The sequence below is a fragment of the Heterodontus francisci genome, chromosome 48, assembly GCF_036365525.1.
Source record: "Heterodontus francisci isolate sHetFra1 chromosome 48, sHetFra1.hap1, whole genome shotgun sequence".
In the NCBI taxonomy this organism is placed as follows: Eukaryota; Metazoa; Chordata; class Chondrichthyes; order Heterodontiformes; family Heterodontidae; genus Heterodontus; species Heterodontus francisci.
Genome location: NC_090418.1, coordinates 3,673,308 through 3,745,188, shown reverse-complemented (window position 1 = coordinate 3,745,188; position 71,881 = coordinate 3,673,308). Strand labels below are relative to the sequence as shown.

The 71,881-nt window shown below is 44.8% G+C and overlaps 1 protein-coding gene across 3 annotated transcripts; it reads left to right on the top strand.

Moving 5' to 3' along the window:
* Nucleotides 1-24,115: 24,115 nt before the first annotated feature.
* Nucleotides 24,116-66,668, top strand: LOC137357370 (RNA-binding protein fxr1-A-like). Of its 3 annotated transcripts, none has more exons than XM_068023653.1 (17): nt 24,116-24,177; nt 30,529-30,594; nt 38,859-38,952; nt 42,043-42,114; nt 43,369-43,517; nt 45,432-45,525; nt 47,245-47,361; nt 49,029-49,199; nt 50,961-51,039; nt 52,328-52,437; nt 53,156-53,242; nt 58,845-59,025; nt 60,974-61,189; nt 62,628-62,828; nt 63,855-63,953; nt 65,122-65,225; nt 66,248-66,668. In XM_068023653.1, the coding sequence occupies exons 4-17, from the start codon at nt 42,085-42,087 to the stop codon at nt 66,413-66,415; spliced, it is 1,806 nt and encodes a 601-aa protein (XP_067879754.1). In that variant the 5' UTR covers nt 24,116-24,177; nt 30,529-30,594; nt 38,859-38,952; nt 42,043-42,084; the 3' UTR covers nt 66,416-66,668. The 3 variants fall into 3 exon arrangements, with proteins under 3 accessions (XP_067879754.1, XP_067879753.1, XP_067879755.1); XM_068023652.1 differs by having other exon boundaries at nt 65,116-65,225; XM_068023654.1 differs by lacking the exon at nt 30,529-30,594 and having other exon boundaries at nt 24,122-24,177; nt 65,116-65,225.
* Nucleotides 66,669-71,881: the final 5,213 nt, after the last annotated feature.

Here is a 71,881-nt window from a genome sequence, read left to right as displayed (position 1 = left end):
TCTCAGCCTTCTCTTCTCCAAAGAAAACAGTCCCAACCTCTCCACTATGCCTTCATACCTGAAGTTCCTCATCCCTGCAAGCATTCTCGTAAATCTTTTCTGCACTATCTCCAATGTCTTCACATCTTTCCGAAAGTGCGGCACCCACAACTGGATGCAATAATCCAGCTGAGGCCAAACTAATGTCTTATACAAGTTCAGCATAACTTCCTTGCTTTAGTACTCTCTGCCTTTAGTAATAAAGCGCAGGATACTGTATGTTTTATTAACCGCTCTCAACCTGTCCTGCCACCTTCAATGACTTCTGCACGTAATGCATTATACATTCTCAAATCTTCTTTGAGAAGATTTTTTCCCCCAGTACTTTTCAGTAGTTTGGTTCAGATTTTAGGTGCCATCTCTTTGGTTCTCTTCTGATGGGGAGTGATCCTTCCCTGTATCTCCATTCCAGTATTTCAGCTTGTTCTTCACCCCCTTGCTTTCAGACAATGTAATCTATATTTACCTAGTCGTGTTACAGGTGAGACCCTTCATCCCAGGTGTTGTAATGAATTATTATTGCTGAACTTTCTCCAAGGCTGGCATGTCCTCTGTAAGGTAGTGCATCCTAAGCTGATGAGGTCTGATCATTGCTTCGTATAACTATTGTAGCAGTGCTGTCCTTTTATATCTATCTCATGATGAAACCCAGCATCCCTTTGGATCACTCTTTCCACCTCAAAAGTTAGTGGTTTTAGTGACGGAATTACTCAATCTCTTTGTTTATCTGCACCTTCTTCCTTTCCCCCATTAAGACTGTACTCCTATCCACATATGCTTGCATCCAAATTGTACTACCTCACACTGTGGCTGGTATCGAATCATACAATCAGACTGTACAGAAGGAGGTCACTTAGCCCCTCATGCTTGTGTCGGCTCTTTGAAAGATCGATCTGATTATACCCATTCTCCCCTGGTCTTTCCCTGTGACCCTTCAAATTATCCCCCTTCAAGTATTTATCCAATTCCCTTTTCAAAAGTTACAATTGAATCTGTTTCCACCTTTTCAGGCAGTGCATTCTAGATCACCATAACTCACTATGTGAAAAAAATTCTTCCCACTTAATCTATTGTATGTGTCTACTCTTTTCACCACTCCTGGTTTAGGACCCCAGCAACAATTCCCAAACGACACGACCAGTTGCAACCCGCCATCCGAGAATGATCTTTTTATCCCAACTTTCAGCCCCGTCCTATCTCCCAAACTAGAAGGGAAATTTGTACATGGGGTTCACAGGCCCACAGTACAGAGCACAGCAAAGATTAAAGTGGGTACAAGAGAAGAGGAGGTTAATCGCAAATTATTGGTTACACCAAGCTTTGGTTTTAAAAATATGAAGATTATAGCAAGAAAGCAAAACCAGGAAAAATGGAGTTGAAGTTTTAAAGTTCTCTGAATAAACGGCTCAGTAGCTGAGTTTCCATTCTACTGTGGTGGGCCGAAGGGCCTGTTTCTATGCTGTATGACTCTGACTCAAAGCAAGCAATCTTCCAAACTGGGAAGTGGCCTCCATTTTGCAAATCTGATTTCTGCTCCGTTTTCTGCAAATCAGTTCCTCAATTGGAAGGGAGAGCTTTTACTAATAAGTCTACCACTTAACAGCAAACTGTTGCCACCAATTCACCTTCCCAATTTCTTTTAACTAATTTGTTGGCACTCGCAGAGAGCCAGCATGGACATGACGGGCCGAATAGCTGCCTCCTGTACTGTAACCATTCTATGAAGAAGCTGAAAGCTGGGGAAGCCAAGCTGTACAATGCACAAGCTCTTGTGGGTTTTGCCACTGATCAGTATGGCACAGGTTGTTGTGCTCCACATGGTAAATGTCCAACCTTAGCAGAGAAGACGCGATTGCCAGCATTTGAAACTTCAAACTGACGAACTAGGATTCATGTGTGCTTCTTGTAGGCTGGCTGTACTAAAGAGGCACCAGGGTGTCCTTGTACAGGAATCTCAAAGTTAGCGTGCAGGTACAGCAAGCAATTAGGAAAGCAAATGGTTTCTTATACTCCAATCCCTTTGTAATAAAGGTTAAGAGTAAAGAAGTCTTACTGCAATTGTATAGGGACCTTGGTGAGACCAAGGATATGCTTGCCTTGGAGAGAGAGTGCAACACTGGTTCACTAGACTGGTTCCTGGGTTGAGATTGTCTGATCGATTGAATAGACTAGCCCTATATTCCCTAGAGTTCAGAAGAATGCTAGGTAATCTCATTGAGAAGTATAAAATTCTTAAGGGGCTTGAGAGGATAGATGCTGGAAGGATGTTTACTCTGTCTAGAACTCGGTCACAGTCTCCGGTCAGGGACAGAAATGAGAAATGTTATCACTCAGGGTTGTGAATCTGCTGAAATTCTCTGAAAGCTGTGGGTGCTGAGCTATTGAGTATATTCAAGATAGAAATCGACAAAACTTTTGGGCACTAAGGGAATTGAGGTATATGGGGATAGTGCAGGAAGGTGGCGTTGAGGTAGAAGATCAACTATGATCTTATTGAATGGTAGAGTAGACCCGAATGGCTGCCTCTCCTATTTCTTATGTTCTAAAGAGAATGGCTGTCTGGGGATAGATTGCTTGTAAAGGTTACTGAACGCAATAATGTGGTGGAACAGCACTAACTGTTAAAGTGGCATAATCACTTCAGCACTCTGGGTTAATGAGTACCATTTGATACTGAAAGGGAGCATCACTAACATAGACTTTCTAAATGAGGGGAAAAATATTATGTTTCCTGCTTTTTTGGGGATTTTATTTTTATGTTTTGAATCTTGCACTTGATTTTTTTTTGTCCATCCAGTCGACTTTGCAGTGAGGGAGAATGGGAACCATCCAGCATGCTTCCTGGTCTCAACATTATATCTTGGCACTTGCAATGCCACTGCAGAGACCACGACTTGTCTGGTTTTTGGGTCTCAGCTAATACTGACCTTTCTGTGCCAGGATCTCGATGTAGGACCAGAAAGGATGTTCACTCCAGCCTGGTGTAAGCAGAGTCTGATGCAGCATCTTGGTGTATGAGAACTGAACGGTGAATCTCTGGTTGCTCAACCCATGTGGGATGATTCTCTCTGAGTGAGCTGTTCTATACAGTTCTTATCCTGTGCCTCAGTTTTAAAATTCACATCCTCGTGTTCAAATTGCTTTGTGGTTCTGACCCCTCCCTATCTTTGTAACCTCCTCTGGCCTTACGACCCTCAGTTGTTTTCCTTTCATTCAGGCAGTTTGTCTCTAACCCGATTTCCACCGCTCCACCATTGGCGGCTGTGCCTTCAGCTGCCTGAGCCCTAAGCGGCACAGTGGCGCAGTGGTTAGCGCTGCAGCCTCACAGCTCCAGCGACCCGGGTTCGGCACAGTGGCACAGTGGTTAGCACTGCAGCCTCACAGCTCCAGCGACCCGGGTTCAATTCCGGGTACTGCCTGTGTGGAGTTTGCAAGTTCTCCCTGTGTTTGCGTGGGTTTCCTCCGGGTGCTCCGGTTTCCTCCCACATGCCAATGACTTGCAGGTTGATAGGTAAATTGGCCATTAGCAATTGCCCCTAGTGTAGGTAGGTGGTAGGGAAATATAGGGACAGGTGGGGATGTGGTAGGAATATGGGATTAGTGTAGCATTAGTATAAATGGGTGGTTCATGGTCGGCGCAGACTCGGTGGGCCGAAGGGCCTGTTTCAGTGCTGTATCTCTAAACTAAACTAAACTAAGCTCGGGATTTCCTGCCTGAACGTCTCTGCTTCTCCACCACTCTCTCTCCCTTTAAGATGTTGCTTGCAACCTACCTGTGACCAAGAATTTGCTCACCTGTCCCAATGTCGTCTCATTTGACTCAGTTTCTGTTTGATTGTGCTCCTTGAGATGTTTTACTAAGCTCAAGGTGCTAAATAAATGCAAGTTGAGTTTTTTTTTTTCCCGCTCAAGTATCTGTAGGAGAAGATACAAACTTAAGATGAGTACTCTGAAGAATTGACTTTAACTCTATCTGGTTTAACCACAGAGCCTGACTTGTGTGATTGAAAGCATCCTGATGAGAGGGGTGAAAAGGGAAAGGATGAAACTGATGGGTACAGCTAACAGTGACTGACAATGTTTCTAGCAGTGCCCCAGGCCAGGTGTATGAAGATGCACAAAGGTGCTTCCTGGCCTACAAAGGGAAGCTATCTTTGCTGATTTAGAATATATACACGTTTAACAAATAAAATGACAGGTCTTCAGCTGACTTGGATAAAAACATAACCAGGGCTGAACTGTCAGACGACCAGAAAGATGCAGCTTTGATTCCTGGTCTCTGCTGAATTTACAGATCTCCAGGGCATCTCCATGTACTCTGATTTTCTCTGGGTGGGGGTGGGGTAGTTATAATCTACCAGGGTTCCCACTCCTGATTGCTATTCAGTGACCCAGTGGGAAGTGCCCTGGGCCTTTGTGGAGGGAAGGATACAAAAATGTTAGATGAGGGCAGGGTGCAGTTCAGCTGTGCTGCCCTAGCAGGTCAGTTAGGATGCTGTTACTCCTGCTTTAGGTTAAGCACATGCTAAAATAGCCTAGGTGCTGGAGGGCTGGTATTCCAGGAAGAGGCAGGAGAAAGGGGTGGGGGCAGGAAGCTGAAATGTTGCTTGTGGGTGGGGGAGCCGCATTGTCAGCCGAAGGTATTAGGAGAGAGTTGCTAATATCACATCTGGGTTTGGAATGTGATGGACATGTGCTGATCATGCCATGTAAAGTAAACCAGGTTGTAATGAGCAAAAGAAAAAAAATGTGGAACTCTCCATTGTCTTTTTATAAGCATCAATGACCAATGCTTCAGTGAGGTAACTGTCCAAAATGTTTGTGGTGCATGTAAATGTCAATTATAAATCTCAACACGTTTGAACGTAAAGAGGCATCCAAGTGTTTAAATTCCTCCCCTATTCTCCATCTGCCATAACGTCCTGTCTGTAACCATGGTGATATGATGGTAGGCTCCCTTTCACAGACACTGTAAGGCAACATATACAGAGTGATCAGTCAATCTGAGACAGTTTTCTACCCAGTGAATGTAGCAAAACCACATGCTAAAGGAGCCTGTTGGGTCCCAACTGCTAGTCTTCAATGCTGTGTGTTACACTCCACAAAATGTTTTGTAGGTTTGACTGATGGCACAGTGCAACACACCACTTACTTTGTACTGTGTGATTATTGAGTAAGATTGTACTGATCTTTCAGGTTGTATTGTATGGAGGTGCTGGTTATACTGGATTATGGACAGATTGAATTATTTGTGCAGTACCTGAACTCTGATTATCCCTTCTCATGTTGATTTTCAGTTTGCACTTGTTCATTTTCTTCTCAAATATATTGCACGTGGTGGAGAATTACTATGGAATACGTTTTGTTAACAATTTCCTCTTTTTTTTCCCCCCTCCTTTCCCCTCTCTCTTTTTCTGTGTGTCTCCGCCTCGCACATGACAAGTCAGGGCAATTTTATAACCTCTTAAATCATTTGAAGTCTTGAGGACTTGATGGGAAATTTGTGCCACTGCTCAGCCAATCAATTGCTATATTCTAATCAACCAGTTAGAAATTGAATGCAAAGGTTAGATGAAAGCCTTGCATTTATACAGCGTCTGTCACGACCTTGGGACGTCCCAAAGCGTTTTACAGCCAATGAAGTCCTTTTGAAGTGTAGTCACTGGTGTAATGTAGGAAATGTAGCAGCTAACCTGTGCACAACAAGTTCTGCAGACAACAGAGATAAATGACTAGATAGCATCGGCTGTTTCTGCACCACCTCAGTACACTGGCTGCTGAAGCCTTCATCCCTTTAGGCTTGATTGTTCCAATGCTCCCCCTGGTCAGCCTCCCTCCTTCCACCCTACACGAACTTGAGTTCATCCAAAACTCTGCTGCCTGTATCCTAACTCGCATCAAGTTGAATTCAGCCCTGTGCTCGCTGACCTACATGGGCATGGCCAAAATGGCAGCCAAAGTTTTAAAATTCCCTTCCTTGTTTTCAGTTCCCTCCATTGCCTTGCCCCTCCCTACCTCTCTCTGTAGCCTCCTCCAGCCCTAAAAGCCTTTGCGATCTCCCTGTTCCTCCAATTCTGGCCTCCTGTGCATCTCTGATTTGAATTACTCGGTGGCTGTGCCTTCAGCTGGCCTCTTAAGCTCTGGAATTTCCTTTCTAAACCCCTCTACCTATCCTCCTTTAAGATGCTCCTTAAAACTTACCTGTTTAACCAAGCTTTTGGTCATCTGCCCTAATATCTCCTTATGTGGCTTGTGTCAAATTTTATTTGATAAGGCTCCTGTGCAGCACCTTGGGCTAGTTTAGTACATTAAAGGCACTTTATAAATGCAAGCTGTTGCTTGAGGAATAAGTGTTGTGAACACCAGGGAGAGCTCCCCTGCACTTCAAAACAATATCATGGGATCTTTTTACATCCACTTGAGATGGCAGTCAATGGCCTTGGTTTAACATCTCGTCTAAAGGACAATACAAGAGAACTCCATTTTAATATTTTTAAATGCAGGAATGTTGGCTAATTGGGTTTTATGGTCAGATGAGCTGATATGGGGACAGAACTATTGCCAGTAAGTAATCTTATTTGAGGCCTGAAGGTATTGCTGGGAGGAGTTGATCTTTTGATATCTGGAATGATCTCCTTGCTGTGGGCATCACTCTATGTACCCGAGTCAGCTGTAAATGATCAATCTACATCAGTGAGTTTCAGTGACTCATTGCACTGTGCTAGAAACAGTTCTTGGTATCATTGACCCCCCCCCCCCAAGTTTTTAAATAATGGGTGTGTACACTAAAAACCAAGAGAAATCAGCCAGTATTACAACTATTGGCCACCTAATTCTGGGCGGCGCAGTGGTTAGCACCGCAGCCTCACAGCTCCAGCGACCCAGGTTCAGTTCTGGGTCCTGCCTGTGCGCAGTTTGCAAGTTCTCCCTGTGACCGTGTGGGTTTCTGCCGGGTGCTCTGGTTTTCTCCCACAGCCAAAGACTCGCCAACTTTAAGGGCATTTAAGTGGTCATTGGATAGACATATGGATGAAAATGGAATAGTGTAGGTCAGATGGTTTCACAGGTCGGCGCAACATCGAGGGCTGAAGGGCCTGTACTGCGCTGTAATGTTCTATCTACTTGCAGGTCGATAGGTAAATTGACCATTGTAAATTGCCCCTAGTGTAGGTAGGAGAATGGTGGGGATGTGGTAGGGAATATGGGATTAATGTCGGATTAGTATAAATGGGTGGTTGTTGGTCGGCACAGACTTGGTGGGCTGAAGGGCCTGTTTCAGTGCTGTATCACTCTAATTCACTTCACAACCCAGAGTGACTCATTATGCCCTTATCAGTGACTTCCATTTTGAGCTCATTGGCTAAGCTGTCTTACTGTCTTTCCACCGTCTGGCACTATGTCTAGCTTGTTTTATTCTGAGCCCGTCTGAATACTTGATTATCTCGAAGTAACAGCGGAATATTTAATCACAAATGCTAGGAGGTACACTCCCCAGGACAGGTACACATGGGGTTATGTTTCCGGCAGTTCCTGCAGCCATACTGGTGCCAAACGTCGTGTCCTGCACTCCTTTGGACCCCACCAGAAAGGCCGAGAGGGGGGTTTTGACGACTGGGCAACTCTCAACCTCCATAAATTTGCCCAGGCATGCGCCATGGAGAGGTCACTCCATAGTTGCCTCACAGCGACTAAAACAACACGGAAGGCAGCAGCTTCACAAACCACTGACCCACCTCCAGGCGCGTATCCATTGTCTCTCGAGATAAGGAGGCCCAAAAGAAGAAGAAGGAGGTAAAGCTTGTTTTGGGCCACTGAAATGGCTGACTAAGTGAATGGAATCATGCAGGCCCTGGTCTTTGATCCCTGCTCCATTCTGGTTACTGCTGAGATTACAGTTACAGTCTATTCCTCTTCAGTCAAAGATGCTTAATTCAAACTATTTTAGTTCCTGCGCTCTTTTTAAAAAAAAAAAAATAGAATTATCATGAGTACATTGTACTCTTCCAGTGGTGCCAATTAGATGGCATTGATAGATTAATTCAGTAGGTAAAACTCTCGCAGATTAAGTTAAATGTGAGGAGGTGTGAGGTCGTCCACTTTAGACCTTAAAGATAGATCAAAGTATTTTTGAAATGGTGAGAAGCAAGGAACTGCGGCAGAGCAGAGATTTAGGAATCCCAAGTACAGAAATCACAAAAAAAACTAGTGGGCAGGTACATAATTATAAAGGCTAATGGAATGTGGGTCTTAAACTCAAAGGAGCTGGAATACGAAGGGGTGGAGCTAATGTCACAGTTATATAAAACTCTGGTTAGATCACATCTGCAGTAACTGTGTTCAGTTCTGGGCCCCGCACCTCAGAAAGGATATATTGACCTTGGAGGGGGTGCAGCACAGATTCACCAGAATGATACCGGGACTAAAAGGGAATAAATTAGGACAGGTTGCACAGACTTTGCTTGTATTCAAGTATAAACATCAGTAGCGCAGTCTCAATCAACGGGTGGGAATCGGAAAGTTTCCCGATCAAATCTGGAGTCAGACAGGGCTGTCCTCTGTCCCCGGTCTTGTTTGTTTGCTGTATTGAACCCTTTGCTGAGTTTATTAGGAAGGATGCGAGCATAGGAGGGGTGACAATCCCAGGCAGCGGAGGCACTCAGGTCAAAACCTCCCTGTACATGGATGACGTCGCCGTTTTCTGCTCGGATCCGCTGTCCGTGCGCAGACTAATGAACATCTGCGACCAGTTCGAACTGGCCTCGGGAGCCAAAGTTAACCACGGCAAGAGCGAGGCCATGTTCTTTGGCAACTGGGCTGACCGATCCTTTGTCCCCTTCACCGTCAGGTCAGATTACCTGAAGGTGCTGGGGATATGGTTCGGAAGGGCCGGGGCGTGCGCCAAAACATGGGAGGAGCGAGTAGCCAAGGTACGACAAAAGTTGGGCATGTGGGGGCAGCGATCTCTCTCCATTGTGGGTAAGAACCTGGTCATCAGGTGCGAGGCGCTCACGTTGTTGCTCTACGTGGCGCAGGTCTGGCCCATACCCCACTCCTGCGCCGTGGCAGTCACCCGAGCCATTTTCCACTTCGTCTGGGGATCTAAAATGGACCGGGTCCGGAGGGACACGATGTTCAAATCTCTGGACAAGGGCGGGAAAAATGTACCCAACGTGGCCCTCATCCTGAATACCACCTTCGTGTGCGGCTGCATCAAGCTGTGTGTAGATCCCCAGTACGCAAACTCCAAGTGTCACTACGTGCTGAGGTTCTATCTGTCCCCGGTTTTGCGAAGGATGGGCCTGGGCACATTGCCGCGGAACGCTCCATGCAGTTGGGCGGCGCCGTACCACCTATCCTTCGTGGAGCAGTTCCTGCGGGAAAACACCTTTGACCACCGATCCATCAGGCAGTGGTCTGCACGGAATGTCCTCAAGGCCCTACGGGAAAAGGAAACGGTGGATCCTGTCGGATGGTTCCCCGAGCAGACCGTCAAAGTCATTTGGCGGAATGCCTCATCACCAGAACTTTCAAACAAGCACCAAGACGTAGCTTGGCTGGTGGTGAGAAGGGCCCTCCCCGTCAGATCCTTCATGCACACCCGAAGTCTCGCCCCCTCCGCACAGTGCCCCCGCGTTGGCTGTGGTGGGGAAGAGACGGTCGCCCACCTCCTCCTGGAATGTGCCTTTGCAAAGCAGGTGTGGAAAGAGATGCAGTGGTTTTTGTCAAGGTTCATCCCAAGCAGCTCTGTAACACAGGAGTCTGTGCTCTACGGGCTGTTCCCAGGGACGCACACCGAGACAAACATCAACTGCTGCTGGAGGACTATCAATTCGGTGAAAGACTCCCTTTGGTCTGCCCGAAACTTGCTGGTCTTCCAGCGCAAAGAGTTGTCCACCACCGAATGTTGCAGACTGGCACATTCCAAGGTCCAGGACTACGTGCTGAGGGACGCACTAAAGCTTGGGGCAGCCGCAGCAAAGGGGGTGGAAGTCCAGAACAAGGGGGCAGAACCTTCAAATTAGAGCCAGGCCGTTCAGGGGTGATGTCAGGAAGCACTTCACACAAAGGGGAGTGGAAATCGGGAACTTTTTTTTTCTCTTCCCCCCCCGCCCCCCCCCCCCCCCCCCCCAAAATAAACTGATAGGCTGGGGGACAATGGAGAATGTTAACTGAAGTTGGTAGATTTTTGTTACGTAAGGATATTCAGGCTTATGGAACCAAGGTGGGTCGATGGCGTTAAAATAGAGATCAGAACAGGCTTAAGGGCCTATCTCTGTATTCTAGTAAAGGAGAGGAGATGAGGGAGGGGACTGATAGGTTTTCCATATCTGTGCCCCAACTCAACTGGGACACCCGCACTGAACACTGCCACTGAGTAAAGAACAGGTTTACTAAGCTGGTGAAATCATCAGCTGTAACAGTCCTCCAGAAAACTCTGCTCCAACTGCAGTCTGGATTCCATCTTTTTGCTGCGATGCAGGTATTCCAGCTCCGATCACCAGCCAGTATCGTGTTTCTGCTGGGAAGTGTGGCTATCTGGTGAAGGCGGTGTCACACTTGCTATAAAGCTCCCTGTTGTCAAATAACTTGCTGACAGCTGCTGTCTCGGTTCACAATTGAAGAATGGCACTTGATTAAGGCACCAGAGGTTGGCTGGCACTTGTGGAATTGGACTGCTGAATTAGTGGGTGTTATTGGGAAGGGAGAATTTCCTGATTGAAGAGAAGCAGCCATTTGTCCCTGTTAAAATCTCTTTCAATTGGCAACTTGATTTTTGTTTTGGGTGCATAGGAACTTTGAGTATGCTGCTGGCACATTTACTTCAGTAACATGGTTTTTATTCTTTTGTAGATTTTAATACTCAGTTTATGTCAGCTGCCCCTTTTTATTCTTTTAAAGTTGTACGTGGGTTATAGAAATGTTCAGATATTGTAATCAAGCATGGACAACTTTCAACCATCAGAAAGCAATGCAGTCCTGTCTTCTGCAGTAATGTGTGGAATTCAATGATCCTGGAAACAGGTATCACATGCTCTCCTATGCACACTGGCTACGTCAATCATTCTCCCCTTTAATAGAGACTGAATACTGTGTAAAACTGCCTCAATAATGTGCCTTCACTTCAGACTCCTCAGTTACTCCAATGCAGCATTGGTTACTTTCTACTCTAACAGTCCTTCTGATTCTAACAGTATTGTTGACTGCTGGGCTGAAAAGGTTAAATTATCAGGTTTATAATCCCTTGAGTATTGAAGAATAAGTGCTGAATCATTGAGATATTTAAGCTGATATTAAAGGTTTTGAGAGTCGGGAGAAACTATTTCCTCTGGTTGGGGGTGGTGTGGTGGGAGGCAGAACCATAAACTTCGAGCCAGGCCGTTCAGAGGTGAGGTCAGGAAGCACTTCACACAAAGGGGAGTTGAAGTCTGGAACACTTCCCCCCCCCCCACAAAAAGCTGTTGAGGCTGTGGGTCAGTTGTGAATCTGAAAAGCTGACATTGATAGATTTTTGTTAGGTAAGCGTATTAATGGTTATGGAGCCAAGACGGGTAGAGTTAAGGTACAATAGGCCATGATCTAATTGAAAGGCAGAACAGACTCGAGGGGCTGAATATCCTCATGTTTGATTTGCCATAGAGTCAGAAAACTTAGCCCATTATTCTGGGATGGATTCAAGCAAAGGCTTGAGATTAAAAAGCCATGTGCTGAAGACATTGTGTTATCTAGTCCTCTTACTTAAACCATGACTATATCGTGAGAGATTAGTTTTTTTCTTGTCTCAGTTAAACTTGGCGTTGATTGTGTCTCCAGCTTTATTTCTGGCTTTGTGCATGTGTATTGTGGGTGCCTCGGGATGCACGGTTGGTTTTGTGTCTTACCCCTGTATTGTAGGCCTGGGTCTGCATCCCAGATCAATTGGTTTCCAGTACAGTACCTCCCCAGACTGAGCCTCATTTAATTCAATTCGCAGTAAAACTGCATTTTGTATATTTAATTTACATCTGCTTTAGATGCTGTTTTTAGCTTATACGAAGTTTTACAGAACACTGATCCCATCAATGAAGTGTAGGGATGGAGAACTAATCTTTTAATTGAATGTTGAGAGTATTGAAGAGACTTTTAAGTTCTGTGGGGAATGAAAAGCTGCTCCAATTGGATTTTTTAAAACTGCACATTCATGATCTTTTTCCAGTTTGGCAGAGAGAAAAAGTGTGATCTTCGTTTGCACTTTGTTCACCCTTTTCCTACTTTTTAAACTTGGTACAGCTCGCGTGAGAGCCAGTTGCTGGCATTGATTTTTAAAAATGTGTTGCATTGTAATTTGCATATTGATATTTCAAAAGGAATACCTTGGGAGCCCCTTATATTTGGAATTACATGGAGCAAAATCTATGGCATTGCTCTGATCACTCCTCGTGTCAGCAGTGAAATGTTTGACTGAGTTGCCTCAATTCTCCTATTGGTAAGCAGGATATCAGCAGGTACACGAACAACAATAGTTGTCTTTGCACCTCTCAGTAATGTTGTGCAGTGTTAGCTGAATAACTGTTATTAAAACTTGGCCCAATGCCCACAGTTTGTCTTCATGCTAAACTCCATATTAACTTCCAACCAACCTTGCTGTCTCACCTCAATTATTGGTAGAAGTAAATGTTGACAAACCACTGGTTCAACCTAACCTCCGTACACTATTGTATTCACACTGAACATTCTCACTGACTCTTGGCAGTTTATCTGTACCAGAGACTTACTAAATTAGAAAGATGGATCAAACTGGCTGGATCAGTTTATTTAAAATTTAGCTCTTTCAGCTGCACACTAAACCAGAATCAAAACCAAAGATTTTTTTTATGTGGGCCAGTAAAATGAATATCTGTTTTCAGTCAAATTGTCCCATCTTGGTCCCTGGAAGAGAAGTTTATAGGTATGGTACTTGTTCACTGAAGTGTCTGCACTATCAAATCCAACTCTTTAAAATCCAGTCTTTTTGATCGAGTACTGAAGGGAAGTTATGTTGACTCTCCCTTTTTTTTTTCCTAAAAGGTTGGAATATTTTAAATGCATTCCTGAAATTATTTGCATGAAATGGTGTCTAATTTGAGACAGGCATGCCACTGAACTGCAAATTTGTCATCTGGTTTTCAGCAGGGCAGATTGAAGATGCCCTACCCCCTCGAGGCTATATTTACATGAAAGTGTCAGCTTACAACTGATCACTCTGCTTTAGTATCTCAGTGCCTTTCTGTCCCAGACTTTGTTCAGTTAGAAATCCTAACTTTGATCGCATCATGGGTGAGAGGAGCCATCATTTCACCCTTCAGTGGTGATCTATCTCTTGGTGTTCCTCTTGAGGATGGCTGTCCAATCTATGTGGCTGGTGCCGTTCTGGCTGAGGAAGCCCTGAAACTTGTGTTTTCTGTTTCTGGTTTGTCCTGTTCTGAATTTGTGGGCCTAGTTGGTTCAGATGTGTCGGTGGATTTAATCCTCACCAAGAACACCAAGATCTGACTAGAAACTTGTGAAATCTGGGACCATGTATTTATACAGTTTATATGTGGGCTCCTCAAAGCTCCAATTATATGCTTTTTGCATTGCCTGTGGAAGACCGAAAAGTTTTCAATTAGCCTCTTAGCCCAGTACTGCCTCTTGTATAATTAAATTAAATTGATCAATTTAATCAATCCCGAGGAGCAGATTGGCTAAGTACGTGTTCCACAGTTCATATAATCCTCACTAGTCTGTGCATCGGGTAAAGCCTGGCTCGGGCATAAAATTAAAACCCGACCCAACAGCAGCCAACCCGACCCAGGCCAGAGTCCTTTAAATTTTTTTAAATGCCCAACCTGGCCCGAAAATAACAATCATATTATTGAAACAGATAAAAATCGTAAATTAAAATGAAAACAGTACGGAACAAAACCGTACAATCCAGCCTGACCTGAGCCCGAATGCTGGACGCAGAATACAGGCCTGACCCGACCCGAACCCGACACATAGTCGGGGTTTGGTCAAGTTTGGGTCGGGTAGCCAGGCTTTAGCATCGGGCATGTTTCTAACAACTGAATAGGGAGGATTGACTTTTGGGAAGCTCATCAGGCAAGCATGGAGCAGTCGCCTCCCTCTTGTAGGATGACCAAAGATCTCCACTAGGTTCAGACTATTTTGGCCTGTTCTTGCCAAAATAACTCTAGTTGGCAATGCCAGTTTGCATTTACATCGTGCCTTTAATGTAGAAAAACATCCCAAGATGCTTTGCAGCAGCATTTTCAAACAAAATTTGACACTGAGCCACATGAGATATGAGGATAGCTTGGTCAAAGTAGTAATGTTTTAAGGAGGAGAGGGAGTTGGCGAGGTTTTGGAGGGAATCCCATTGCCCAGGCAGTTAAAGGCACTGCCACCAATGATGGAGCGATTTAAAATCAGATGTGCAATGCAAGAGCATGACACTAACTTCTGGTATGTAAGCCATGGATAAGCTTTAAGCTGAGCTATATGTGCTGCTTATGATATCAGTACTCCCAAGATGGAAAATCAAGGGTGAGAATGAGCAGAGAAAATGAATGGGATGTGTTATTGTATCTAGAAGAGATCCTTTCACTCTTGGAACTAGGATTTGTATCCAGTCTCTCGAGGTGATGAGTGTCGTCTCTCTGTTGCTTTCAGGTTCCTGCATGAAATACGATCCATGTCATCTCTGTCCTTAGTGAGCGTGACTTTACAGCTGCCGATAACTCCATCTGAATTGACTTTTGGTTTGCAGGTGTACATGGGAGGTGATAAAGATGCTTTTTATGCATCATACTTGGCTGTAAATTGTCAGTGGAACAATCGGGAAAGTTTCTGCATGTACTTGGCAGTAATCAGAGGCAAGACCTTTTTAGTGAGATTGCTACATATACATCCAACTGAGGAAGTTTAGTGGAGGATGTGCCCGTGTTGCGAGATGTGTAGACTTTGCTGTCCCACTGTTTAGTATTCTTATCCAAGACTTATTTATTCCCAGTGACAATACCAGGAGTTTTGGGGGGAATTCTATGCCAGCTGAGGTAGTATTAGAGCACTGCTTTTTACTGGAATGCATGAGGATAGCAGAATATTGTGAAAGTCAATCCTTGTATTTTGTCAGCTTTAAAGAAAACTCCATACTTGAAATGATCAAGGAGTCTGTAAAAAGGCACAAGCTGAGCAGTGTAAGTGAGCTATCCCTAATAAGGACTTGTCACAGATCCTGGCATCCAGCCTCTCTGGTAAGATTACCTCGGAGTCGCATCCAAGTGATAATCAGTGACAGTCACAGGTGACTTGAGCTGTTGAAAATGTACTCGCCCTTCTCTTCAGTGCAGTCTTTTGCAGTGCAGTCAGTAGACTTTTCCTCCCACCTGTGGCAACCAGTAGGGTCGGGGGTGAGTGGAGCAGCATGGTAGTGAGGAAATCTTTGCAAAGATTTTCTTAAAACTGTTGATCAGCCTTGCAGGGTAAAGTTTTCATTTCTGGTCTATAAACTGCAGTTTGACAAGTGACTGCATGTTAAAAGCTTTCTGTTCAGGAGAGGTTCCTGGGGTAATCAATCCCTGAAACTTGGGCATTGTAAAAAGTTTTGCTTATTTCATCTCCTTTACCAAGAGTTTGAACTGATTACAGTACTCGATGGTGCTTTAATGAGGAGTGTTGAAATGAAAGCAGTGCTGACACGTTGGGTCTAGAGTTCAAATCCTGGTGTGAATTAGCATGTCTTCATGGCCTCATGAATCCCTACCTCCTTTATAAACCTCCAAGATATCTGTGCTCCTCCAATTCTGGCTGGTGGCACAACCCTGATATTAAATGTGCTATTATCGGTGGCCATGCCTTCAGCTACCTAGGCCCTAAGCTCTGAAAATCGCTCCTTAAACACCTCTGCACCCCTCTCCTCCTTTAAGATACTCTTTAAAATCTACCTCTGACTAAGCTTTTGATCATCTGTCATAATGTCTCCTTGTGTGGCTTGGTGTCCAATTTTGTCTGACTACATTCTTGTCAAACACCTTGGGATGTTTTACTCCATTTAAACACAAGCTGTTAGCTCTAGGTGAGTTTATTGATCTGAAAGAAGGAAGACTGATTTTCTCTTATTTACTGAAGTGCACCTCGTGCATATGAGAAAGGAGAGATGTTGTCAGTATGTGTGGAGCATGCTGTCCTCCAATAAAGCAGATACCATGGCATGTTGCCTCTGAGTCACAAGGTTTTGGGTTCAAGTCCCACTCTAGGATTTGAGCACAAAAATCTAGGCTGCCACTCCCATGCAGTACTGAGGGAGTGCTGCACTGTTGGAGGTGCTGTCTTTCGGATGAGATGTTAAATTGAGCCCCACCTGCCTGCTCTGGTGGATGTAAAAGATCCTGTGGCACTGTTTGGAAAAGCAGGAGTTATCCCTGGTGTTCTGGTCAATATTTATCCCTCGTCAACAGCACAATAGATTATGTGGTCATTATCACATTGCTGTTTGTGGGATCTTGCTGTGTGTAAATGGCTGCTGTGTTTCCTACATTACAACAATGACTACACTTCAGAAGTACTTCATTGGCTGTAAAGCAGTCATGAAAAAAGCTATAGAAAGGCAAGTTTTCTTTTACTGGCAGGGCCCGCTTAGTAACTAAACTACAAAGAAGCTAATTAAAGATGATAGTGGCCTACAAGTACCCTGAATATAAGGTGGGATCATTTGTGGACTGTGTTCATTGCCCTTGGGACGTATACAGTCAGAGTACGATCGGTCAGCATCCTTCTTTTGGTAGTGATTCAGTACATATGAACATATGAATAAGGAGCAGGAGTAGGCCACTCAACCCCTCGAGCCTGCTCCGCCATTCAATAAGTTCATGGCTGATCTAACCTTGACTCCACAATCCCACCTACCCCTGATAACCTTTCACCCCCTTGCTTATCAAGAATGTTTCTCCCTCTGCCTTAAAAATATTCAACGACTCTGCTTCTTCCTCCTTTTGAGGAAGAGAATTCCGAAGACACTCAACCCTCAGAGAAAAGAATTTCTCTTCATCTCTGTCTTAAATGGGTGAGTGCTTATTTTTAAATAGTGACCCCTAGTTTCAGATTCTCCCACAAGGGGGAAACATCCTTTCTCCATCCACACTGTCAAGACCCCTCAGGATCTTATGTTCCAATCAAATACCTGGACTGTGACATGTGTTTTTGGACTATGGATGTATCCTGAACTAGAGCTTTTGAAGCTTTGGGCTGAGAGATTTTTGAAGTCAACAGGCAGGAACAATGTACTTGGGAAATGTAATATGTGGTAAGAAAATCTGAGCCTTTGACCCTGGTGATTGGGTCTAAATTCATGCCATGGTTTTGTATTGTTTTCCTGCCTACCATTATGTCTTGTTTGGGGAAAAAAAACCCTCCTCCTTGAGGAGGTAAACTTTACTACAATAATATTGAAGATAGAGAGGAGATTTGATGGAGGGGTCTGGACAGACTGGATAGGGAGAAACTGTTCCTGTTGATGGAAAGCTCGAGAACCAGAGAGTGCCAGTTTAAGGCGAATGGTAAAACAGGCAACATGAGCAAGAATGTTTTTACACAGCAAGTGGTTAGGATCTGGAATGCACTCGCTGAGTGTGTGGTGGAGGCAGATTCAAACATGGCTTTGAAAAGGGAATTGAATAAATATCTGAAGAGGCAAATTCTTCAGAGCTACAGGGAAAGGGTGAGGGAGTGGAACTAGCTGAGGTTGCTGTGAGAGCTGGCAGACATGATGGGCCGAATGGCTGCCTACTGTGCCGTAACCATTCTATGTTTACAGCTGGACACAACAGTCAGTGAGCACTGGTCATCCAGTTTCATCCTCTATATCTAGTGTCTATCCAAGCTTCCTGGGTTGTGGGGAGGAAGATTAATTGAGGGCTTTATAGAAGGAGAGGTGGATACTGAAAACTCAGTAAAGAAGTATTTAAGGACTGAAGATGGTGGTAGATAAGACGTTAGGCACAACCAGAAGCTTCTAAAGGTAATGAGTTAGAGATTTTGAAAGCTAGTTTTAGAGATACTGTGAAATGGCTGAAAGATCTTTGACTTGAGGGGGCAGTAGCAGGTCAAAGGAGCAGAATGGAATGTATAACTGGGGACCAGATAGGCAGCGTGAGGCTGTAGGGAGTTTGAAAATGAGCATCTGGAGTAGTACAACAACTGGCCTGGAGCCGAGTGTTGGTAGTGTCCTTGGTGTTGGCAGTACACGTTTGGAAACGCATGCTTGTCTAGAAAATACTAAAAGATTGCCATACATCTGTGGTATTCTGCAGTAATTAAGCTATTTAGAGTCAGAGTTTTACAGCACAGAAACAGGCCCAATGCGCCTGCGCCAACCATCAAGTGCCCGTCCAAAACTATTTCCAGTGAATAAAATCAAGACAACAGTCACTTTCGTGCAGTGGTGCTGTTTCTGCTTTGGAGAACATGGGTGTGTGCCTCTGATTGTCTGCACTGACCACCTGATCTTGAGGGCATCTCTCCTTGGGAAGTTTGGATAGATGCTTGATACAGAGAATGAAACTGGATAACCAGTGCTGATTGACTGCTGTTGTGCCCAGCTGTAGGCCACATAGGTATATGACTCGAATTGGGTCCGCAGGGTCTGTGGCAGAGACCAGTTTCAGAAGGAAAGAGGGAAGAAATGGGAGTAATTTAAGCTCCTTCCCTTCCCAAACTCCTCCCTATTTCCTTGTCCTGTTGCTAACCAATTCTTGCAGGATGAGAGCAACTAGCTCTGTAGAATTTTAATTGTACCTGGGATCTTCTGATTTAAATGTACCATATGAGGTTATATCCAGTAAGATTAGTGCTCTGAAAGAGCAGTTCAGAGAGGAGGAAATACTGAGGCTAAGATGAGATGGGGTGAGAATTGGAGAGCTAAGTCGGGTAACTACACCAGATATGATTTGAACAAGATTTTCTGCCCTTTGACTGATTCCAGGGAAAATCTAGTCTGGTAGTGATTAGGGAGATGTCCATGGAAGGAAGACTGGATGTCCCAAAGCACTTTACAGCCAGTAAAGTATACTGTCGGAAATGCTGTAGCTAATTTGCACATATTACAGTTGTGGAATCTTTTACATCCACCTGAGAGGGCAGATGCCTCCTCTGAAAGGCAGCACCTCTGACAGTGTTGTGCTCCCTTGTCATTCTGTATGATGTGTTCATGTCTCTGGAGTGGACCCTGAACCCATGACCTGACATGGGCGAGAGTGCTACCCCACAAGACAAAGCTGACGCTAAGAATTCAGCTAGTTGTATTCAAAATCTGTACTATTGTTGTAACGTTGGCCAATAAATTTGAAATAATGGAAAGTGGTTGTGGACTGAAAGGACTACAGTAATGTGTGATAGTAATGTCTGAAGAGCCCTTTCCTATCCTGAGTGGTGTGAAACAGGGCTGTGTTCTCGCACCCACACTTTTTGGGATTTTCTTCTCCCTGCTGCTTTCACATGCGTTCAAATCCTCTGAAGAAGGAATTTTCCTCCACACAAGATCAGGGGGCAGGTTGTTCAACCTTGCCCGTCTAAGAGCGAAGTCCAAAGTACGGAAAGTCCTCATCAGAGAACTCCTCTTTGCTGACGATGCTGCTTTAACATCTCACACTGAAGAATGCCTGCAGAGTCTCATCGACAGGTTTGCGTCTGCCTGCAATGAATTTGGCCTAACCATCAGCCTCAAGAAAACGAACATCATGGGGCAGGATGTCAGAAATGCTCCATCCATCAATATTGGCGACCACGCTCTGGAAGTGGTTCAAGAGTTCACCTACCTAGGCTCAACTATCACCAGTAACCTGTCTCTAGATGCAGAAATCAACAAGCGCATGGGTAAGGCTTCCACTGCTATGTTCAGACTGGCCAAGAGAGTGTGGGAAAATGGCGCACTGACACGGAACACAAAAGTCCGAGTGTATCAGGCCTGTGTCCTCAGTACCTTGCTCTACGGCAGCGAGGCCTGGACAACGTATGCCAGCCAAGAGCGACGTCTCAATTCATTCCATCTTCGCTGCCTTCGGAGAATACTTGGCATCAGGTGGCAGGACTATATCTCCAACACAGAAGTCCTTGAAGCGGCCAACACCCCCAGCTTATACACACTACTGAGTCAGCGGCGCTTGAGATGGCTTGGCCATGTGAGCCGCATGGAAGATGGCAGGATCCCCAAAGACACATTGTACAGCGAGCTCGCCACTGGTATCAGACCCACCGGCCGTCCATGTCTCCGTTATAAAGACGTCTGCAAACGTGACATGAAATCGTGTGACATTGATCACAAGTCGTGGGAGTCAGTTGCCAGCATTCGCCAGAGCTGGCGGGCAGCCATAAAGACAGGGCTAAATTGTGGCGAGTCGAAGAGACTTAGTAGTTGGCAGGAAAAAAGACAGAGGCGCAAGGGGAGAGCCAACTGTGCAACAGCCCCAACAAACAAATTTCTCTGCAGCACCTGTGGAAGAGCCTGTCACTCCAGAATTGGCCTTTATAGCCACTCCAGGCGCTGCTTCACAAACCACTGACCACCTGCAGGCGCGTATCCATTGTCTCTCGAGATAAGGAGGCCCAAAAGAAGGAAATGTGTGATAACCTCTCTGCAAATGTGACAAATATATGATCTGATCAAAGAAATATTTGCTTGTCACAAATTTACTGATAAAATTATCCATTGGGCTGGAATAAATGCAGTGTCTGCAGATTGAAAGACTGGTGTTAACAGTTATTTATCTGATATGTACTGAATGGAGTTGGCTGTGACAATGGGCAATGATTGGAAAGGAGAATAGCTTGCTGGGGAGGGTGTAATTTATTCTAAACTCAGTGCCTCCTGCTTAACATTGGGAGCTAAGGTTTGTGCCCTCCCCTCCTTAGAGAGACATCCCATGCTCTGGTGTGCTCCTAAATGAGAATGGGTTAGAAAGCTGCATTGTAGTGTCACTCTTGCTCAGCTGCTAAGATGTGTTCAAGACTGACCTGGGGGGTAACTCCACTGGATCTCTCCATGGTATTGAGTTGATTTGACTTTGGGAATGTTGAGTTTGATAAAACCTTGGTAATACCACTAAGCAGCATACAAGAAGCCAGTACCAAATATTAGAAGTCATGGTCAGTGTGGGCTCTTGGTTTGTCCAAAGGAGTCTGCAGACCCCCCCCCCCCCCCCCCACCACCACCACTGGTCCCCACCTGACACACAGCATCAGCTGTGACATTCCTATTGTCATATAGCTTAGGGCCACTTCTGCTTTGAATGTGAATAATGGTTGTTTAGTCATGGAACCTGAGATGGGGATTTTCCAGTGATCATGGACCCAGAGGAAGTGGTGGAGAGGAACACTGATAAATTGGGCAGAATCCCCATCACTGTGTCTTTGTAATACATGCTGGATGGTGTTAGGGAGAATGAGGGCAAAGGAATAAGTGGAAAAGCAAGTGGCGTTCTCAGAGTATAACACTCAATTTCAAAACTAAACTTCTAATTAGCACAGGCTATACCTGTTTGGAGTTGAGGAATATGAATATTATTCCTCTTGTGACTGCTGCTGACTAGTCACAAGTGAGTTAGTCTCCCATTGACCTGCTTCAGGTGCTCTTTAATCGAAAAACCAACATTTAATGCTATTCTGTTATATCTCTCTTAGTCACTAATCCAAAATATTGTTCTGAATTCATGTGAAAGTTGTTCTCGATCCCTGTGTCAGGGCACTGGTTCATCGTTCAGTGTTATGGTCGATGTCAGCCAAAAGCAAAATACTCTCCTAATGACTCCGACTCTCCATTTTGGATGTAACATTCTTGTATAATTTGGATGAAATGCTATTTGGCTAAGGTTTTAAAGATTTGCCGTTTTGAGAATGGACTGGTCTTCAGTGGAACAAAGCTCAAGGAAAAGGATTGTTTATAGATTTGATAATGCACTTTGTTCTCATGGGGCTAATGTTCTCCCCTTCCTCACAACGTTTCTGACCAGAGCATCATAATGTGAGCTTCTTGAGATTGAACCCAAAGTTTCAGAAGGATTACAAATGATGGTACTGCCACTGTGATGGCAGTGTGGTGCTGGTACCTGATGAACACCCTTGGTGCACAGGGAAATATCCACTAGTCACCCTACATATTGTCCTGTAAAAGTCTGGAGCTGTTGTATTTCTGAGCTGCAGTTTGGAACCTGGTTTAAGTTGTAGTGTGCGTTCCCCTGTACTTGCTGTGGTTTGAAACAAGCTAACACGCACTTTCTGTAATTGGGGACAGTGAGTGGTTCCATTCCTTCAGTGCAGTAGGGCTAGTCGTATTGGGTCAGTCACACTTCCAGTTGCCTCTGGTCTTGGCGTCCAGGACTGGTATTGATTTCACATGCTGCAGTAGCTGCTGGCTTTTTATAGCATGACCTTTTCCTTTCTACATGATTGATGACCAACCTGGTTTAAAAATAAACTGGGCCAGGGTGAAGTTTGCACCTGTACTTTGTTTAATTTTTTTTAACTTCGATTTCAAAGGATTGCAGTGTTTTAGGATTACCCCAGTCTTGAGTTTTGGAACAGACAGTCTGTCTTCTAAATGTGCCATTGAGCTCGTCTGGGAATTCAGGAGAAACTTCTTTACCCAGAGAGTAGTGAGAATGTGGAACTAGCTACCACAGGGAGTGGTTGAGGCAAATAGCATAAATGCATTTAAGGGGAAGCTGGATAAACACATGAGGGAGAAAGGAATAGAAGGATATGCTGATGGGGTGAGAGGAGGATCTTGTGGAGCATAAGCACCACAGACCAGTTGGGCCAAGTGGCCTGTTTCTGGGCTGTAAATACTGCCACAAGTCCTTAGCTGATTTTATCAGTTAACTTTTTTTATTTCTATCATGATGTGAAGGCATCAGTTCATTTTTTTTTTTGTTCTTTTAATGAAACTTCATCTAGTGCTGATTCCCGCCCCTGTCTTGCCCTGATCTTGTCCCCTTGGTTTTGGTCTTTGCAGCTGGTAGCAGTCAGCCATAGGTGCTGCTGCCTTTGCACTGACACTTCACCAGCAGCTGTTACTCTGCATGTGGCCTTCTCTGCACCTGCTTGTGTTATCAGCACCATGGGTGACTTGGTAATTTGGAACTGTTCGATGTAGAAACGGTCCACCAGTTCCAAGTGCTGCTATTTTAAACCTCACTGGGGTGGTATGACTGCTGTTTGCTTAGGTGCTTGATTTTTAACATTATGATGGGTGAGGATGTAGGAAATATTCCAGTGATGCCATGTGACGGGCAGCTCCTGCTGGATGCCAAGAATTCACTTGAGATGGAAAGTGTGGGCTTAATGCAACAGTATGGTGATATACCTGTGTGTTGATGGGGCTCACCTAATGCAGGCTTGTTCCCAATACCTCTGCTGTCACTCCAGGGAAAAGAAAAATGGGGCAGTTCACCATGGGTCCCTCTTGTAGAGCTCAGACAGAGGTTTCAGAGAGCTGTTAACAAACTTTCAGCTTCTCCCATTTTATTTTGGTTGTGTGGGAAACAAGGATCTAATTTGAAGTGCAGTTAGAGGGGGTGTGAGTGTTGAGGATGGTTTCAGTCATGAAAAGATTTCTTTGCAGCACCTCTGATATTCACATTGGACTTGACTGTAGTAAAGCATGGAACTACGTTAGTTATGTGCTTCCTACTAATAGGGATCATCCACCTGGGAGTGAAGGCAATGTTTACAAGAGTTGGGAAGAAAGTGATTTCAAGTAGGGTAGAGTAGCTTGAGAGTAAAGTTGAGAGGCATTTCTTGAATTATTGAATTTTTTTAGCAGTGTGGTAGGGATGGAGCCTGTAATGCAGCAGAATTGTTTCTTTGACATCATATGATTGAATCAGTCATAAAAGTGAGTAGATGATTGAAATCTGGTGCTTGGTGATGTGATTCTGTGATCTGATAAGTTGAAGGTCTCTCGGCTTATTGGTGGTGGGGAAAGAACAGTGAAGGTACAAGACATCTGATTTTTAAATGGAGATTGTTCCCTTTCTCAATCTTGATTCATTGCCCAGCAGGCATTTTATTTAATTTTCTGGTTTTTCTTTTCTCTCAGGGGTTTGTGAAAGATGTCCATGAAGATTCCATCACCATTGCCTTTGAGAACAAGTAAGTATCATTGCTTTGTTTGACCATCTCTCTCGATCCACATGACAGCCTGCACCCAGCACCAAACTCCAACAATCTTCTATCTGAACTGGTCACAGAAATGTGTCCATGCCTGTCCTGTCCTGCTATCAGAAATCGTTTCCCTGCAATCGTACCGCGGAGATCATAATCAGTTACTAGTCTCTCGCCTGGAAAGTTCCATACCTGTTGCTGATAGAGGGAATTGGCAGTGTTAACCTGGGTGGTGTCTGCATTCATCACTGTAGGCATTTCGTCCTTGTGGGCTGAGTCGACTGTTTAGTGTGGATGCTGACATCAGTGAGGATAAATGGATTAACTGGAGTCTCTCCTTCAATTAACACTGGGTGGTTTTGGGGCAGGTGGTGATGGTGACACAGGTTAAGATTTTGTTTGCCAGACTGCACTTGTAACATGGCAGTCACTCGTTTTCTGTAGTGCCGTCTGAAGGGTAGTACCCCAGGTGACTATAAATAAATGACCTCTGCATACAAGCTATAACCTGGGACCAGGGTCAGATGGTCTCAATGCAGTGCAAGAATTTTAAATGGCTATTTTCCTCTGAGTTAGAGTTAAACTTTAAGAATTCCAACACTAATCCTACTGGGGTCTTTGTGCTGGCAGGATCAGTCTAAAGATATGCATGAGATTGGCAGTCCCAATAATCTATTATTATTTAAGGTTTTCTTGCATTAAATAGGGATTTTGCTGGGGGGTTTACATCAGTGACTATGTGCTCCCACTAGACAGGAGAGGTGGAGGCATGTGGCTAAATTTTTCCATGGGATGTGCATATCGCTGGCAAGGCCAGCATTTATTGCCCATTCTTAATTGCCCTTGAGAAGGTGGTGGTGAGTTGCCTTCTTGAACTGCTGCAGTCCATGTTGTGTAGGTACATTGTTAGGGAGGGAGTTCCAGGATGTTGACCCAGCAACTATGAACAAATGGCGATTATAGTTCCAAGTCAGGATGGTGTGTGACTGCTGCCCTTGTCCTTCTCGAGGTCACGGGTTTGGAAGGTGCTCTTGAAGTCTTGACTAGTTGCTGCAGTACATCTTATAGATGGTGCACACTGTTGCCACTGTGCACCTCTGGTGGAGGGAGTGAATATTTAAGGTTGTGGATGGGGTGCCAATCAAGCGGGCTGCTTTGTCTTGGATGGTGTTCAGCTTCTCTAGTGTTCACTGCTGACTTGTGCCTTGTAGATAGTGGACAGGCTTTGGGGAGTCAGGAGGTGGGTTACTCGTCTCAGAATTCCCACCTGAAACATTAAAGTTATGTAATGAGCAATAAAATCTAATCTGAGCTTCAGAGAACAGTCAGTCCCTACATTGTTTGTAGCCAGTTGCTTTTTACAGTGCTGGTTCTGTTTTATTTGAGGCATTTCATTTTATGATGGTGCATGTGGTTTATATACTTGAATTGTCACTAAATCAGACTTAAGCAAGGGTGGTGAGCTCTCTTGCTTTGGATCAAACAGTCCCCATTGGGTGATGCTTACATTAGTGGTTCTCGAACTTGTTGGGTTGAAAGACCGCTTTTCAAATGGATTAATCGCCAACAGCTCCCTTCCCCACCATCCCCATTATTCAGTAGAATGCTCATAATATGAAAGAGCTGCATGTAAAGAGTGTTTTAATAATTCCTTTAAGAATATGGCTATTTACTTACAAAATTCAGTGAGATGAGCATGTCTGTTTCTCACTGCAGTGTCTGTCTCCTTGGGTGCTCCCCTCCTAGGTGAGGCAGCCAGCCCACTCGGCGTCACACAGATGGCACCACCTTCCGGTTCACATTTCACATTATTTCGCGGACTCCTGGAAAGTATCTACAGAATCCCAAGGATCTGTAGACTCCAGTTTGGGAACCACTAATGCAGAAATTACAAGAACTTGCATATATAAAGTGCTTTTACCATAGTAAATCATCCCAAGGTGATTCACAGGAATAAATTCATACAAAATTTGGCACCCAGCCACTTCAGGAGATATTAGGACAACTGACCAAAAGTTTGACCAAAGGGATGAGCTTTAAGGAGCATCTTTAAAAAGATAGGGAGAGGTAGATTAGTGGAGAAGTTTGGGGAAGGAATTTCAGAGCTTAGAGCCTTGGCAACTGAAGATAGTCACCAATGATCGAGTGATGAAAATCAAGGATGCACAAGAGGCCAGAGTTGGAGGAGATCAGATGTGACGGTTGTGAAGCTGGAGGAGGTTGTAGGGAGAGGCAAGGCCATGGAGGAATTTTAAAAAGAGGTTCAGAATATTGGAGGCATTGTCGGACTGGAGCCAGTGTAGGTCGGTGACCACAAGCATGATGGGTGAATATAACTTGAACCAACCCATTCCTGTCATGTTTTAATGCTGTATGAGCTTGAATTCTAAGCCCTTGCACCTTGAGAAACGACTGCCCTGCTCTAGCCACTTGCGCTCAGCTGTAGGAAGCTCAGTTTGTAAACTGCTCTTTCTCCTTTCTTGCTTTTTCCATCACATGGGCACCAACTGAAGATATTGTCCTAAAACTGTCTTCAAAACACTGCACACAAGCATTTATAGTAGCTCTTCAATAGTTTTTGAGCTGCTAGAAGCACGGGCTGATTCCTACTTAAAGCTCTGTTGAAATCCAGCATGAGTTTTTAAACCCTGAATGCAATACTAGAATCTCATGTCTCTACAGTTAAATGGTTAACAAATGTAACTTCTATTGTATTCCTAGTGTGTGGCAGCATCCTCAGTTCTGGACTACCAAACTTCACTTGTCTCTGTCATTACCCTTGGGACACGTCTGGCTCAATTACTCACCCAGACTGTTATTTCAGCAGCAGTGTTAGAACAAATGTGATGTTCGCGAGCTCGTTTGAGCTTCTGGCCTTCCCAGACTGACTGCTCAATCAACATGCCCTTGCTGTTAAGAATTGAGCATTGCTTGCCCAGTCAAATACAAAGGGGGTGTGTGTGTGTGGACAGGGGGTAAGTGGACTGAAGGTTCTGTGATTGAGGTGTCTGTGCATCAAAACCCTGGTGTGATCCAAGTAAAAGATTGAGATCCATTTGAGGGTCCATAATGAGCTGGTCATTGTAAGACTCATTGGTTATCGCAGTGTACAGTACTGAGTGATCTGCTCCAGATGTCTCTGTGCAATTATACAATTTACCAAGAATCCTGACACAATTGCTGTAGCGGTTATTTATTTTTCAGCTGTCTTCCTGTTTCCCTGAGTCATGCTTCCAGCACGCTTTCTTTGACTGGGATTATAATTAACAATTTGAGGAAATGCCGTGATGATCACTGCTCCCAGCTCATGGTCTTTGTGCTGGCCTGGGCAGTGAAATATGGAGGGTTATTGACCTCTCTCCCTCCTTGCCCCACCCCATCAGACCTGCCTTCCCAACAGTGGAGCTGTCCGTGCAGGGAAACTGCAGAGCTGCTCACCAGTTGCTGCCCAGCACATGGACTTACTTCGGGGCATAGTCAGGTTTGATCCAATTATGTATTCAATTGGTATGATCCTATATTGAATTTGATCCAAGCCTGATTTGGGGTGGGAATGTTCAGAGATTCTGTGCATGCTTTTTACAAAATACATCCAACAAAGATGTGTTCTGTTGTATTTAAATTCTCAAAACAGAAGCAAACTGTAGACTTATGGAATTGGTGAGCACTGTTAGGAAGGCAGGTTTCTTATTGTTCCCAGCTTGATGGGTGAGGCAAGGAAGGGAAAGAGGACAATAATCCTTTCTATTTTTTGGTGTGAAAGTTAGTAATTCTTGCTTTCATTTGGCTGTCAAATATACATTGTACTAACTCCTGTTGGCTGTCTCCTTGTTTGATCTGAGTGTATGTGGCAGTAACACCACTTGTCTTATGGTCAGAACTTTGAGGTCGGGTAAGTACTTTAGAAATCTTGTTCAGTACCAATAACAAGATAGTTTTGTCTATTTTCTGTAGAATAGATAAGGTTGAGGGGCGACCTTTAAGATTATGAAGGAGTTTGTTGGGGTAGATGCAGAGAATATGTTTTCATTTGTGAGGGAGACCAAAACTAGGGGAAAATAAATCCAACAAAGAATTCAGGAGAAACTACTTTACCAAGCGAGTGGTTAGAATGTAGAACTTGCAACCACAAGGAGTGATTGAGGTGAATAGCGTAGATGTATTTCAGGGGAAAATAGATAAATACGTGAGGCAGAAAGGAGTAGAAGGTTATATTGATAGGGTGAGATGACAAGGGGACGGGAGGAGGCTCGTGGACCAGTTGGGCAGAAGATCTGTTTTGTGGTATACATTCTATGTAATCCCAGGTGTTGACATTACTACTGTACTGTAAACATCATCGAACCCAGCTGGACACTCCAGATTGGAACACTTGGTTATCATAAGCTAGTATCTTACTTTAAATCGAGTGAAGGCTCCTGGGAGGACAGTGCTCTTTAATCTGCTTTCTCAGGAAATGAAGGTGAAAAAATATATCTTGCAATATCAGGAGCATCGAACCTTTTCGTGTAAGGGGTCACTGTATAGTTTTTGTCCTACATAGGGGGCTGGTGAGTGGAAAGATAAAGACACTAGAAATTTATCTTAGTATTCATCAAAACAACAAAAAAAGTGTATTTTTGTGAACGAGCTTTAAAAGACAAGACTAATAACTTACTTTCCCGTCACTATGTTGAACACTGGTTTAGTGAGATATATAACATTGTTTTTGCTTGCATGAGTAGTCAATGTCTGCCTACACACTTAATCTGGCTTTCACTCCCAGTTGCAGGGGCTCTCTCTCCATCCCTCTGTCGTGCGCTTTCTCTCCCCCTCTTTCTGTCTATTTCTCTTCCCGCTCTCTCTTTCTCTCCTCTCTCTCACCCACCCCTGCCCCCCCCCCCCCCCCCCCCCCGAACTGCCCGAAAACAGCAGGGGCAGTCGGTCCCAGCCACAAGCTGTCAGTCTCTCAGGATCAACGGGTCGGATTCTGGCCCATGGCCATATGTTGGACAGCCCCTGTGCTTTGTGGTGCTACTGCCCATAATGTAGTTGCTTCTTGATCAGCAATGTCTGATCATCTTTGCTTATCTCCAAGCTTGTTTTCCTGAAATTATTTTTCTGCGACACGAGCGATCAGACAGAAATAACAGGGCAAAAGAAAACCTTTAAAGATAAGGAATTTAGTTTTTGTTTGAGCTGAAGGATGGCAACAATGCAGTAAACTTCCTTGGTGTCCCATAAAATCAACAGCCACTGTTGCTCGGTGTATGAAGCCGAGGCTTCTACCTTGTCCCCTGGATAATGATGGATTTTTTTCTGTGATCTGAGTTTTGCCCACGCTTTATCTTTAAATGTCTCCTTTCCACCCATCCTGGAGGATGCTTCATTAAATCTCTCTAATGCTCCTCAGTCCTTTTGTTAGTCTCTTCCTTCCCTCCCCTTTCCCTGCTAAATCTGATCAGATATATTTGACCTTTTAAACATTGGTATTGTTTGACAGCCATTTAAGGCTCTTGTCCAATACTATGGATATGTGGGCCCCTCCTGCCAGCAATCCAAACTCTTGATCTTGAGGAAAGCTTGAGCTTGGATTCAATGGAAGTCTCTTGGGATAAAGCCAACAGGTGGATGGGCAACGAAGGTCACATAATGTGAGTCTTAAGGCATCAGTAATTAATTTATTTTAAAGAGGGGAGCATACGCTATTGAATTATCCCGAAATACAAGGTTATAATCTGTCCTGCTGACAGTCTGTGTCTCCTCCTATTTTTACTCTCTCCTGAATTGCTGCTCACAATTGGAGAGCGGTCACTTTGTGATAGAATTTCCTCCCCCACCCACCCACCCACCCAGTGTAACATCAGTAACCTTGTGTGTTAGGACAGCAGGCCAAGGCTGACACTCTGTAATCGAAGCAGAACTTCATTATATTGGATATGGGGGTTGGGGGGAGCTTTCACATAGGGCATTCACTCTGACTGTTTAGCTGTTGCAGGATTAAGAGGCAATTCACTGGAATGCAGTTCCCCTTTTAAACAATGAAATGAGCAGGAGAACAATATTTTCCCTTTCTTACATAATCCACTTGTTAACCAGCTACCTGTGATGGGTTCTCTTTAGTTGATCCTCCCGTACAAATCCTTGATGGAAGGCGATGGAATAAATATTCGTTTTGAAGTACTCTCTTATTCTGAACATGCTTCCACTGCCCTTTGTTCTGGGCTCAGAATCACAAGGATTTTATAGCAGCACTGGGTGGCTGCTGCAACAGCTGCAGTCTGCAACAGTTGGTCAGTATGCAACAGCTGCTCCTACCTTTTTTCAACCTAATTGTGAAACTGGTTGTTTTTTTTAAAGCTTACCTGTGAGGAGAAACTGTTTCCAGTGGCAGGAGGGTCGGTAACCAGAGGACACAGATTTAAGGTAATTGGCAAAAGAACCAGAGGGGGAGATGAGCGTTTTTTAACACAGCAAGTTGTTGTGATCTGGAATGCGCTGCCTGAAAGGGCGGTGGAAGCAGATTCAATAGTAACTTTCAAAAGGAGAAATACTTCTGTGGAACAGGAGAAGAACTAAGCCAAAGGAGGAGAAATTAGGAGAGGTGACCAAAAGCTTGGTCAAAACCTGAAATGAGGGGAGGAAATTGCAGGGCTGTGGGGGAAAGAACAGGGGGGAGTGGGAATCATAGAATTATAAAATGGTTACAGCGCAGAAGGAGGCCAATCGGCCCATCGTGTCTGTGCTGGCTCTTTGCAAGAGCAACTCATATACTCACCACTCCCCAGTCCTTTTCCCCCCATAGCCCTGCAAATTTTTTTTCTGTTCAGGTAATTATGAAAATCCATTTTGAAAGCCACAATTGAATCTGCCTCCACCAAACTCTCAGGCAGTGCATTCCAGATCCAAACCACTTGCTGAGTAAAGTTTTTCCTCACGCCATCGTTGCTTCTTTTGCCAGTCGCCTTATATCTGTGTCCTCTGGTTCTCTATTCTTCCACCAATGGGAACAGTTTCTCCCTATCTACTTTGTCCAGACCCCTCATGATTTTGAAGACTATCAAATCTCCTCTCCTTTACTTCTCTTCTCCAAGGAGAACAGCCCCAGCTTCTCCAATCTAGCCACATAACTGAAGTCTCTCATCCCTAGAACCATTTTCTGCACCCTCTCTAATGCCTTCTCATCCTTCCTAGGTGCTGCCCAAAACTGGACACACTACTACTGTTGGGGCTGAACCAGTGTTTTATACCTGTTTATCATAACTTCCTTGTATTTATACTGCATGGCCCTATTTATATAGCTCGTTCAAAGTGCCAGCACAGTCACAGTGGCTAAATGGTCTCCTGCATTGCATGATTCCAGACAATCATGTGTAGCCAGTAAAACTAACAGCAGGCACAGGATACTCCTGTCTGCACTCCTCAATATAAATAATTGACATTCAGTGATGGGCAGCATTGCAAACCCAATGGAGCTAGGAACTTGCTGTTGGGTTAAGGCCAGTACCAAAGGTCAGCCTACTGTGGTTCCTGCCTCTTTGGTGCTTGTGTGCATGGCCAATGTGAAGATGCAAAATTGCCAGGCTGAGAATTGGAATGGGCTGCTCCCTGATTGGTGAATGTCAACCAACTGGACAGCAGTCTTTCAGACCTGGTAATTTTAAAGGGTTGTCAGGTAATTTACTCTTTCATCTCCTCCACTTGCTGCTGTGGTTTTTGCCTTGAGTTGGCATTGTCCAAATGACCACTGATCACCTTGTAATGTTCTGAAGGTGATTTCAGCAAGTGAAGTCGTTTCCACCATGGCAGATTTTACCCAGAAAACACTGATTTCACCCAAGGTCAGTGAAGGCCTCACAAATGAGAAAGAAAGAACTTGAATTTATGGTGAAGATATGCAGTGGGGAGAAGGGGACTCTGCTTGTAATAATTACCTCAATCATGTGGTGTGAGCTGAAATTACAACAGTAACGTGTTCTTTAACATAGAAAAACATCCTGAGATTCCTCAGGTTCTGAGGGGAGGTAAGGAGGGGAAAAGAACCGAGCCAAGGAAGGAGATATTGGAGTGGGTGACCATCAGCTTGTTCAAAGACTTGAAATGAGTAGAGGGAGATGGAAAGGAATTTCAGACTGTGACCCGGGCTGAAAGTCCAGCCAACAACTGGAGGGAGGGAGGACAAGGACGCCACTAGTGAGCTTGATCCTGTCCTCAGGACAAATGATTGTCATTTGTTCTTTCCAACCTGAGTCACTGGCTCACTATTGAGGAGAAGGTGATGGATCCTGTTGGTTTTGTGTCTTCCACCTTCCATCCCCTCATTTCTTTCCTGATCTGATCCAAGATAGAAAAGGTCTTATTGGGGATCCCTGTTAATGGTAGGTTAATTATGTTGTGAAAGATGGAGGGTGAAGGACATTGTTTAATGAGAGACTTGGTGTGGTATAAAGAGAGCCTGCTGGGATGGGAGGTGGGGGGTTGCCAAAGAGAAAGGCAGGAGGCAGTGATTTTTTTTTTAATTCGTTCGGGGGATGTGGGCATTGCTGGCTATGCTAGCATTTATTGCCTATCCCTAATTGCCCTTGAGAAAGTGGTGGTGAGCTGCTGCCTTAAACCACTGCAGTCCTTGAGGTGTTAGTACACCAACAGTGCTGTTAAGGGAGTTCCAGTATTTTGACCCAATATGTAATGCTGCATTCTGTGAATAAACTGACTATCAAGAAAAGGATCTATCTAGTTTCATTCTTCACCATTTGGCTTGGATCCATTTAACAACCCCCATCATTGCTTCTGGAAAAACATGTTTCTTACTAATCTGGTTGAATTGTTTGAAGATTTCACCAAGCTATCAGATGAGAGTAAAGTAACCTGGTAGACACTCTACCTGGACTTTCAGAAAGGTTTTCATGAAACTTCTTGACAAGATTGAATATTGTGGAATTAGTGGTAATCTTCTGTTGTGGATTGCGAATTGGCTGAAAGCCCATAGGCAGAAAGTAGTAAGGTTAGTGGCTTTGGATCTGCTTGGAAACCGGTAACCAGTGGTGTTATCCAGGGATCAATGTTAAGACTTGTTGTTTACTATTTTCATATAAGGGCTAGTTGTGGGAATGCTAAGTTTTTGGACAATCCCAAGATATGCGCAAGAGTTGGGACTGTGGAGGATGTTCAGCCACAGCAAGCAGATTCTTGATGTGTTTGGCAAATGATGGTGGTTAAAACTAATTTGTCAGGGGGATGGGTTACAGAGTGGAGGTACAGTCGGGGGTGAGGCACAGCCAGATATAGAAGAGAAACTGAGTCAGTCAGGAAGGCAGAGCAAACTGTGACTAGAAGCCGGTGTCCAGTGGCGTACCACAGGGATCTGTGCTGGGTCCCCTATTGTTTGTCATTTATATAAACGACATAGGTGACTATGTGGGGGGGGTAGGATCAGTAAGTTCGTGGATGACGCAAAGATTGGCCGAGTGGTTAACAGTGAGGTTGAGTGTCTTGGGTTACAGGAAGATATAGACGGGATGGTCAAATGGGCAGAAAAGTGGCAGATGGAATTTAACCCTGAAAAGTGTGAGGTGATGCACTTTGGAAGGAGTAATGTGACACGGAAGTATTCAATGAATGGCCTGACACTGGGAAGTTCGGAGGAACGAAGGGACCTTGGCGTGTTTGTCCATAGATTTCTGAAGGCAGAAGGGCAGGTTAATAGGGTGGTGAAAAAGGCATATGGGACACTTGCCCTTATCAATCGAGGCATAGATTACAAAAGCAGGGAGGTCATGTTGGAGTTGTATAGAACTTTGGTAAGGCCACAGCTGGAGTACTGTGTGCAATTCTGGTCGCCACATTGTAGGATGGATGTGATTGCACTGGAGGGGATGCAGAGGCGATTCACCAGGATGTTGCCTGGGATGGAACATTTAAGCTATGTAGAGAGGTTGGATAGGCTTGGTTTGTTTTCGCTGGAGCAGAGAAGACTGAGGGGTGACCTGATCGAGGTGTACAAGATTATGAGGGGCATGGAAAGGGTGGATAGGGAGCAGCTGTTCCCCTTCGTTGAAGGGTCAGTTATGAGGGGACACCAGTTTAAGGTGAGGGGCAGGAGGTTTAAGGGGGATTTGAGGAAGAACTTTTTTACCCAGGGGGTGGTGACAGTCTGGAATGCACTGCCTGGGAGGGTGGTAGAGGCGGGTTGCCTCACATCCTTTAAAAAGTACCTGGATGAGCACTTGGCACGTCATAACATTCAAGGCTATGGTACAAGTGCTGGCAAATGGGATTAGGTAGACAGGTCAGGTGTCTTTAATGCATCGGTGCAGACTCGATGGGCCGAAGGGCCTCTTCTACACTATTATTCTATGATTCTGTGAAATATAGACCTGTTAAGACACAAGTGAAAAATGCAAAGCTGGATTGCATATACTTTTATGCAAGGAGTCTTATTAATAAGGCAGATGAATTGAGGGCGATGATTGGCACATGGATTATGATATTGCTATCACAGAGACATGGCTAAAGGAGGGGCAGGACTGGCAACTCTATATTCCAGGGTACAGAATCTTCAGGCGTGATAGGGGAGGTGATAAAAGAGGAGATGGCATTGCACTGTTGATCAAGGAGTCAATTACTGTAGTAAGGAGGCATCCCTTATCTTAGAAGGTTCCTCAAATGAGGCCAAATGGGTAGAACTTAAAAACAAAAGGGGGGCAATCACTTGGCTCGGCGTGTACTACAGGCCTCCGAACAGTCAGGTAGAGCTAGAGGAACAGATATGCAGGCAAATCTCAGGTGTAAAAATAATAGGGTAATATTAGGGGATTTCAACTTCCCCAATATCAATTGGGATAGTCTTAGTGCAAAAGGCTTAAAGGGGGCGGAATTCTTAAAATGCATACAGGAGAGCTTTTTGAGCCAGTACGTAGAAAGACCTACAAGAGAAGGGGCAGTACTGGACCTAATCCTGGGGAATGAAGCTGGACAAGTGGTAGAAGTATCAGTGGGAGAGTGTTTTGGGGATAGTGACCATAACTCTAAGATTTAAGGTAGTTTTGGAAAAGGACAAAGACGGGCCAGAAATAAAGGTACTGAATTAGGGGAAGGCTGATTTCAATATGATAAAACAGGATCTGGCCAAAGTGGACTGGGAGCAGCGACTTGTAGGAAAGTCTACATCAGGCCGGTGGGAGTCATTCAAAGAGGAATTAGTGAGAATTCGGAGCCAACATGTACCTGTTAAGGTGAAGGGTAGGACCAACAAGTCCAGGGAACCCTGGATGTCAAGGGATATAGAGTATTGGATCAGAAAAAAAAGAGGAGGCTTATGGCAGATTCGGAGCGCTGAAAACAGCGAAGGCATTAGAGGAGTATAGAAAGTGTAGGGGGGTACTTAAGGTAATTAGGAGAACGAAGAGGGGACATGAAAAACATTGGCGGTCAATATAAGGGAAAATCCTAAGGCGTTTTATAAGTATGTTAAGGCCAAGAGGATAAACCAGGGAAAGAGCAGGGCCCATTAGGGACCAAAGTGGCAATCTGTGTGGAGATAGAGGAAATAGGTGATGTTTTAAATGATTACTTTTTGTCTGTTTTCACTATGGAGAACGATGATGTAGGTGTAGAGATCAGGGAGAGGGATTGCAATATACTTGAACATATTAACATTGAAAGGGAGGAAGCATTAGATGCTTTAGCGGGCTTAAAAGTGGATAAATCCCCAGGCGCAGATGAGATGTATCCCAGGCTGCTATGTGAGGCAAGGGAGGAGATAGCAAGGGATCTGACACAAATTTTCAGATCCTCTCTGGCCCTGGGAGAGGTGCCAGAGGACTGGAGGACAACGAATGTGGTACCATTATTCACGAAGGGTAGCAAGGATAGACCAGGTAATTACATGCCGGTGAGTCTAACATCAGAAACTATTGGAAAAAATTCTGAGGGACAGGATTGATCTCCACTTGGAGAGGCAGGGAATAATCAGGGATAGTCAGCATGGCTTTGTCGGGGAGATCATGTCTAGCTAACTTGATTGAATTTTTCAAGGAGGTGACTAGATGTGTAGATGAGGGTAAAGCAGTTGATGTAGTCTACATGGACTTCATTATGGCTTTTGATAAGGTCCCGCATGGGAGATTGGTTAAGAAGGTAAGAACCCATGGGATCCAGGGCAATTTGGCAAATTGGATCCAAAATTGGATTAGTGGCAGGAGGCAGAGGGTGATGGTCGAGGGTTGTTTTTGCGAGTGGAAGCCTGTGACCAGTGGTGTACCACAGGGATCGGTGCTGGGACCCTTGCTGTTTGTAGTGTACATTAATGATTTAGACAGGAATATAGGAGGTATGATCAGTAAGTTCGCAGATGACACGAAAATTGGTGGTGTCGTAAATAGTGAGGAGGAAAACCTTAGATTACAGGACAATATAGATGGGCGGAACAGTGGCAAATGGAATTTAATCCTGAAGTGTGAGGTGATGCATTTTGGGAGGACTAACAAGGCAAGGTAATATACAATGGATGGTAGGACCCTAGGAAGTACAGAGTGTCAGAGGGACCTTGGTGTACTTATCCATAGATCACTGAAGGCAGCAGCACAGGTAGATAGGAAGGCATATGGGATACTTGCCTTTATTAGCCGAGGCATAGAATGTAAGAGCAGGGAAGTTATGATGGAGCTGTATAAAATGCTAGTTAGGCCACAGCTGGAATACTGTGTACAGTTCTGGTCACCACACTATAGGAAGGATGTGATTGCACTGGAGAGGGTGCAGAGGAGATTCACCAGGATGTTGCCTGGGCTGGAGCATTTCAGCTATGAAGAGAGACTGGATAGGCTAGGGTTATTTTCCTTGGAACAGAGAAGGCTGAGGGGGGACATGATGGCGGTATATAAAATTATGAGGGGCATTGATAGGTTAGATAGGAAGAGACTTTTTCCCCTTAGCAGAGGGGTCAATAACCAGGGGGCATAGATTAAAGGTAAGGGGCAAGAGGTTTTGAGGGGATTTGAGGAAAAAAAATTTCACCCAGCGGGTGGTTGGAATATGGAATACACTGCCTGAAGAGGTGGTAGAGGCAGGAACCCTCAACATTTAAGAAGTATTTAGATGAGCACTTGAAACGCCATAGCATACAAGGCTACGGGCCAAGTGCTGGAAGATGGGATTAGAATAGTTAGGTGCTTGATGGCCAGCACAGACACGATGGGCCAAAGGGCCTGTTTCTGTTCTGTATGACTTTGATGTTTAACTTGAAGTTTGGTGTTATGTAATTAAACAACAAAAGCTGGAAATACTCAGGTCTAGCAGCATCTGTGGAGAGAGAAGCAGAGCTAACGTTTCAGGTCTGTGACCCTTTGTCAGAACTTTAGGGTTATGTATGTGGACAGATATCATGCTAAACCATACAGGGAAACATATCATTTTTATACTTGAACAAGACCACGGTCAGACCTCCAGTGAGAATACTCTCTTCAATTTTGCTGGTCTCGTGTTGGGTGATTTAGAAAGGGTGCACGAGATTAATTCTCCGTCCAAGGCACCTTTAAATCACCCCTATAGACTCTCAAAAACAGGGTCTGTACACTTTAGAGAAAAGTAGACTTGGGTGATTTGATTTGAGGTTTATATAGTGAAGATTGTTTTCATGTAAACCAGTTATTTCAAGTTATGTAAAGGCAGAACTAGGTTGGATGTTAAGCAGATCTTTTCCCAGAGAACAGGAGACCTGTGGAAAAGGCTGTCCCCTGGTGCAGCAAATGCTGAGTCACTGAATATCTTTTAGAAAGCTGCTGCTGGCGGGGGTGGTGATCTACTCTTGAGAGATGGAGATCCTGGAATTATAAATGAGGGTTTATGTGATCTCTTGGACTTGTTCCAGTTGCCTGATGGGGTCGGAGAGGAATTTCAGATTATACCAACCCTCCGTCGTTCTATAAGATCATGGCTGATCTGTTTGTGGACTCGATGCCACTTTCCTGCCTATTCCTGATGCCCTTTGACTCTGTTGTTTGTCAAGAATCTGTCTACCTCTTTCTTAAAAACACTGCTCACCAGGGAAGAGAGATCCACAGACTTGCGACCCTCGAAAGTGACTTCCCTGACCAGGAATCGAACCCAGGTCGTGGTGGTAAAAATGCCAAATCCTAGTGGGTCTTTATCTGTCCATCGTTTTCTTCTGTGGGGGACCAATTTTAATGGCCAAATGCTGAATTAACTTAAATCTACTAACTCGGCACGTACCAAAATCTCTGCCTCCAGTGTCTGTTTTCTCTCCACTGTACTCCCCTGTACCAGGCCTCTTTTTATCCCCTCTCCCCATTGGCCTCCGTTATTCCCTGCCTTATCAGTTGACTCATTATAGAAGGTCAAAGCTCAGGTTTTTAAAGGGAATGCATCATATTAATAACACTTCCTTATTTGAGGAACTCGCACTGCTTTAGCCTACATCTGACTCCAGTCTTGCATCTAGAGTTGACTCATCATGCTCACTGAAGAGGCTTAGAAAGCTTTTCCATTGTAAACGATACCCATGAAGTTCAAGTCAGGCCCATTGTCAGGGCAACGAACAATGGAGAAATACAGCCTTCTCCATATCCTTTCGGAGGAGGGGAGAGGGAAGGAATGTTCTGCTTTCAGCTCATGTTCCAGACTCCTGAACTAGAATCATTATGACCTTGTGACATATTCTTTGTCTGCAGTTGGCAACCTGAACGACAGCTTCCCTTCAGTGACGTGCGCTTGCCACCACCTGCAGATTTCAACAAAGAGATCAGTGAAGGGGATGAAGTTGAGGTAAGACAAACATAGCTTTTTTTTGAAATTGCTAATGTCCGAGCTTATATTGTCTTTGGTAATTCCTCCTTTCCCCCCAGCCCAAAATCAGAACAACTTAGTAATGGCAACTACAATGTTCCTACTTGGCGTATAGTGCAACTTTGATTTACTGCAATAGTTGAGGTTCTGCTCCCCAGTGGCGAGTGAACGAGTTCCCAGATTTTTGTCCTGGGATGAAGGCATGAACAGTGCAAACATGTAAATTGATTTGAGCTTGGGGTGCTGATGTTGAACACTGTACAGTACGGCAAGGCTAATCCCTACAAAACTCTGGATAATTAGCGGTTTCCCTGTGTGCCTATCTGCGTTAATAATGTGAGCAACATTAGATTGACACACTGCAGCATTTGGTGACATTTCCCAGTTATATGATGAGACCTGTAACGTTTACAACTAAATTTATGGTTACCACGATGGGCTACAAGGGTAATTAGCAATTTGGCCCCTTGTATCTGTTCTACCATTCAGTTAGATCATTGCTGATCTGTATGTTAACTCCATCTGCCCACCTTGGTTTTGTAACCCTTAATATACTTGCCCAACAAAAATCTGATCAATCTTGGTTTTGAATTTTTCAATTGACCCTCAGCTTTTTGGCCGAGTGTTTTCCAAATTTCCATTCCGCTTTGTGTGAAGAAGTGCTCCATTGACATCGTCCCTGCATGGCCTGGCTCCAATTTTGAGCTTATGCCCCCTTGTTCTGAACAACCCTGAGGAAATAGTTTCTCTCTGTCGACCCTGTCAAATCCTTTAATCATCATCTTCTACATCTTGATTAGATCACCCCTTATTCTTCTATACTTGAGGGAATACTAGCCTAGTTTATGCAACCTGTCCTCGTAATTTAACTAAAATAAAAGCAAAATACTGCGGATGCTGGAAATCTGAAACAAAAACAAGAAATGCTGGAATCACTCAGCAGGTCTGGCAGCATCTGTGGAAAGAGAAGCAGAGTTAACGTTTCAGGTCAGTGACCCTTCTTCGGAGCTCAGTTCCGAAGAAGGGTCACTGTCCCGAAACGTTAACTCTGCTTCTCTTTCCACAGATGCTGCCAGACCTGCTGAGTGATTCCAGCATTTCTTGTTTTGGCTCGTAATTTAACCCTTTAGCCCTGGTATCATTCAGGTGAATCTGTGCTGCACCCCCTCCAAGGCCAATATATCCTTTGAGATGTGGTGCCCAGACTGAAGACAGTTACTGCTGATCACTAGAGCTTTTATGTAACTGTAACATAATTTCCACCCTTTGAAATCCAGTCCTCTTGAGATAAAGGCTAACATTCCATTAATCTTTGATTGTTTTGTATCTGTTCAAGAGCTTTGTAGTTTCTGTATATGGGACCCCTAAATCTCTGCTCTGCTGTCATTGCTGGTGGTGCGCCCAGTTAGTGACATAAACACAGAAACCATACACAGCATCCTGGAACACACCTCCATACTGCTGTAATGTAACACTGTGCGGCTGCTTTTACATTAGTTTACTGCTGCCAGGGGACACTGCTTCCTGACGTGCACACATACTGTGGCTGACACTGGGATTCCTGCTATCCCTGGCTGGCCACTTCATCCCACGCTAATGTTAGAGTAATGTAGCTACTCTGCAGTAGCCTTAATACTAATATGTACTTCTCTGTTCTGTACTTCAATGCTATAATTAAACTTGCTTTCACTTTATTTCCTGTCTGTTTAGCTGTGCACCCTCCATTCTCTGTTTTCCCACTTGCTCAGACAGTATTTGCTGAATCCTTGTAGCCTTGGCCTCTTTCTGAACTCAAATTCTGCATTGAATCAGCTGGAGTAGCTGGCAGTCCCTTGTTGGTCATTTGCAGCTACCTGTGTTTGCAGCCATATTCCTCTTGATACCCTTCAGGGTTAAAAGAAACGTTTTTCTTTTCTGTTCAGCCTGTGCTTTTGAATTGAATGCTTTCTGGGAAGATGGAGTGGCTTATGTAATCCCTTCAATAAAAAGCAAAATACTGTGGGTGATGGGAATGTGAAATAAAAATAAAATGCTGGAAATGCTCAGCACATCTGACAGCATCTGTAGTGAAGGGAACAGTTAATATTTCAGGTCAAACCTGAGAAGGGTAGCAGAACAATGTGAATGTAGAAGGTAAAAGAGGCAAATGGAAATCCCATCTGAGAAGAGCAGAACTTCAAGGTGGGCATGCCTGGAAGAGAAGTGACAGTGAATTAAACACTAAGAAAGGCAAAATAATGCAGATGCTGGAAACGTGAAATAAAAAAAGATGAAAAGTTTAGGAGAAACCTGTATTGGAACATCTTCAAATATGGATGGACGCCCATTCCAAAAACACTGATTATTGAAATAATTAGATGTTGCACTGGGGAAATTGCAGGATCTTTCTGGGTGAACTATGATGGACTGTCCGTTTGTCCTCATTTGTGATGTAACTGATTAAGCAATTGCCGTGCACTTCAATACCTGGTTATTTGATTTTAAAACCTGGCGTATGTTCCCTTTGTAGGGAAAGGCATTGGATTAGTCACATTTGAGTTCTCATTGACTGAAGCGCACTGGCTTTGGTCCGGGAGGGCTGTATTAACCTGGTTGATGGCACAGGAGTTGGAACTTGCAGGAATTGAGGCTCTTCGGGTTGTGCAATTCCTTCATCGATACAGTTAGTCATCTTTGGATTTTTGTACAGATAACGTTAATTCACTCGTTTTCACTTCCTATTTTGGCTCTGAGCATTTCTAAGCGTTGCCTTGCACAGCTGCTTTCAGCAACAGTCCAACAAATACAAAATTGGGAGCAAGGAACGAATATGTCTGAGCTGCTGTGATGGGCCACTTTTTGCTGGTGATGTTTATTTTGTCCTTTCCTTCAGCATCAGGGCAGGAAGGAAGGAGTCAGCTCTTCATAGAGCAGAGCTGGCACAGTTACATTGGGCAAAAGGTCTCCTGTGCTATATTTTAATTTTTCATGCAGGTCTGTCTTAAAGATTTAAAAGATGTTGGGCTGAATGGCCATCGATTGAAGCAAAATTGTACAAAGTCAATGAATCTGATTGTGGTAACGTTCCAGGTATACTCCAGAGCCAACGAGCATGAACCCTGTGGATGGTGGATGGCAAGGGTCCGGATGATGAAGGGAGATGTAAGTATCTGTCGTAGCTGTTTTTGTGATGTTCCCTTCTCCCCTTAGTTTGGGTCCTGAACAGTCAGGAGCTTGGAAAAAAAAAACAAATAGCTATTGACATGGCCTTTTACACATCAAGATGCTAAATTCCAGGGGTTTACCAAAATCGGAAACAAGTGCAGGACCCTTATTTACATGAATGATTCAGTGTCTTAATTCTGCTGTTGACATTTATGGAGATGGTTGATCCAATGTGGCAGGCAACACATGTCCAAATGAACATCCACTTCCTGCCCATCATATTGGAGGCTTGTGTGCCTGTTTGGAGCCTGAGAAGCAGGTTCGGTGCAGTCAAAATTATGATTACCACAAGATTTTCTCCCTTTTTTCCCCTACTCTTCCCTCAAGAATATTTTGCCAGCAGGAATGCTTAGCAACAAGTCCTGTCCAAGAATAATCCATTTCTCTTTGAGCTATTAAATCGTGCCCCCGTAGCAGTTTGTGCCTCTAATTCACCAATTTTATTCAGGAGTGTATTTTATACAGGCCACTCCTGTCCAGAATTTACCCTAGTGTCGCAGGAATCTGAACTGCTCTTCCAGGTCATTCCCATACAATGTGAACAGCAAAGGTCTGAGCGCTGATCTTTGGGGCATCCTGTCATTCTGAACTCATTTGGAGCAAATAACCCGCCCACCTATTCTATCCTCTCCTACCACATGAATGAAAGATGCATTTAAGGGGAAACTAAATAAGCACATGAGGGAGAATGGAATAGGTCCTGCAGGTTGGATGAGATAAAGTAAAGCGGGAGGAGCCTGGTGTGGAGTATAAACACCAGCATAGACCAGTTGGGTTGAATGGCCTGTTTCTGTGCTGTACATTCTGTGTAATTGCTGATTACTCAGGAATAAAATACTAAGCTCGAGATTGATGGTAAACCCTCTGTGGCAAATAATTTCTCTAAGTGGTTTCCAAGACCTGCACATCTTGGTTTGGATAATACAGATTAAATGGGGAAGAAAAATGTTTACACAAACAGTCGCAGCTTGCTTTTATATAGTGCCTTTAACGCAGCGAAGCAGTTGTCGCAAACCCTCAGACTGATTTATTCTCTTCATCTTGCACAGGCAGTTAGGAGAACTGCTTGCAGCACAGGGTGCTCGGAGTTGGTATGGGTGATCTGGGATTGTGTTTGTTTCCCCCTCTCTCTTCCCCCTCTAGGTTGTAAAATGAGAGTCTGAGTAAAGATTGCTGTTTTTATTGTTTCAGTTTTACGTGATAGAATATGCTGCCTGCGATGCCACTTATAATGAAATAGTCACTATGGAGAGGCTTCGTCCTGTCAATCCCAACAAGACTGCCACCAAGACGATGTTCCACAAACACACCATCCCAGTGCCAGAGGACCTTAAAGAAGCGTGAGTTTTGTTTGTCTGGCTTGGGAGCAAAGACTTCATCCTAACAATCTGCTCCTTTTGAAGCAGCCTGTTGGTTCTGATTACTCTGTTTCTCCTTCAGGAGAAGCTGTGTTATATGTAATATTCAGGTGCAAAAGTATCGTCTGACTGCACAAAGCTGTGGGTCTGATTGTTACTTTCTGTAATCTATAATTCTGTGGATCCAGAACTTTACCAAATAGTGGGGCAGTCGGTGGGGAGCATACTGTACTGTTTATGTTGATCTTTAGCTAAACTGGTTAACTGTGGTTTAGTTTTGGGACTTGTGGGGTGGTGTTTGCCTTTGGATTGGGTGGGGAACAGACAATGCCCATTAGACAAGCTGTCTGCATGGTGCAGTTAAATTGTTCTGAAACATAGGAACAGACAATTCTGCTCCTTGAGCCTGTGACCATTGTTTTAATGTAGACTAACAACTAAAAGCTAATGCAAAGGTACAAAACCTAATCAGAAAGACTAATTGATTGTTGGCCTTTATCTCAAGGGGGGGGGGGGGGTTGGGATCCAAAAATTATGAAGTAATGTTTCATTCAATTAGACCATGACTGATCTTTGACTTAACTCCATTTACCCACCTAGATTCTGTGCCCCTTAACACCCTTGCCCAACAAAAAAAATCTATCAAACCCATTTCTGCAATTACCATTTGACTCTCAGTTTCAACAGGTTTTTTGGGGGAATGTTCCAGATTTCCACTCCCCTTTTGTGTGAAGAAATGCTTCCTGGCATTCCCCCTGAACAGCCTGGCTCTAATTTTACAGTAACGCCCCCTTGTTCTGGACTCTCCCCACTAGAGAAAACTCCTTTAAATCATCTTTAATACATGGATTAGATCACCCCTTAATCTTCTATATTCGAGGATATACCAGCCTTGTCAGTGCAACCTGTCTTCAATTTAACCCTTTTAGCCCCGGTATCATTCCAGTGACTCTGCACTGAGCCCCCTCCGAGGCCAATATCACCTTCCTGAGGTGCGGAGCCCAGAACTGAACACAGTTACTGCAGGTGGGGTCTGACCAAGGCTTTGTACAACTGAAGCATCACTTCCTCCACTTTGTATTCCAGCTCACTTGAGATGAGGGCTGAAATTCCAAGAGCCTTTTTGATTTGTTTTTGTACCTGTCCACTGGGATTCAGTGGATTGTATTCCTGGGCACCCAAATCCCTTTGTTTCTCCACAGCTCCTGGTGTCTCACTAAAATGTTCCAATATATGTCTCTCTCAGGCAAAATGGATGACCTCGCATTTCCCCATGTTGAACTCCATCTGCCACAGTTTTACCCACTGTCTTTGTCTGTGTACTGTTCTACAAATAGAATCGCAAACTTGAGTTTGGTGATGCAGGGGAATTACTTGTGTCGGCAAGTGAATGATTTGTTTGCTCTCCGGGCTAGTGTGTCACATGCCCTGATGCAGCTTGCAGCTTCACTGTACTTGCACTTGGCCTTTGATGTGATGTAGCCGTGGCTCAGTGGGTAGCACACTTGCCTCTTGTATCAGAAGGTTTTGGTTCAATCCTCACTTCAGAGACTTCAGCCTGAAATTTAGGTTGCCGCTCCCAGTGCAGTACCAAGGGAACACCCCTCAATTTATCAATGAAACAGATTATCTGGTCATTATCACATTGCTGTTTGCTGAGCTTGCTGTGCTGAAATTGGCTGCTGTGTTTCCTATATTACAACAGTGACTACACTTCAAAAAGTGTTCCATAGGCCATAAAGAGCTTTTGGATGTCCTGAAGCTGTGAAAGATGCTGTAGAAATAGGAATCTTTTCTTATTCCTTATGCTTATTTCCTCTCCCACTCTTTCTCTGCCCACCCCCACCTCCCTCCACCCCCCACCCCCCCCATAAAAAATCTGCTTCCTTTTTGCAGCTGTGCAAACGAGAACGCTCACAAGGATTTCAAAAAAGCTGTCGGAGCACACTCCATCGTGTACAACCACAGCAGTGGTGAGCTGGTCCTTCTGGTAAGAAAAAGCACTAATTTCATTCCTTAGCCAGCTTTTAATGCTGTCCATTCAGCACTCGACTTAATTGGGTGATGCCTGGATCGTTCGTCACCCTTGGTCCTTCCTCAGGATGGTGGTTTCTTTGGCAAATGCACATTAAACTTAGTATTGTTTAAATGAGGGCAGTTTGTGCTTTTACATTGGCTGAGAGTTTAATCCAGTCAGTAGCTGAGCTGTATAGGCCAGGACCTCAGTTTGATCCCTGGTCCATGGCGAACTAACTTCAGGACCACTGTTTTAGGGGTGTGTAAATTAGTGAAGGTTGTCCTGCAATACTACTACTGGGTAGGCATGCATGAGAGCAGGGGCAGGTTCAGCTGTGGTGTCTCTTGTGGTTGAATAGCTATCCGTGTTGAGGGTGATCATGTTAAGGGTCACAGATGAATGAATAACTTCAGTGAAGTATTCGAGGGCGACCGGTACCTGTTATACTGTTCCAACAAAAAAAAAAATCATTCCCCTCAGGAGTGGAGGGAAGAGAGATTATTGAAAAAAGCACAGGTCGAAAATGGTAACTACCTACTGAGGTGGAAGGTAAATGTCAGTGTTGCCGAAGGAGTTTGTACCTGGTACAGAGAATGTGGGATGAAGAAAGATGATGCATCCCTTCATCTTTGAGTGATGTGAATCTTGCCTATCCATTCACCAAGGACCTGTAAGTGTTGGGTTCCAGATGGTTTAGCATTGTGGTCTGCAATGGTGCATGTTCTAGGCCTTTATTTGTTCATGGAATATGAGCCTTGCTGGCAAGGCCAGTATTTATTACCCATTCCTAACTGCCCTTAACAGTGGCTTGTTGGGCCATTTCAGAGGGCAGTTACTAGTCAACCACACTGCTGTTAGTCTGGAGTCATATACAGACCAGACCAGCTGCTAGGACAGCAGGGTTCTTTCCCTAAAGGGCATTAGTGAACCTCAGATGGGTTTTTATGATCCAGTCATTCCGTGGTCACCATTTCTGGTATTTGCATTTTACTCCAGATTTATTGAATTAATTGAATTTAAATTTCCCAACTGCCATGGTGGGATTTGAACTTGTGTCCCTTTTATAGAGTGTGGGTGCAGAAGATAATGCAGCATGGCCTATCTGCAAGTGTCCTAATGTTTACAATATTAACATTTCAACACCTGGCTATACCAGCTGTGTGCACATGTGGCGTCATCTAATTAAAATTGCCAAATGGACCACCCACCTCAAACCTCCTTGAGAGATTTCCTGCCAAGCCTCTGAATCAGGGTATACTGTACAAAATACTGAAGATGCTGGAAATCTCAAATAAAAACACAAAATGCTGTAAACACTCGAGGGCTCAGGCATGATCTGTGGAGAGAGAAATGGTTAATGATTCAGATTAATAACCTTTCACCAGAACTGGAAGTTGGGGATCTAACCGGTTTTAAAGCAAGTGCAGAGGCAGAAAACAAGTGGGTGGAAGGAAAGAACAAAAGGGAAGGTCTGTGTTGGGTGGAGGGTAAGAGAATTAAATGATGAGGGATGGTGATGAGGGCTGAGCTTTGGGCTTAATGGCCTCATCTACCACTGCTCTTCTGTTATCTCTCAGGCAAGCGCTAGACACACTCTTGGGAGAAACCTAAAACAATGTGCAATTTATGGCGTGAGAGCTTTTTAATTGCAATGAATTGAGAGTAATAAAAGTTCTTGTATATCTGTTACAGTCCATAAATGAGTCGACTGTGAAACGGGCAGGTTTGCTGAGTGACATGCACTTCCGCAGTATTCGCACCAAACTGATGCTGATGTCCCGAAACGAGGAGGCTACGAAACACCTTGAGGTGAGCAGGCTGACTGGAAAATAGGTGACCGGTCTGAGGTTACAAACGTATGCTGAGCCTTGACATTGCTTCCAGTAGCCTAGTGGTTATGGTACTAGACTGGCGAGCTGGATGTTGAGTGCAAACCCCACTCTCTTGCAAAGTATGTAATTGAAACTAAACATGGGCTTGTGCAAAAGCTATTGGGAAAGTACAGCAACTTGCATTTATATTTCAATATGTTTCACGGGGGTCTTACCAGACAGAATTTGACACCAAGCCACATAAGGAGATATTGGGACAGGTGACCAAAACTTTGGTCAAAGAGGTAGCTTAAAGGATGAGATAGAAGTGGAGTTTTAGGGAGGCAATTCCAGAGCTTAGGACCCAGGCACCTGAAGGCACGGCCATCAATGGTGGAGTGATAGAAATGGATGATGCACAAGAGACCAGAATTGGAGGAACACAGATGTTGTAGGACTGGAGGAGGTGACGGGTATGATGGGGCATTGCCATGGAGGGATGAGAATTTTAAAATCAAGGCAGGAAGCCAGTGTAGGTCAACAAGCACAGGGGTGATGGGTGAACAGGTCCTGGTGTGAGATAAGATGCAGAGGGCAGAGATTTGCATGAGCTCAAATCTGAGCTAATGTACTTTAGGGAGGGGAAATTGGTGTGTGACCTCCATCCCGCATGATGTTGTTAACTCTTGATGTCACCCACATCCCAAGAACAAATCTATCTTATTTTAAAAATCCTGTAAGGTGAAGCAGCAATTTGGTGCTGAGTTCATCGCTAATCTGAGAGAATCCAAACAGTTCAGACAGGATCCTCACAACTATCAAGCAGAGATTTTCAGCCCATCATTCGGGGCTGGATTTGAACCCAGGTGCTAAAGGTGAAAGTAGCCAACACTCCTTCATTTATAGACAGTCTGCATATGCTTGCGTTAACATCGTCCCCATGATGAATTATGAGGTGAGAGATGAGAATGCCTAAGGACATGAGGAACAGTGCAGCACTCAATGACACGAGACCCAAGAATGCTTGTTTTTCTTGGGAGTGAATAGCATCCTGCAGCAATCAGCCGGGGCAAGACTGTATTGAGTTCAAATTTATTCCAGCTAAACATGGGATGAGGGTGGTGATTCAAGCTTTTTAACATCTTGTTTGTGTAGATGTGGGGTGTGGGAAAGCCCATACTAAGTTTGAATCCTTGCTGCTATTAATTTCTGACGTTAAAAGCTCTTGGCCATTCTGATTAAGGATTTATCCTCCAGTGAGACAAATGTACTTTTTAAAAAAAAAAAGCCTTTTGCTGACCTGCCTCAAAATTCAAGCAGGAGGACTTACTAGTGAATTAGAGAGAGAAGCACACACAAGTCTCTAGTTGTCTGGACGTCAAGGGTTTGATTGCCAGGATTTGAAGGCTGCTTAATAGGGCTCCAGAGTGTAGTTCGGACACAGCTGGGCTAATTCACAAATTGCAGCTTCTAGAGATACATCTCACAGGCAGAGGGAGCAGCAGAAGGAGCATGACCAAGGAGAAACATTGATGTATCAAAGTTGAGGATGTTGAATTTCAATTCCCTGTCTCTCTGGACTCTGAATTTAAGCAGCATGGTGTTGGGTCAAGTGTTTACCACAGGAACAATCAATTGGCTGAGTCTCAATCTCCCCCTCTCCAGACCACCAAGCAACTGGCAGCTGCATTCCAGGAGGAGTTCAGTGTCCGTGAAGATTTGATGGGCCTTGCAATCGGAACACATGGTGCCAATATTCAGCAGGCCAGAAAGGTTCCTGGGGTGACAGCAATCGAACTGGATGAGGACACATGCACATTCCGGATATATGGAGAGGTAAGCTGTAGGAAGGCTGAATTCATTACAATCTGGCTACTGCGGTTCATGACTTTTCTAATTAGTAACACAAAAATACAACAAACGTTACATAGATTTATACAGGACTAGAAGTACAGCTCATTCTGAAAGAATCATACAGTATTGCAACGGAGAAAGCAGCCATTCAGCCCATCATGTCTGTGTCAGCTTTGGTATAGCTATCAAATTAATCCCATTTCTCTGCTTTTTTTCCCCCATATTTCTGTAAGTATTTTCCCTTCAAACATTTATCCAATTCTCTTCTAGAACTTAATACAGAATTTCTTTCCATAACCCTTTCAGGCAGTGCATTCCAAGTCATAACGCACTTCCTATATAAAATTTTCTCATGTCGAATCTGGTTCTTTTGCCACTTATTTTATTTATTTATTTATTTATTTAGAGATAAAGCACTGAAACAGGCCCTTCGGCCCACCGAGTGTGTGCTGACCAACAATCACCCATTTATACTAACCCTACAGTAATCCCATATTCCCTACCACCTACCTACGCTAGGGGCAGTTTACAATGGCCAATTTACCTATCAACCTGCAAGTCTTTGGCTGTGGGAGGAAACCGGAGCACCCGGCGAAAACCCACGCAGTCACAGGGAGAACTTGCAAACTCCGCACAGGCAGCCACTGCGCCGCCCAAATCTTCAATCTTTGTCCTCTGGTTACTGATACTCCTGTCACTGGAAACAGTTTCTCCTTATTTACTCTCATCAAACTGCCCCCCATGATTTTGAAATCTGTTAAATCTCCCCTGAGCCACCACATCTCTAAGGAGAGCAATTGCAGCTTCTCCAGTCTCCATCACTCAAGTCCCTCAACCCTGTACCAATCTAGTAAATCTCATCTGTACGCCCTCCAAAGCCATGACATCCTTCCTGAAGTCTGGTGCTTCGAATTGAACACTACTGTAGCTGAGGCCTAACAGTGTGTTGTAGAAACATAGGAACTGGAGTAGGCCATTCAGTCTGTCAAGTCTGCTGATCACCTACCTCAATGCCACTTTCCCACGCTATCCCCATATCCCATGATGTCATCAGTATCCAGAGACCTATCAATTTCTGTCTTGAACAGCTTCAGTGATTGAGCTTCCACAGCCCTCTGGGGTAGAGAATTCCAAAGATTCACCACCCTCTGAGTGAAGAAATTCCTCCTCATCTCAGTCTTAACTGGTCTGTCCCTGGTTCTAGACCCACCAGAGGAAACATCCTATCCACATTCATCCTGTCATGCCCTGCAAGTGTGTTGTAAGTTTCAATGAGATCACCCCTCATTCTTATAAGCTACTACTTTGGGCAACTGAGGTGATCTGTTGACATCCTGCATGGTGTTTTCCTCAACTGTCTACTTAAATAGTTGGTTTAAACCAAGTTTCTAGTACTTTCCCAACACACACTTTCTCATGGTTTGAATAATTCTAGAATAAAAAGCTAATATCCATAATGGTGACCATAAAACTACCAAACTGTTGTAAAAACCCATCTGATCCACCAGTGTCCTTTAGGGAAGGAAATCTGCCGTCCAAACCCGGTCTGGCCTATGAGGTCCCAGATCTCAGAAGTGTAGTTGACTCTGAAGTGACCTAGCAAGCCCCCCCAGTTGTATCTAACCGGAAGGTGGAGTTGACACAGCTGGGAGCAGGTCAGTTTTTGTAGTTGCAGTTGGATTATTTAATTTAATAACTAGACACTCACACTCTCTCTCTCTCTCTCTCTCTCTTTCTCCCCAGACACCAGAAGCAGTAAAACAGGCTCGAGGTTACCTGGAATTCTCTGAGAACTCAGTCCAAGTGCCACGCAGCCTGGTTGGTGAGTGTTGTCCTGATCCGTGGTCACAGGTTCCATCTGCAATCAGTAGAATCTTCTCACCAGCTAACACGTGGATCTGTCTTTTATTATTGAGCAGCATATACAGAGGAAAGGCAGGTGGGGGAGAACCAGAATTATTACCCCACCCACCCCTGCTTCACTTCTGCTTTCCATGCTGTAGAAACTTGAGCTTATCATTGTATTCCTACAAAATAATTCCCTGCAGAAAACACATACAGAATTCCTGACTGCAACATGAGAACAGGAGGAGGTCATTCAGTCCCTCCAACCTGTTCTGCCACTCAGTTAGATCATGGCTGATCTGTATCTTAACTCTATCTCAACTACTTTGGTTCCATAACCCTTTAATCCCGTTGCCCAACAGAAATCTGTCAATCTCAATATTAAAATTTTCAATCGTCCCCCAGCCTCGACAGCTTTTTGGGAAATAGATTCTCTCACTCTCCCCTTTTAATCAGTTTGAACACCTCAATTAAATCATCCCTTAATCTTCTGAAGGAATACAAGCCTAGTCTGTGCAACCTATCCTCCTAATTTAACCCTCTTAGCCCCGGTATCATTCTGGTCAATCTGCGCTGCACCCACCCCGCCCCCGCCCAATAGATCCTTCCTGAGGTGCGGAGCCCAGAACTGAACACAGTTACTGCAAATACAGTGTAACCAGAAGTTCATGCAACTGCAGCATAACTTCCACCCTTTGTAATCCAGCCTGATTGAAATAGAGGCTGGTGTTCCATTAGCCTTAATTATTTATACATCTGTCCACTAGCTTTGGAATTTCTGTACTTGGACTAAATTTCTCTGCTCCCCGACGGTTCCTAGCTTCTCACCTTTTAGAAAATACGCTACTCTCTCTTTCTTGGGTTCAGAGTGGATGATCACACACTTCCTCACATTGAGCTTCATCTACCAGTTTTGTTCACTGACTTTATCAAGTCCTTTCTGTTGCTGTACTAATGCTTCATGTGTTTGCTCCACGCAGCCGTGTTTAGTACAGTTAGGGGTTTGACTGCAGGTGTTGCACTTCAACCAGTTAAATACTCAATATATGCAGTAAAACAGGCGCCTATTTATTGAGTGAGCCTAGAGACAGCCCTCTGGGGTCATGCTGAAAAATGGCAGGGCACTTCAGCCTGTGCTGTAGGCCAACAAAGGCTTCTGAATACTGGGTATTTAGAAAAAGCAACTGTTAAAAAGTTTGAGGGTTTACCTAAAGAAGGAATTGTAGCTAGTTAATGCCATTCATGTGTATCTGTTTGTGACACAGGCAAAGTGATTGGCAAGAACGGGAAAGTAATTCAGGAGATTGTGGACAAGTCTGGTGTGGTGAGGGTTCGGATTGAAGGAGACAATGATAAGAGGCTGCCCAGGGAGGAGGTGAGTACTTTTTGAGCAAAGTCCCACTTAGGTCCTGATCGTAATGTTACCGCATTTAAATATTCCATCTGCTTGGAATAATAAAGCAGTGTTAGTCATAAGCATTTTGTTGAGGGCCAGGTTCCCAGCCAGTGACTTGCTCAGAGCTCCCTCTTGATGATGCTGCACCTTGGAGTTACTGGACTTTTCCATAGGGTGCGGAATAAGGGAAGCAAATTAACCCCAGATTCATGAGGCTGGTGTGACTGCATTGAGGGGAACGAGGCACGACGTGTTATCTGGTGGTGTCCAAAGATCCAGAAGTTCACCAAGCATCCTTGGAACCAGATCTGACGCTGCGATGTCGTCGTCCCCAGAATGCCCCCCTGCTACCGCAATGGGCATGAACGGGAGCCACCCTTTCCAAACTGCAGCCTATTGGTGCATTCCACTGAGACAACAGCAAGGTGACCACCATTGTGTGAAGACCCCATTTCTCCCTGGCCCCAAAAACAAGTCAACATGGATCTGAGAAATGTCATCCCAGTCTGACATGGATGTACTTCCTCAGCCAGATGTTCTTTGGAATGCAGTCACTACCGACTGCTGGTCAGCATATCAACAACCCGAGCCCCAATCCCTTCACCAGCCAGACTTTGTAGGTTACCTATCAGTCAGCAAGTACTAGACATGTAGGTAGTGGGCCGTCTGCTTTAGTTTGTTCCTCTCTATCCTGCAGGGCATGGTTCCTTTCACGTTCGTTGGCACCAAGGAGAATCTCGTCAACGCTCAAGTGCTGTTGGAATATCACCTGTCCTACCTGACGGTAATTGTGGGACTGTTTGACAAATTATTGGCTCTGCTGATCTTACCCCGCAGCTTGAAAATGTGGAGGAAGATTCTGGGGTGGTTCAGGGGTTTTTGCCTTGAGAACTGGAAACTGCTGTGTATTTTTGTTTGTGCATATGTATCCATACAATGAACTTTTTAATAGGCATTCTGTACTCTCTTTTATAGTATGTATGTAGTATGTCTCTTATATAAGGGACATGTAAACTGGATGGCTCTTAGAGCAGAGAAGCTGAAAGGGAGATTTAATCAAGGTGTTCAAAATTCTGGTGGGGTTTTGATGGAGTAAATAAGGATAAACTTTTCACTATAGTTAGGTTAGTAACCAGGGGGCACAGATTTAAGATAATTGACAGAAGAATCAGAGGGTGAGATGAGAATTTTTTTTACACAGCGAGATGTAATCTGAAATGCTCCCTGCCTTCAGAAGGAAATTGGATAAAGACTTGAAAGAGGAAATGTGCAGGATTGTGGGGAAAGCAGAGGGAGTGGAATTAATTGGATGGCTCTTTCAAAGAACCAGCGCACAATGACTCAAATGTCTGCCTGTGGCGTATGATACTGTTTTTAAAAAAAAAAATATATGGGTGACAGGCTTGGAACCTAACTGAGCCACATAAATCCCCTAAAACAGGGCAGTAGTGTGCAAGCAAGTCTGTGCACTTGAAGCTGAAAAGTGCTGATTGGTTTTGTGTTGTTGGTGGGGTTGGTCATGGTGAATTGATTTAGAACTATGCATCCTTCCACTCTGCACGCGTGTTTTTTTTTGTGTGACGTTAATTTAATTGCCGGTGTTTGTTTACCCCAGGAATGGATTTCTCCATGATCATCACTTGTGCATCTAAATACAACTCAATGTCATGACCTCTGGCAGTGCTCCCAGGGGAGCTGAAGTGTCTGATTTGGTGCTAGCCTTGTGGGAGGAGAAGCTGCAAAGTGCAGCTCTGTTGAGATGCCATGTCCCCCTCCCAAATCCCTCCCCCACCCCCACTGACACTCAGATGCAGGCATGTAGCCTCCTGTTGCTGCCTGTAATGCTCCGAGATCTTTTTTGACTTTCAGCTGCTCTTGTAGGTCAGAGGCTCCTGATGGTTCATACTTTGCTTCCCTCCCCCAAACTGTGTTTTGAGTGAGCTGCTTGTGCTTGTAACATCCGGGTTTCTGTTTTAGTCATAGTCATAGTCAGAGTCGTACAGCATAGAAACAGGCCCTTCGGCCCATCGCGTCCATGCCGACCGTAATGCCTATCTATATTAATCCCACCTGCCTGCATTAATTCCATATCCCTCTATGCCTTTCTCATTCAAGTACCTGTCCAGATGCCTCTTAAATGTTGCTACTGTTCCTGCCTCCACCACCACCTCTGGCAGCTCATTCCAGATACCCACTATTCTTTGTGTGAAAAATTTACCCCTTTGATCCCCTCTAAACCTCCTCCCTCTCACCTTAAGTCTATGCCCTCTAGTTTTAGTCACCCCTACCATGGGAAACAGACTCTGGCTATCTACCCTATCTATGCCTCTCATAATTTTATATACCTCTATCATGTCCCCTCTCAGTCTCCTTTGCTCCAGGGAAAACAGACCCAGCCTATCCAATCTCTCTTTATAACTCAAGCCCTCCAAACCAGGCAACATCCTTGTGAATCTTTTCTGCACCCTCTCTAGCTTAATCACGTCTTTCCTGCAGTGCGGCGACCAGAACTGCACACATTACTCCAAATGCAGCCTAACCAACGGTATGTACAACTATAACATGATGTCCCAAATCTTGTACTCAATGCCTCGGCCAATGAAGGTAAGCATGCCATACGCCTTCTTCACCACCCTGTCTACCTGTGTTGCCACTTTCAGGGAACTATGTACTTGCACCCCAAGGTCTCCCTGCTCAACAACACTCCCCAGGGCCCTGCCATTCACTGTATATGTCCTGCCCTGGTTTAACTTCCCAAAATGCATCACTTTGCACTTGTCTGCATTAAATTCCATTTGCCAATACCTTGTCCACTTTCCCAGTTTATCTATATCCTGTAGTAACCTTAGACAACCTTCTTCACTGTCCACTATACCACCAATTTTGGTGTCATCTGCAAACTTACTAATCATGCCCCCTAAATTCACATCCAAGTCATTAATATATATGACAAACAACAGAGGGCCCAGCACCGATTCCTGTGGCACACCACTCACTGGTCACCGGCCTCCAATCTGAAAAACGACCCTCCACTACCACCCTCTGCCTCCTATCACCAAGCCAGTTTTGTATCCAATTGGCTAGCTCACCCTGGATCCCATCTGTTCAAACCTTCTGGACCAGCCTACCATGTGGGACCTTGTCAAAGGCCTTGCTAAAGTCCATGTAGACAACATCCATCACCCTGCCCTCGTCAATCCTCTTGGTCACCTCCTCAAAAAACTCAATCAAATTCGTGAGGCATGATTTCCCACGCACAAAGCCATGCTGACTATCCCTAATCAGACCTTGCCTTTCCAAATGCATATAAATCCTGTCTCTCAGAATCCCTTCCAATAACTTTCCCATCACTGATGTAAGGCTCACCGGCCTGTAGTTCCCTGGCTTATCCCTGCTGCCCTTCTTAAATAAAGGCGCAACATTAGCTATCCTCCAGTCTTCCGGTACCTCACCCGTGGCTAACGATGATACAAAAATCGCCGGGGCCCCAGCAATCTCCTCCCTTGCTTCCCATAACATCCTAGGATACACCTGGTCAGGCCCTGGGGATTTATCCACCTTAATGTGCTTCAAAACCTCCAACACCTCCTCCTTTGTAATGTTGATATGCTCCAGGATATCAGTGTTCCCTCCCTAGCTTCCATGACCTTCTCCATGGTAAAGACAGATGAGAAATATTCATTTTAAGACCGCGCCCATTTCCCGTGGCTCCACACATGGATTGCCACACTGATCCTTAAGGGGACCTCTCTACCGAGCTACCCTTTTACTCTTTATGGGCAAAGCTTGCTAATATTTTAATCTGGTGCAGTCAGTCTGACTTCTTTGGAACTTAACATATTGGATCCTAATTGCCAGGATTGAAATGAAAACCAAATACAAAAAAAACTTGCCTTTCTGTAGTGTCTTTCACAACCTCAGGCCGTCACAAAGCACTTTTCAGCCAATGAAGTACTTTCTGAAGTGTATTCACTGTTATAATGTAGGAAATGTGGCAGCCAATTTGCACACAACAAGCTCCCATAAACAGCACGGAGGTAATAACCAGATAATCTGCTTTTTGCTTTGGTGGGGTTGGTTAAGGGGTAAATATCACCCAAGAACGCCAGGGAGAACTCCCCTGCTTCTCTTCAAAATAAGATCATGGAATCTTTAACATCCACCCGAGAGAGCTGGTGGGGCCTCTGTTTGACGTCTCATCTGAAAATGCACAGGTCATCTGAAAGAGTATGATGGGCTGCACCTAAAATGAGAAGCAGCCAACCACTTCAGATGCTGCTAGACCTACCATATGTTCCCAGTAAATTCCATTTCTGTTTGATTTCCCTCACCTGCAAATTTTCTTTTACTAATGTTTTGAGTATTGTGTTTGGTCAGTAGCCAAGTGTACTACACAGTCTGGTACAAAGCTACATGTGATTAGCTGACCTCAGTGAGGACAATGGTGGGCCTCTAGTTCCTGGGTAGGTAGTGGGCAAGTTGATGGGAAAAGAGAGAAATCTGCCAGCATTTCTGATTCTGATTGCTCGTGACCCCTGCCAGTCTCTACTGGAAAATGTACCTTTTGTTTGGTAGGAGGGGGGGTGGTGTTCGGCAGGGTCAGATTGAACTGTTGTCTCCACAGTTAAACAGCTCCATTCCCAGTTCCTGTGTGAGCCTGCACTTGTTGGGTAAAGTACCTGCTGGATGCCAGTGCCATGGAACCATCTGCAGTGGGAGTGAAGGAGAGAAGTCATGTTCACTGCACTTTAAACTTCAATTGGAACTTTTAAAATTCTGCCTTGCTTCACTCCTGATTGTCTCCCTTGGACATGCAGTGATTTTGTCATCAGCGTTAACTGTTTCTAAATAAGAGTATTGTCTTTATTTCCCCAAACCCCAGCTACACACCACCACCACCAAAGAGAAATGGGTGAGGCCTCCTTTTTGGAAGATATGAATAGCACCAATTTAACACCCGTTCTGTTCAATAAACCTGATTGTGGGAACATGTTCACGGGACAACAGCAATAAATCCCTCAGGATATCAAGTGAGCATCCCCTGTTGTAACCTTGGAGACGTGTTGGGCTATGGTGTACAGTGCGGCCCCTCCTTGCGTGAATCCATACCAGTGTGTTCTTTATGGATGCCTTTGTAAATTGCAGCAGCCTTCAACCCTTTCCTCCTGATATTTAAATTATTGAGTAAAGTTTGCTCCTTTTTTAAATCCTGTCTCGCTGTTTAATATCAACATGAACTGCACAATTCTGAAAGTGCACTCTTTCTACAGAGTGCTCTTGACAGTCAATGAAATGACAATACTGCCCCCAGCAGGCCATGCCATTAAACAACAGTCTTAACATCAACCCAACTGGAATTTGTTTTCCATCGATGTTTCCGAAGTATGTTTTTAAATAGCAACGATCGATGTATTGTAAACCTTTATGACTTAATACATTGACTTACTTCAGCGAACGTACACCAAATCTCTGGAGATGTCCCAGGGCATTTTGTGGCCAATGAATGACGTTGAGGTGCAGTCACGGTCACTGTGTGCTTATAACGCCTGTGTAGCGGTGATCATTTTGATCTGTCATTCCTCTAATGAAAAGACCAAATGATTTGTATGATGTGGACAAAGAGGCCATTGACTTTTCCTGCTCCATTTTGAGAAGAGCGGTTTTGAAGCAGTGAGTGGGCTCCGGGTATTCTGAGCTTCGTTCCTCCTTCCGCTGTAAATCCAACAAGAGAAATCTAGTACTGAGGGAATGCTGCGCTGTCGAGAGGTGCCGTATTTCACAAGTGTTAAACCACCTCCCTGTCTGCCCCCTCAGGTGGATGTAAAAGATCCCACAGCCGTTCTTTTGAAGAAGCGCAGGGCAGTTCTGCAAGTATCCTGAGTTAATATTTATACTTTAACCAACATCACTTTATATTTAAACAAAAAAGGATTATCTGGTCATTTATTTCATTGCTACTTGAGAGCTTGCTATCTGCTAATTGGCTGCATTACAACTTTTGAAAAGTACTAATTGGCTGTAATACATTTTGGAATATCCTGAAGTTGTGAAAGGTGCTATATAAATGCAAGTTTGTCTTTTTGACTTCTGGTAAGGGAAAGTGTCTGGGGTAGGGACAGGATCAGAGTGGAATTTGAGGTAGTATCGTGCCGACACTTGCTTACAACTGAAGAATGGTAGTTAGTTGGGCAGAATACTGAAGGACAGCTGGTGACATGGGACTGTACACCAGTGAGCGAGCCTTGCCTTCAGAGGGTAGAAATTATGGCATGAGTGTGTTGAACCGTTACGATTGCTCGTTAAATTTGTTCGCACTTGTTTATATGACTGGAAAACCTGTTGTGGACTTGCTGTGTCTTTGTCCTGCCCCCACCATCTCTTCGCAGGAGGTGGAACAGCTGCGATTGGAGAGGCTGCAGATAGATGAACAGCTCCGACAGATCGGCATGGGATACCGACCCCTGTCCACCCGTGCAGACAAGGAGCGTGGCTACATGACAGACGATAGCACCGCCTCCTCCATGCACAGTTCACGATCCTACAGTGGCCGAGGGCGTGGGAGGCGAGGTACGTGCCTTTTAAATTCATGCTGCTGCTTGTGATGTGGCAGGTTGTTTGACTTTTTTCTTTATCGTGCAGCTTCTATTTTTTTTTAAATTAAGTTATAAACAACAGGGACATTCCTCTCACCACTAAAACTCCGATTTTCATTGCCTCACCACTAGCAGCCATGCTTTCAGCTGCCGAGGCCTTAAGCTCTGGACTTCCCTCCCTAAACTTCTTGGTTTCTCTATCTCCCTTTCCTTTTAAACCTGCCTCTTTGAGCAAGCTTTTGGCCATCTGCCCTAATAGAGTCATAGAGAGATACAGCACTGAAACAGGCCTTTCGGCCCACCGAGTCTGTGCCAGCCATCAACCACCCATTTATACTAATCCTACATTAATCCCATATTCCCTACCTTCGCTCAATTCTCCTACCACCTATGTACACTAGGGGCAATTTACAATGGCCAATTTACCTATCAACCTGCAAGTCTTTGGCTGTGGGGGAAAACCCACACGGTCACAGGGAGAACTTGCGAACTCCACACAGGCAGTACCCAGAACCGAACCCGGGTTGCTGGAGCTGTGAGGCTGCAGTGCTAACCGCTGTGTCACTGTGCTGCCCTCCTTTATGACTGTCAAAGTTTTGTGCAACACTCCTGTGAAGCACCTTGGAATGTTTTACCATATTCAGTGTGCTATATAAATGCCGTCACTGAATTCATTGCAACTCTTATTTCCCCATCTCCTGTCAGAGGTTTCTCTCTAGTGTTGAACAAAGAAAATTACAGCACAGGAATAGGCCCTTCGGCCCTCCAAGCCTGCGCCGATCCAGATCCTCTATCTAAACATGTCGCCTATTTTCTAAGGGTCTGTATCTCTTTGCTTCCTGCCCATTCATGTATCTGTCTAGATACATCTTTAAAAGACGCTATCGTGCCCGCGTCTACCACCTCCGCTGGCAACGCGTTCCAGGCACCCACCATCCTCTGCGTAAAGAACTTTCCACGCATATCCCCCCCTAAACTTTTCCCCTCTCACTTTGAACTCGTGACCCCTTGTAATTGAATCCCCCACTCTGGGGGAAAAAGCTTCTTGCTATCCACCCTGTCTATACCTCTCATGATTTTGTACACCTCAATCAGGTCCCCCCTCAACCTCCGTCTTTCTAATGAAAATAATCCTAATCTGCTCAACCTCTCTTCATAGCTAGCGCTCTCCATACCAGGCAACATCCTCGTGAACCTCCTCTGCACCCTCTCCAAAGCATCTACATCCTTTTGGTAATGTGGCGACCAGAACTGCACGCAGTATTCCAAATGTGGCCAAACCAAAGTCTTATACAACTGTAACATGACCTGCCAACCCTTGTACTCAATATCCCGTCCGATGAAGGAAAGCATGCCGTATGCCTTCTTGACCACTCTATTGACCTGCGTTGCCACCTTCAGGGAACAATGGACCTGAACACTCAAATCTCTCTGTACATCAATTTTCCCCAGGACTTTTCCATCCAGGTTGCTTCCATCCTGTCCTCTGCTACCTCACCCACATGTTCATCTGGAACTGTGGGTGGTGAGCATTGGCAGTGTTGGCCTAGCTTACACACTTAACCCCCTGACTGGGGCTTTAATTCACACAACCAAAGTGCATGAGTGCTACTGCTGAGCCACACTGACACTTGAGAGCGTGGGAAGGAAATGAGAGAAATAAATGGGTTGGGTCTCGCACTTAATTCCTCGGTCAGTTTGGTTCGGAGCGTCCCTTCCATAGTGGATAACCAGGATCTAGTTGTGTCGACTCTTCAATAGCACATTTGGATGGCTTGTGCACAGACGTTCCTCACCTGGCTAATTAGATACAGGTATGAAGAGGTAGATATATAGTCAGAATCTGGTCTTTATCTGGTGCTTGTGTGGGTTAAATTCACTGCAGAGCACTCGCCCTAATGTCCAAATCTTTCTCACCACAGACAACAACTCCGACTTCTCCAATGCTTCCGAGACAGAATCTGAGCGCAGGGATGAGCTGAGTGATTGGTCGCTGGGCCAGGTCGACGAGGATCGGGATCGCAGGCAAGGATCCGACACTAACCGCAGGAGGCCGACTGGAGGCCGTGGCCGAGGGGGTCCTCCCTCTGGTAGAGGTCGTGGCGGAGGTCGAGGTGGTACTTCCTCAATCAGTGCAGGTAAGTTGAGCTTTTTAGGAGTTTTTTTTTAAACCTCCCGAGCTTTAAAGTAGCATTTCTGGATTCTTGAATAGTGTTAACTAAACTGTTATTTAAGAGTGACTAAAGGGCGATTGACATAGTGGGTTAGAAAACTCTTTGTTGCTAGGACCTGTTTCAAGCTTCAGACTGATGGAGTGGCAGACGCTAACGTGAAATGTTTGTTCCCTGCTTTCAGGTGGATGCTAGTCTTCTATAAAGAACACTATTTCAGTCTGCAGAGCCTGTAAAATGTTCTGGAAATATGGAGCTCTCCCCTCCCCTCCCCCAAAAGCTGTCAATGTTATGTGTCATTGAAAATTTCAAAGCTGAGTTAGACTTTGTTAGTCGAGTGTTGAGGTTTAGGGAGCCAAGGCAGAGTAGGTGGAGTTAAAGATCCAGATTGTGATCTAATTGAATAATGGGACATGCTCGAGGGTCTGGCTGCCTCCTACTCCTGTGTTCTGTTCCCCAGTATGGACCTCCCCTTCAGCACAAAAGTTGTCCAAAGTCTGTTCTTTTCCCCTGTTTTTTTTTTTAAGTAATTGTTTTAAAGCAGTACAGTCAGATGAGATTGCCCATCCCATGATGCTTGGAGAGCACTTGTAGCAGATGAGAAGAGATCAAATAACTTGGAGAATTGTTCTTGCGCATAATAACACACTAGAGTGCATGCGTATCACGAGGTCCATTCGAATGAAGGCCCATCGGCTTGTTTGATATCCTTCCTGAATAACAAGCCTGTTAATCCAGTCAAGAGCCTGGATTTATATAGTGTCTTTTGATGTACAAAGCCTACCACTGCTCTTTACAGACTGGGTAATAAGGGGAAATGGAATGCTAAGCTCTGGGATAGAGTTAGGGGGTGGTGCTTTAAGGTTTGGTTAAAGAATTGGGCTTTGTGGAAGAAAGATTTACGTTTCTATAGCCCCGTAACATGGTAGTCAATTTACAAACAACAAGCTCCCACAAACGGCAGTGTGATATGACCAGATGATGTGTGCTTAGTGATATTGATTGAGGGACATTATTGGCCCAGATCTCCCTGCTCCTCTTCAAAATAAGGGGGAATCATCTGAAAGATGGCACCTCCAGCCGAACAATACTGCAGTCTGAGTTCCAGGCTGGATTATTTGCTTTAGTGCCTGTAGTTTTGTATGTTTTAAAGGCGAATAGGCTGCAGGAGTTGGAGAGCAGAGTCTAGGCAGCTGCAAGCCAGGAGACCAAATTGTCCAGGAGGCCCAAATCAGAAGACAAAAGGGCCACCGAGAAAGTAAGTCTGAAGCAGGCCATGGTGGTCAGGTGGAGAGAGATTACAGAGGGACACCGGTGCTGCTTCATCAGCCTTGTCCAATTTCCCTCTGGAAATGCGCAGTACTTTTCTCTGTGGTAACTGTGTGTGTCTGCTCTCCTGTTCCAGTGTTGAAAGACCCCGACAGCAATCCTTACAGCCTGCTCGAGAATGCAGAAACCGATCAAGCCGGTGACACAGATGCCAGCGAATCGCACGCCAACATGAACCGGCGCCGCAGATCCCGCAGACGGCGCACTGATGACGATGCCACCATGATGGATGGGGTTGTGGAATCGGACAATGCGTCCATCAATGAGAACGGTGTTGGTATGTGATGGGCTTCTTCCAGTTGAGTGCACGGATTGCTGGCTGGGGAGGGGGATATTGTACAAGAATTCTACACTGATGGAAATTATAAAATGATACAACACAGAAGGCGGCTATTTGGCCCTTTTAAAGAGCTATGAATTAGTTCCACTTCCCTGCTGTTTCCCAATAACCCAGCAAGTTTTTCCCCTCCAAGTATTTATCCAATTCCTTTTTCAAAGTTGTTACTGAATCTGCTTCCACTGCCCTTTTCAAGCAGTGCATTCCAGATCACAACAACTCACTGCCTAAAAGAAGTTCTCACCACCACCTCTGGTTCTTTTGCCTATTACATTAAATCTGTGTCATTGGTTACTGGCGATCTGCCACTGGAAACTGTTTCTCCTTATTTCCTCTTTATCAAAACCCTTCATGATTTTATTAAATCTCTTGACCTTCTCTGCTATAAGAACAATCCCAGCTTAGAGTCATAGGGAGATACAATACTGAAACAGGCCCTTCAGCCCACTGAGTCTGTGCCAACCATCAACCACCCATTTATACTAATCCTACATTAAGCCCATATTCCCTACCATATCCCCACCTTCCCTCAATTCTCCTACCACCTACCTATACTAGGGGCAATTTACAATGGCCAATTTACCTATCAACCTGCAAGTCTTTGGCCTTGGGAGGAAACCAGAGCACCCGGTGGAAACCCATGCGATCGCTGGGAGAACTTGCAAACTCCACACAGGCAGTACCCAGAACTGAACCCGGGTCGCTGGAGCTGTGGTGCTAACCACTCTTCTAACTACTGTTTCTCCAGTATCTCTTCATAGCTGAAGCCTCCCATCCCTACATCTGAAAGTTAGTCCTTTTCTTAAAAAAAAAGGAGCAAGAGGCAAGGTTAAAGCTGATTGCTGAGTAGTGTTCTCAATCTGTGTAATGAAATGGTGGGGTTTGTGTAACAGGGGAAAGGGTGAGATTGGACTGAACTGAGTCATTGCTTGTCTCCCTCCTCTGCCACCCCCCCCCCCCCCCCAGATGAGACCGAGGGAAGACCCCCACGACGGAACAGGAGTCGAAGACGTCGCAATCGTGGTAACCGACTGGACAGTTCACTGAGCAGAGACAGGCAGCCAGGTGAGTTCGCGAAAATGCAAGCCAGGTGAATACTTGACTGACCATAGAATGATACAGTATGAACACAAGAACTAGGAGCAGGAGTACACTATCTGGCCCATTGAGCATGCTCTGCCATTCAATACAATCCTGGCTGATCTTTGGCTTCAACTCTACTTTCCCGCCCGCTTGCCATAACACTTGATTCCCTGAGAGACCAAAAATGTATCTATCTCAGCCTTAAATGTGTTCAATGGTGGAGCATCCACAACCCTCTGGGGTAGAGAATTCCAAAGATTTACAATCCTTTGAGTGAAGTAATTTCTCCTCATCTCAGTCCTGAATGATCGATCCTTTATCCTGAGATTGTGCCCCCGTGTTTTAGATTCCCTGACCAGCAGAAACAATCTCTGTGTCTACCCTGTCCAGCCCCTTCAGAATCTTGTCTGTTTCAATGTGATCGCCCCCATTCTCCTAAACTCCAGAGAATATAGGTCCATTCAGCCCATCGTGCCTGTGCTAGCTTTTAGAAAGAGCTATCCAATTAATCCCGCTCCTGCTCATTCTGCATATCCATGCAGATTTCTTCTTTCCAAGTATTCAGTTGTCTTTTGAAAATTAATATTGAATCTGCTTCCACCGCCCTTTCAGACAGTGCATTCCAGATCACAACAACTCACTGCATTTTAAAAAAAAATTGTCCTCAACGTCCCCTCTAGATCTTTTGCCAATTACCTTCAATCTGTGTCCTCTGGTTACTGACCCTCCTGCTGCTGGAAACCATTTCTCCCTGTTTACTCTCTCAAAACCTTCATGATTTTGAATGCCTTTATTAAACCTCCCCTTCACCTACTCTGCTGTAAGGAGAACAATTCCAGCTTTTCCAGTCTCTCCACAGAGATCACTGGTGTAAATATTTACGTGGCTGGTTTGTGGGAGAGGCTGCGACAAGTGTAGATGCAAAAGTTCAGGCCCTCCCCCAAAGATATGGCACTGTACATTGATTTGGAACAAGAGCAGGTGACTGCATAATCTGCTCTCAATCCCAGTATAAAAGTGTTTCCATTATGCTGCTTTCTGCTATGTCTCGTTTCAAAAAAAAAAAAATACAACCGGGTGTTTTTTCAAGTTCAGTAATGTGCTGGCATTGGTGCCTGAAGTTCTAAGATACTTGCTACCTCAGTTACAGTGGCCGATTACATTTCCCGTGCCGAGTCACAAAGCCGACAGTGTGTCATGCAAAAGGAGCAATCAGAGAGCGCCCCTGAACCAGAGCCGGAGGAAAAACAACTGGTAAGGATTCTCATTCAGGGCACTCTTCATTGTAACCCTTTCTGCTGCAAGGCCTCTGGACCTTGACTGGTGGCTCGCGTTACTGTATGCAGTTGGGGAAGCCGTGGTAGTGTGTGTGCGCGCGCATCCTGTATTAGTGGCAGAGTTATCAGGATGGGTGGAGAATCAGTAGCTGGATCATAGAACTGCACAGTACTGAAGGAAACTATTCCTCTCATTGTGCCTGTGCTCTCAGGAAGAGCTATCTAATTAATCCTCCTTTTGCTATGGCCCTGCTAATTTCTTTCCTTTTCAAGTATTTATCCAATTCCCTGTTGAAAGTTACTGTTGAATCTGCTTCCAGGGGCAATGCATTCCAGATCACAACATCTTACTGCATAAATAGCTTTCTCCTCACTCCTCCTGGAGTTCTTAGTTCCTCTCTTGGGTTGTTTCAACCCTGGGTCTGACTAGGATTGGAGGGAAGGAGGACTTTTTAAAGAAGTGCTCTGACTGTGAGTTCAGCTCGCTCTAGTGATATGTGCTTCAGCCAAGGATGCTACTAACCTCCACTGCGATGCCTCCTACTGTCACATAGCCTATTAATTCATGCATACATACAGGAAGGTACTTTTGAGAGAGGTGTGTGTGTGTGAATGAGAGAATGGGGAAGAAATGTAGGTCAGGTGTGAGCGGGTTTACCTTGTGGCCATGGGTCGATTTGCAGGCAGCTTCACTCCTCATAGTGCATTGCAAAGTACCAGTGTGTTCTGTCCACCTAACCACAAAGTTTCCAGATGGCAATGGGAAGTTTCCTGGTCTGGTTTCACACTGATCTAAATTCCAGTGTACATTGAGTCTGAGAGCAGCCAGAGACAGAATAGAGGGTACTTGAACCTCAAAGGTGCAGCACGAAGGGAGGATACAGAAGCCATACTGTGGCGATCCTGGAAGCATTGTGAGCTGGTGGGAAGGGGACAAGAGACCAGATGTCCAGGGGGATGTGAAATGCAGTCACTGTGTTTGTGCTTGGCCTCCCTCAGGAGCGAGTGGACCCTAGCGACGAGCCCAGTGCTGTGCCCAACGGCCCCACCAATAGTCCAAATGGCAGCAGAACCAAGACAGCAAGCGGCTCCCAGGACCGCGGGCAGAGCTGCGAGCAAGCCAGTCCCACCATCGAGCAGCAGGCCGTGGTGAACGGTGTTTCGTAAAACGCCGCAGTCTCCACCTTGAATCTCAGTCCCGCTTGCATCATGTTTATTCAATAGTGCTTGTCAAAGCTTGCCAAAGATAGGAACCTGAATACTACTTACAACTACTTACTACTACCCGACTCGACACAGCACTTGCCCTCCCCTTACCCTCCGCACCGGGCAGAGGTTTGAGGGGAGGTGTTCAGACATATATCTGTGTATCTGTTTTTTGACATTTAATTAAAAAGTTCAAGGAAATTAAAAAAAAAAATACACATTTAAAAAAACGCAAAAAAAAACAAAAAAACACATTTAAATAAAGATGTTGTGCCTTCTGACAGTGTAAAAGAAAACTGGGATTTTGTTTTCCGACGGAGGTCAGTGACTGATATATTATATATATTAAAGAGAGAGGTTTGGTTATAGAAGCTGAAGATGGATAGATCAGAATGAGTCTAGTAGAGAGCATGAAGAAAAGGTGTCGGTTACTTAAAGCTGTCTGTTTAAAAAAAAAAATACAGAAAAATCGCAAAAAAAGGAAACTTGAGTATGCAACCACTTCTGGTAAGGAGACACTGTATAAAATGATGCAGTCTGTATTACTTGCACTGATTAGTAAATCAAAAAAAGGAACAACTAATATAACTGGGGGGAAAAATAAAAACCGAATGATTCAGTCATTGCTGGTTAGAAAAGTAGGAAAAACACTGGAAAGGAAGGAAAGAGGAAGAGGAGGAGAATGGGTCGAAAGAGGCTCCAGAGATAGCAGAGGAGAGAAGATTGTCAGGAAGGTTGGAGGTTGGACAAAGCAGCTTCATTTAAAAGGTTAATTTATTTTCACTGTACAGTATTTAAAAACCGAACGCTCCTAAAGCCTTGCATCACACTAACATTTAAGCCTGGATTTCTTCAGTATGAGTGTATGACACTGAGCCTGCGCAGCTGTTTTTGATACTGTTACCCATTGTGCTGCAGGAAGATGGCTGGTGCGTGTGATCATGAGACTTCATAACAGCAAAAATAGTTTAATTTCTTTAAATTACTTCACGGCCCTGGTGACAAAACATGCGCACAAGCACACACGCATAGCTCCATATTGCGATGGCAGCAGCCACGACGCCAGCGTCAGCAACTAGACTCGGTAGCCAGTTGGCTTCTCGAATTCTGGCAAGGTGGTAACTGAGCTGTGATACCAGCTGGGGACGCTTAGCACAGGGCAAAGTCTGGGCACCAGGACCGCTTTGCATCCAGCGGGGATGAGTGGGGTGCTCCTTACAAATTTTAATGTTGGCCACTAATGTTTGATGGCACACTAACCAGAGTGGGAGCCATTCCAGAAACCGGGCAACCTCATAAATACAGCCGGTCGCCCACCATAAGAGCAATTAAGAGGAGCAAGCAGATTCAACCGCTCAGCAGTTGGGCATGTGCCCAGTGTGTGACTTTCTGCTCGCGGGTGTATTGTGTGTCTCGATTGCTAGTTTGGTGTACCAAGAATGAAGTAATTTTGTTTCTCAGTGTTTTGAGTTTTTAAAATTATTTTGCCCACCGTGCATCTTCAACAGTTCGAAGGATATTTGAAACTGCGTTACGGTGTCAATTTGGATCTGTTTCGTACACTCTGGTTGTTTAATGTGGAAACCCAGATGGTGCCACAAATAGTTTGGTTCCACAAGACTAAAAAGGGTTGGTTTCCTGTCTCTGAACTATCCTGTGTATGAGATCCCAAACTACAAATGTTTTTGTCCTTTTTAGTTTGTTTTCTTTTTTTTAATTGCTTTTTTTTGATTGATGTGCAATATGTTTTCTTTGTATGCAAGTAGTTCCAAAATAAAGTTTGATCTTCCATCTTCTAAATGGCTGAGCTTGTTTCTTTGATTCTCATTTTCTCTGCTTGCTATCTGAAAGTGTTACAGGCCCAAGAGTGAAAGCCCTTTCTGCTAACAGAGGCTGGGAATTCTACAGCAAGTAACTGACTACCCGGCCACCTGACTCCCCAAAGCCTGTCCACCATCTACAAGGCGCAAGTCAAGAGTGTGATGGAATGCTCTCCAATTGCCTGGATGGGTGCAGCTCCAACAACACTCTGGAAGCTCGACACCATTCAGGGCAAAGCAGCCCACTTGATCTGCACCCCATCCACCCACCTTCAACATTCACTCCCTCCACCACCAGCGCACAGTGGCAGCAGTGTGTACCATATACAAGATGCACTGCAGCACCTTACAAACTGCCTCCACCGAGAAGGACAAGGGCAGCAGCCAGATGGGAATATCACCTGCAAGTTCCCATCCAAGTTGCACATCGTCCTGACTTGAAACTATATCACTATTCCTTCACCGTCGCTGGGTCAAAACCTGGAACTCCCTCGGTAACAGCAGTGTGGGTGTACCTACACCATATGGACTGCAGCTGTTCAAGAAGGTGGCTCCCCACCACCTTCGAGGGCAATTCGGGATGGGCAATAAATGCTGGCCTTGCCAGCGAGGCCCACATCCCGTGAAGGAAAAAAAACCTACTTGCATGCATGTAACACCTTTTTTGACGTGCTTCATGAGCATTATCAAACAAAATTTGACCCTGAGCCACATCAGTACATGTGATCAAAAGCGTGGTCAAAGTGGGAGGCGTTTGGTAGTGTCTCGAAGGATAAGACAGGTGGAGAGGTGCATTGAGGGCCCACAGAGCTACAGTTACAGCTATCTATGGTGGAGCGATTGGAAATCGCAGACACACAAGAGACCAGGGTTGGAGGAGAGCAGAGATTTTGGAGGATTGCAAAACCAGAGAAGGTTAGATAGGGAGAGATGACAACTTGTCAGAGGCATTAGTGTTAGCAAGTTATTCAACAGCTGCTGGTGAGACGTGGGTTGAAATGGCCCCCACCATGAGTATGACCATTGAGGGCTCTGGGTTAGGCTGCCATTATCTGCATGACAGTGTTGAATTAATCTAATGTACAGCAACAGACCAGGAATGTTGGCTCCAGGTTCAGTCTCTCTTCTGCATTAAGGTAGATGATCTCAGGCAATTTGTACTACCCCTACTACTGCCCTGACAATTCCTGCCCCTGAAGTCTGGATTGCACATTGAATTGTTAACTGTTTTCTACCTCAATGTTGAGATGGGCCCAAGCTGTGATAAACTGCACTGGAGATTGGAGCCGATCTCCTCCAAAACTGGTCTCGCCACTTGCACTGGAGATCGCCATCAGCCAACATAAGTCTTTGATTATCCTCCCTGTGTTGCTACTTTTTCAGTCTCAGGTAAGTGGCTGAGTTGCTGTGTTTTACGGTGCTTTATGCTGGGTGTTGGCCAGGTTTATCTGATCCCCATCTGCCATCTTAGTAAAATGCAGATAGGGACAAGTAAGTGATCATGGAGATGGTGGCCTGTTAGTTTTCTAGAGCAGCCTCCCCTCCCTCACGCCATCCCAAGAATCTGGAAGACCCTTCCCAAAAGCAGTTGAGACTGGGGTGTCAATTGAAATTTTCAAAACGGTTTGGTTAGGCAAGGATATTGAGGTTTACAGAATGAAGGCTGGTAGATGAAGTTAAGATACACATCAGCATTGATGTAATTGAATGGTGGAACAGGCTTGAGGGGCTGAATGGCCTACTCATGTTCCAAGTCAAGTGTTTAATCGAGATCCATGTCTATAGGAACAAATTTTCCACATGATCCTCTAACTTGCATTTATATAGTACTTTTAATAAAACATCCCAAGGTGCTTCACAAGTGTGTTATCAAACAAAATGGTACTGAGCTACATAAGGAGATAATAGGGCAGGTGACCACAACAATATAAGAAATAGGAGCAGGAATAGACCATTCGGCCCATTGACCCTGCTCTGCCATTCAAAATGATCATGGCTGATGTTGGGATTCAACTCCACTTTCCCGCCCGCTTGCCGTACCCCTTGATTCCCTGAGACCAAAAACCAATCGATCCCAGCCTTAAATGTGTTCAATGATGGAGCACCCACAACCCTCTGGGGTAGAGAATTCCAAAGATTCACAACCCTTAGAGTGAAGTAGTTTCTCCTCATCTCAGTCCTAAATGATCGGACCCTTTATCCTGAGACTGTGCCCCTGTGTTTTAGATTCCCTGACCAGTGGAACTAATTGTCTACCCTATCCAGCCCCTTTAGAATCTTCTTTGTTTCAATGAGATCCCCTCTCATTTTTCTAAACTCCAGCGAATATAGGTCCAATTTACTTAGTGTCTCATCATAGGACAACCCCCTCGTCCCAGGGACCAATCCAGTGAACCTTCGCTGCACTGCCTCCAATGCAAGTATAGCCTTTCTTAAATGTGGAGACCAAAAGCTTGATTGAAGAGATTGGTTTTAGGGAGCATCTTAAAGGTGAGGAAGAGGGGTTTAGGAAGGTAATTCCAGAGCTCAGGGCCCTGGCAGCTGAAGTTATAGCTACTAATGGTTAAGTGATTAAAAAATTGGGGATGTGCAAGAGACACTGAGGTTACAGAAACAGCCAAAAGCACTTCAATTGCAATGAATTGCTTTGACGGGCATTATCGGCACTATATAAATGTATGTATGTTGATGCCTATCTCACTCTCACTCAACTATCACCCCTGACTTCCATTGGCTCCTGCTTCTCCAGCACATCCAATTTAAAATTCTCATTGTCTTGTTTAAATTGCTTCATCACTTCAGTAACCATACTTGGTAACTGCCTCCAGCCCAACAGGACCCTCCGGTAGATGAGTGCCACGCCAAAGAATTGAGATGTTGGGAGAGACCAAAAGATTAGTTGGAGGCGAGTTTTAGGGATGAGAGAGCTTGGTCACCAGGACACGAGGAACCCATTGTAGTCTGGTAATGGTGCAGAGAATGCACCATGAGGCTGACCCCTGTTGCCAAAGGGATTAAGTTGTTGGCAAATTTTAGGGGCTTTCCTATGCTTGAAAATAGATTGCATAGGAGTAGACCATTCAGCCCCTCAAGCCTGTTCCATCGTTCCATTAGATCATTGCTGATGTGTACTTCAACCCCATTTACCCTAATAACTGAGAGGGCACCGTATAGAACTAATACAGGAAACTAAATAACACAGGGTGAGGGAGGGAGGGGATGTTGACAGCTGTGGGAATGGTGAGAGGCATGTTTAACCTGTCAGAGGAGGGGAGAGCAACCCTTGGTTACACAGAATGTATATGTTGGCCTTAGGTGCTTCACAGGAATCTACTGTGACCCCCTCCTCATCTAACCCTGCCAGCATAACCCTCTATTCCTTCCTCCCTGGTGGTGGGGTGGGGGGGGGGGTTATCCAGCTTCCCCTGAAACCTATGGCTGGGGAGGTGTTGTGGGAGGTAGCATGAAATGGTTGGGTTGGAGAGAGAGAGAGAGAGGTTGTGTGTCATGGGGCAAGGACCTGCTTGGGTTTGGTGGGGGAGTGGAGTGGGGGGAAGGGTGGGGAGTGCAGAGTTTGTTTTTGAACCAGTGAGGGTCCTATTGTTGG

Bases quoted from the DNA above. Each gene is read 5' to 3' on its own strand.
- LOC137357370 (XM_068023652.1), top strand. From the start codon at position 42,085: ATGGCAAGGGTCCGGATGATGAAGGGAGAT. The intron at 49,200-50,960 runs GTAAGCTGTAGG...CTTTCTCCCCAG, and splicing joins CATTCCGGATATATGGAGAG to ACACCAGAAGCAGTAAAACA. The intron at 65,226-66,247 runs GTAAGGATTCTC...GGCCTCCCTCAG, and splicing joins AGCCGGAGGAAAAACAACTG to GAGCGAGTGGACCCTAGCGA.